This window comes from Bos indicus, chromosome 9, assembly GCF_029378745.1.
Source record: "Bos indicus isolate NIAB-ARS_2022 breed Sahiwal x Tharparkar chromosome 9, NIAB-ARS_B.indTharparkar_mat_pri_1.0, whole genome shotgun sequence".
NCBI lineage: Eukaryota > Metazoa > Chordata > Mammalia > Artiodactyla > Bovidae > Bos > Bos indicus.
Genome location: NC_091768.1, coordinates 17,149,233 through 17,221,321, shown reverse-complemented (window position 1 = coordinate 17,221,321; position 72,089 = coordinate 17,149,233).

Below are 72,089 nucleotides of genomic sequence, written 5' to 3'. Positions count from 1 at the left end.
TATTCTCAAGCTTGTGTGATGTTATCCATGATTGATTTGGCTATAACATCTAGTTTTCTGACATGATCTGCATTTCTTTCCCTCAGCCTAGGATATTTGCTGCTGCTACTGCTGCTAAGTCACTTCAGTTGTGTCCAACTCTGTGCGACCCCATAGACGGCAGCCCACCAGGCTCCCCCGTCCTTGGGATTCTCCAAGCAAGAACACTGGAGTGGGTTGCCATTTACTTCTCCAATGCATGAAAATGAAAAGTGAAAGTGAAGTCGTTCAGTCATGTCTGACTCTTCGCCACCCCATGGACTGCAGCCCACCAGGCTCCTCCGTCCTTGGGATTTTCTAGGCAAGAGTGGGTGCCATTGCCTTCTCCGCTAGGATACTTAGACAGACGTATTTTTTTAATGCCAATTTATTTCATTTGTACACTTTGTTTTGTGTGTTTTAGTTGAAGGGAAATATTCATCATTATTTGATTTCAGAATAAGCATAGTTTCAAAGTATTGGCAACAATTGGCAGTATTGGAGAAAATATCAGAGGAGATGGGAGGACGGTGCTGTGACAACTGTGAAAATCATTTGGAGAGGATACAGTTTTAACAAATGATGTTTTGCTAAAGAAAACCATTTATTCAAGTAAATGGTAAAAGTCAGCCTGTGATATAAACAAAATAAATTAACCATTTTGAGAAATTTTAGCTGAAGTCAATTAGCCAATACATAAATCCATCAGAGGCAGATCCCACTTCACCTTTCTCAGTAAAAGGAGCTGTCTTTTTTTCAGATAACTGCTGTATTTTTGTAAATCACATCCCTTTGACAGGCATGTTTTTTATATATTTTATTATCTTTTAACTTTTTCTCCTAGATATTGTAAGAATATTTCTGCAAAGAGTTCCAAGACTGTTCTGGACCAAGAAGTACTTTATAAAGTTAGCTTTACCTTACAAAATGTTCATTGTGTTTACACGAGTACTTTCCCAGATATAGTATTTTCAGTTACTCTTGGTCAACGTCTCATAGTTACTGCAATCCAGATGTACTTAACAGATGGGTACAGAGTTTGTAATATAAAAAATTTCCAGAAAAGTTTATAACCTTTGCATTTGTCTCACATTTTCTGGTGCTACCCACTCTTCCTCTGTGTTTTTCTAGTATTATTTGCCATTGATATCAGTAGATTGTAATACAAAATAATATGTTATGTAAGATTTTCTTTAGTATAGAATGTGTTTCAAATACAACTGAGATCTAAAACAAAGCGAGAATAATACAGACTTTTCCATTACGGGTCAAGGATTTCACAGTGATGGAGGCAGAGATATCAATTGATCAGAATTAGCATTGTAAGGAGTATGCTGATAGTGGTAGAAGGCACCATGAGGAAAAGGAGGGCTGTGGCTAGTATTCCAATCCAGAAACCTAGGGGTCAATCTGAACTTATAATAAATTATAGCTTCTGAGGTGTCCACCAGAAGGCAAATAGGTAGCCTCTAGAAGGGAAGAAATCAAATCATGTTGATACGACTTTGCCTTATTTCTGTTCTGAAGTCTATCAAGTTCATCTCTCCCTTTAGGTCTCTAGCTGAAAGTGTTGCTTTTACCAGGAACCATCTTTTATAAGGATATTATGGCCAATACTTTTTTGCCATTCAGATCTGAGCTCAAATGTCACCTTTTCAGATAGGTCTTCCTCAATCTTTTTTGAGTTACTTTGCTTATTTTTTAATGTCATTTCTCAATCTTGATCATTTACTTGATTTTATTGATCAATTTTTCTATCCACTTGCATTTGCCCCTCCTATTTCAATGCAAATGTAATGAGGATAATGCTCTTGCCTTATTCCCTGCTTTGCTGTTAGCAGCAAGGGACAATCCTGGATGAACACAGTTGCTCAATAACTCCCTGTCCAGTGGATGAATGCATGCATGAATGAATAAAAGCATAGGAGATAATATTAATGAATGGAAGCATAGGAGACCCAGCTAGGTTTTTATTTTAGGGTAGTCCTTCACCCACTGAAAGGATCAAAGGGTTACAAATACATAAGGGATTCACAATGAGGGTTACTAATGATGAACTGCCAATGTAGAATTTCTTCTAATTCTCCCTTCTGGGATTGTTAGACTGTGGTGAGGAACTGAATGTATAGGCAAGGATTAAATGAATCTTCAAGGAGCACAGGAGAAGGGTGAAAAAATCACTTCATTGTTTTACCTACTATTTTTCTAAAAAGTAAAAATCTTTAGGCAAAAGCCTCGCTGACATCTGAGTTAGCTGAAAATTAGCTTTCCAAAAGTAGAGTACTCATAATTGACCTATTAGACAGAAATAGCTGGTTGTCTCAGTTAACTGGCACCACCTTGCTTTTGTACCTCACCAGCACAATGATACTGTTCTATTATAGACATCATGTGTTCAACAGAATTAAAATCTGGCGAGTAAGAGATATGAACATAATCTCTTTTTGGCTCTTCACATAGACTAAGTAATGGTTCTGGCTCCTTATGATGCCAGCTCATTATTAGACTAGTTTATTTTGGGGATAATGCCTAGTAGTGTGCTTCAAGAGATAACAGACAACATCAGGCTAATATAGAGTTTATTCCAGAATCATAAGAAGTTTTAATACAAAAGCTTTCAGCTAAGATTTGTTTCAGATCAGTCGCTCAGTCGTGTCCGACTCTTTGTGACCCCATGAATCGCAGCACGCCAGGCCTCCCTGTCCGTCACCAACTCTCGGAGTTCACTCAGACTCACGTCCATCGAGTCAGTGATGCCATCCAGCCATCTCATCCTCTGTCATCCCCTTCTCCTCCTGCCCCCAATCCCTCCCAGCATCAGAGTCTTTTCCAATGAGTCAACTCTTTACATGAGGTGGCCAAAGTACTGGAGTTTCAGCTTTAGCATCATTCCCTCCAAAGAAATCCCAGGGCTGATCTCCTTCAGAATAGACTGGTTGGATCTCCTTGCAGTCCAAGGGACTCTCAAGAGTCTTCTCCAACACCACAGTTCAAAAGCATCAATTCTTTGGCACTCAGCCTTCTTCACAGTCCAAATCTTACATCCATACATGACCACAGGAAAAACCATAGCCTTGACTAGATGGACCTTTGTTGGCAAAGTAATGTCTCTGCTTTTCAATATGCTATCTAGGTTGGTCATAACTTTCCTTCCAAGGAGTAAGCGTCTTTTAATATCATGGCTGCAGTCACCATCTGCAGTGATTTTGGAGCCCAGAAAAATAAAGTCTGACACTGTTTCGACTGTTTCCCCATCTATTTCCCATGAAGTGGTGGGACCAGATGCCATGATCCTCGTTTTCTGAATGTTGAGCTTTAAGCCAACTTTTTCACTGTCCACTTTCACTTTCATCAAGAGGCTTTTGAGTTCCTCTTCACTTTCTGCCATAAGGGTGGTGTCATCTGCATATTTGAGATTATTGATATTTCTCCCAGCAATCTTGATTCCAGCTTGTGTTTCTTCCAGTCCAGCATTTCTCATGATGTACTATGCATATAAGTTAAATAAACAGGGTGACAATATACAGCCTTGATGAACTCCTTTTCCTATTTGGAGCCAGTCTGTTGTTCCATGTCCAGTTCTAACTGTTGCTTCCTGACCTGCATACAAATTTCTCAAGAGGCAGATCAGGTGTTCTGGTATTCCCATCTCTTTCAGAATTTTCCACGGTTTATTGTGATCCACACAGTCAAAGGCTTTGTCATAGTCAGTAAAGCAGAAATAGATGTTTTTCTGGAACTCTCTTGCTTTTTCCATGATCCAGCGATGTTGGCGATTTGACCTCTGGTTCCTCTGCCTTTTCTAAAACCAGCCTGAACATCTGGAAGTTGCCTTGCCTTTTGCCTTGGAATAAAGATTTGTTTACATATAGTCAAAAAATTAACTTTCAGTAAGCTGTAAAAATAAGCAGAATATACGCTGCTAAAAGACAGCCTCAAAAACTACACTAAGCTTCATATGCGATGATCAGAATAGAAATATTCCCAAAGTCTGTAAGAACGACATTTTCATTGCTATTAATCAGTATTTCACTGGAGACAAGCAATACAAAGAGAAAAAAATTTAAAGCCTGTAACTATTTGAAGTGATTATTATCATCTTTTTATACAACCTAAGCAAGGAAATTAAAATTTTAAACTAATAAAAGAATCTACTAAGAATCTATTAACCAAATAAAGATCAACATGTAAAATAGTGGAAATTTTCTGTTTAAATATATGTGAGAATTTTTACAGAAATAGAAGAAAGTAATCTTATTTACTTCTGCAAGAAAATTAGTAAAACACATGGGAATGATGCTAAAAAATAGTCCTTCATGGTAAAAACTATAAAACTTTTCTAATTAATATGTTCAAATCAATTAATCAGTCTTCTATGACAAGTCTTAATATTAAATGCCAAACATGAATAATTGCATTTCTATTGACAGATTTTTTTTATAAAATTTGACTAATATTCCAATCAATTTGGAAAAAAAATAATTTCAACATTATGAAAAGCAAAAAAAAAAAATCAGGAAGAATCTGTAGGGTGCTTTATTATCATATATGTAAACATATTTGAAAGCTATAGTAACTTAAAACTTGTATTGGTACATGAAAACAAGAAGAAAACCATAACTTTAAATAAAGTTCAGAAAGATATATTTATATTTAATATTTAATTTTTAAAATAGGTAGCATTGTTAATTACATTTGTAAGATGGGTTAGGGAAAATAAATGATTAAATGAATGATATTGTGAAAATAGGTTACCAGTGGGGCAGGGGCAAGCAGGTTAAATCACTGTGTTGTTCTCTTCCAAACCATAATTCTAGATAAATTAAGGAACCAAATATAAAACACATGTACAACAAAAGAAAACAAAATTAAAGAAAATAAAGCAGACTTTAAAAATCATCTTAAAATGAGAACTACCTTTCTGAGTAAGGCATAACTTAGAAGCCACAGGTCACATGGCATGAAGATAAGATACTTGAGTGCAATAGAGCAGCACATGCAAAGTTAAAAGACAGCAGACTAGAGGAAAATACGTGCAAGACATTTAACTGATAAGGATTTCTGTGTAGAGTACATGCAGACTATGAAAAGAAAGGCAGACCGAAGGAAAAAGGTAGAAAAGCTACCATCACGTGTTCACAAAAAGATGATGGAAAACAAATGTACAAAGTTATGCTGACTCTTAATAGTATTAGATAATACAGTTCAGCTCAGTTCAGTCGCTCAGTCATGTCCAACTGTTCATGGACTGCAGTGCACCAGGCTTCCCTGTCCATCACCAACTCCTGAAGTGTGCTCAAATTCATGTCCATCGAGTTGGTGATGCCATCTAACCATCTCATTCTCTGCTGTCTGCTTTTCCTCCTGCCTTCAATCTTTCCCAGCATCAGGGTCTTTTTCAGGGAGTCAGTTCTTTGCATCAGGTGGCCAAAGTATTGGAGTTTCAGCTTCATCATCAGTCCTTCCAATGAATATTCAGGACCGACTTCCTTTAGGATTGACTGGTTGGATCTCCTTGCAGTCCAAGGGACTCTCAAGAGTTTTCTTCAACACTGCAGTTCAAAAGCATCAATTCTTCAGCTCTCAGCTTTATTTATGGTCCAACTCTCACATCCATACATGACTACTGGAAAAAGCATAGCTTTGACTAGATGGACCTTTGTCAGGAAACAAACAGAGTACAAGACAAAGAGAATACAAGCGAGGTTACTTTGTAGATTTTACCAATCTATAATGTTGGTAACAGGGCTTCCCTGGTGGCTCATTGGTAAAGAACCTGCCTGCAACACAGAACACCTGCAATGCAGGAGACCTAGTTTCAATCTCTGGATTGGGAAGATCCCTTGGAGAAGGAAATAGCAACCCACTCCATATTCTTGCCTGGAAAATCCCATGGATAAAGGTATTTTGTGGGCTATACAGTCCATGGGGTTGCAAGAGCTGGACATGACTTAGCAACTAAACCACCACCACCAAGCTTGGTAGACATTTTGAAAGCTTGAAAATGTCAGGTTTGTTGAGGAAACAAAAACAGAAGCCCCGCCCCCTCTGCCACACACACACACACACACACAAACTATTAGCAAGAATGAGAATTAATGAAATTATTTTCAAGTGTAATTTGCAGTGTATATGGAAAATATACATCACATAGAGTTAAGCGCATAACAAATATCCACACATCTGCAGAAAAATAGGCTAAATGATATCCATTCCACTGCTGTATCGGTTAGAGGGATAATGAACACAATCAAGGGGTTTCCCTGATAGCTCAGCTGGTAAAGAATCTGCCTGCAATGCAGAAGACCTTGGTTCAATCCCTGGATTTGTAAGATCCACTAGAGAAGGGAAAGACTACCCACTCCAGTATTCTGACCTGGAGAATTCCATGGACTGTATAGTCCAATGGGTCACAAAGAGTTATTGAGCCCCCATCAATGTCCAAATGTTAAAATGTATGTAGTATATCCTAAGGTGAAATATTTTATATCTATTAAAGACAATGAGATTAGCCTAAACATACCAAGTAGATATATATGTAAGTCATGTTACATAGAATGCACAGCATGCCTACAGTGATTGAATTTAAAAGTGAAAATTTATGCATGCATGAAGACAGATCTACACATACAGAGAGCCTGAGAGGAAGCACACTCAGCCTCTGACTGTTGTTACGTGTGTAAAGGGAGGGCCTGAAAGCATTGCTGAAGATATTCTCATTTTACTTGTATATTTTTACATCGTTTATATTTTTCAAGGAAGACCCTTTTCTGTTCTATTCAGTGCAGTTTAGTTGCTCAGTCGTTTTTGACTCTTTGCGACCCCAAGGACTGCAGCATGCCAGGCTTCCCTGTCCATCACCAACTCCTGGAGCTTCCTTAAACTCATGTTCATCTAGTTAGTGATGCCATCAAACCATCTTATCCTCTGTCGTCCCTTTTTCCTCCCGTCTTCAATCTTTCCCAGCATCAGGGTCTTTTCCAATGAGTTGGATCTCCTTGTAGTCCAAGGGACTCTGAAGTCTTCTCCAACACCGCAGTGCAAAAGCATCCATTCTTCAGTGGTCAGCTTTCTTTACATTCCAACTCTCACATCCATACATGACTACTGGAAAAACCAAAGCTTTGACTAGATGGACCTTTGTTGGTAAAGTAATGTCTCTGCTTTTTAATATGCTGTCTAGGTTGATCATAGCTTTTCTTTCAAGGAGCAAGCATCTTTTAATTTCATAGCTGCAGTCACCATCTGCAGTGATTTTGGAGCCCTCCAAAATAAAGTCTCTCACTGTTTCCCCATCTATTTGCCATGAAGTGATGGGACCAGAAGCTATGATCTTAGTTTTCTGAATGTTGAGTTTTAAGTCAACATTTTCAGTCTCCTCTTTCACTTTCATCAAGAGACTCTTTAGTTCTTCACTTTCTGCCATAAGGGTGGGGTCATTTGTGTATCTGAGGTTATTGACATTTTTCCTGGCAATCTTGATTCCAGCTTGTGTTTCATCCAGCCTGGCATTTCGCATGATGTACTCTGCATACTTCCCTTGTGGCTCAGACGGTAAAGCTTCTGCCTACAATGTGAGAGACCTGGGTTCGATCCCTAGGTTGGGAAGATACCCTGGAGAAGGAAACAGCAACCCACTCCAGTACTCTTGCCTGAAAAGTCCCAAGGAGGGAGGAGCCTCATAGGCTACAGTCCATGGGGTCACAAAGAGTCAGACACAACTGAGCAACTTCACTTTCACTTTCACTCTGCATATAAGTTAAATAAGTAGGGTGACAATATACAGTCTTGATGTATTCCTTTCCCGATTTGGAACCAGTCTGTTGTTCCATGTCCAGTGCTAACTGTTGGTACTTGACCTGCATACAGATTTCATAGGAGGAAGAAAATAAGTACAAGTTATGCTCTGAGAAAATATCATCTGCCCTAGGTCAATATAATTGCATTTGGATACTTGGACTACTTCTTTTTATGAAAATAAAGCTAAAGCATTTTCGTTGAAATAGACATATCTCCATAGTGTATATTTCTGACTTCTAATAGTTCCTAACCAAAAAAAAAAGTGCAGTTGTAAAGTTAAGACTTCCACTGACAAGTTTCCTGAGACTGTGTTATTTTTAGGCTGTTGGTTTTGATTTTATTATCCTTGACTGTCTTGGGTGTGTTAGTCACTCAGTGGTATCCAACTCTTTGCGATCCCATGGACTGTAGCTCTCCAGGCTCCTCTGTCTGTGGAATTCCCCAGACTTGAACACTGGAGTAGGTGGCCATTCCCTTCTCCAGGGAATCTATCTGACTCACGAGTCGAACCGGGTCTCCTGCATTGCAGGCAGATTCTTTACCGTCTGAGCCACTGAGGAAGCCCTTGACTGTCCTACTAGTTTTTTAGCCACAAAAAAACTAGAAAATGGAGGTGGTATTAACAGTAAGCTCAGTTGACATGGTTATTGGCTCAGGCCACTCAAAATCTGTGAATCAGTTTTACACCTTGCTTTATAATGGGCAATTCACATATATATGCACCTGTCAAAGAAATTCCAAACTAAATTTGTTATAGTATTGTAATACTGTAACAGAAAGAGAAAAGAAGTGTGACACTCTACACACACACGCACACACACACACACACAGAGTACATATATATTATATGTAAAAAGAAGTTGAAAATGTACCTCAGAGACTTATGGAAAAATAAGATTCTAGTCTATGCTTATCAGTGTTTTAGCATATTAGATGTAGAAAGAGGTCATAGACATTATGTAGTCCTTCTCCTTATGTTGCAGACAGAATAGGGTAAACTAAAGAAGCTAGGTTTGTTTAAGGCCACATTTATTATTAGAGCATTGGTAGATTAGATCCCAGCTCTCCCTTTTTGTCCCAGGACTGTTATCCATTTTTCTCAATGATAATGGATGTCAAAAATTTTTTTCTTATTTAGAGAGTTCTGGTTTTACTAGGATGAAAACAAGGTTGTCTTGGATACTAACCTAAGATCCATCTTAAGGAAACCCTGCACCTAAAGCAGTTTTTCTAATGCAATTATATGTATAAGGCTTTTTCCTGATATATATTATAAAACATATCTATATTACAATATATCTGTATTATATAATTAGAATATGTCTATAACATATGATAATAGATTATAGTATATATAATATAATTGCATGTATAAGACTTTTTATGATATAGATTAATTTTGCTGCTGCTAAGTCGCTTCAGTCATGTCTGACTCTGTGCGACCCCATAGACGTGAGCCCCCCAGGCTCCCCCGTCCCTGGGATTCTCCAGGCAAGAACACTGGAGTGGGTTGCCATTTCCTTCTCCAATGCATGAAAGTGAAAAGTGAAAGTGAAGTCGCTCAGTCGTGTCCGACTCCTAGCGACCCCATGGACTGCAGCCTATCAGGCTTCTCCATCCATGGGATTTGCCAGGCAAGAGTACTGGATTGGGGTGCTATTGCCTTCTCCAGATTAATTTTAGCAGAATGTAAAAATTAAATTTTGGGGCTATTCTTTTTCTGAAAGGAGTTCATTGGATGAGCTGCTCTAAAAAAAAAAAAACAAAAAACATAATGATAATCATATATGTGGCCAGTAAGTAATTAGAAATATTAATAGTAGTTAATCAATTTGATTAGTCTGTCAGTCATAATCTGATATTTAGACATTGATATTGGATGGTTGATTCTCTTAGCCACTTCCATTCAACAAATAATACCTATGTGCCAGTTAGTTGTTTACTAGAAGTATAACAAAAAGACAAAATTTTCTCTGTAGAGAGACCTACTTGCTTTTCAAACTTCATCTAAAACATCAAAATCCGCAAAGCTGCAAGTTAGGTATAGCTTTTCCTGCCTACTCTTGACTCACAAAGTTTTATACACTGTTCTATTACAGCAGGGGTCCCTAATCTCTGAGATCTAATGCCTGATAATCTGAGGTAGAGCTGATGTAATAATAATAGAAGTAAAATGCACAATAAATGTAATGTGCTTGAATCGTCCTGAAACCATTCCCCTGCCCCCAGTCTGTGGAAAATATTATCTTCCATGAAACTGGTCCCTGGGGCCCAAAAGGTTGGAGACAGCTGTATTATAATACTTATTATTTTATATACTTGAACATGTAAAACTCTTTCCCACTTTTAAAATATTTACCTCATTCATTCTCTGTACCTGGTACACACCTGGGTTTTGCATAGTATAGTTTATGTATTCATCGGTCTGGCTCTCCAGTCTGGGGACAGTGGTTTGCCCTATGTCTTCCCTTCCCTGTAGGACCAGGCAGAATTGCTAGTTTATTAGTTTGTTCAGCTTTTCATTTTTGCTGGGACAGAGTGACAGATTTCAAGCTTACATGCAAAATTGGACATTAGAGTCCTTGCTGCACTACATTTAAAGAGAATTAATAATATCTATGCTCATCATAGATACATTTCTGAGCTTATCCATTATATTGATACAGTATACATATAAAGGGATTTCTGGAGAACTTGGGTACCTTATCACATTGGTTTTTAAATTAAAAATCTGTGACTTTCCAACATGCAAAGAAAATCTTGATTATAAGATTAAAATCCCTATTAAAATATACTTAAAAGTAGAGTGAATATTCTTCCCATTCACCTTGCAAAACAGGTGTCAGTTATTGGCTTGATAATTATAGGCATTATAAAGATAGATATTTGATTTTATTTTCAGGATCCAGAAGAATGTAATAAAAAATAAAAACTTAATAACACTAAAGATGAGAAAAAACATCAGCCATTTCAGTACTCAGGAATAATGAGAGATGATGAAAATCCCAAGACAGTCTCTTGATAGTTCTTAAATCCATTTGCAAAGTTTTCATCCATATGCTTCATAAAAGCATCCATAATGGCAGGAATAGATTAGATCAAACTTCACAAAAATATTGGTGGGATGATTTTTCTGAAAGATTTAGTGAGTGACTGAATCTTGGTTTATCTTTAATTTACATAAACTGTAGCTTTGCTGTACAGGTAGAACAACTGTTAACTTCTACTTTAAGTTCAATTTAACCATCAAGTAGTTACAAATGGATGGCACTTGTGCAATTCACAAGCTGTTATGCAAATCACAAAGTTTGGGATATGTTTTAGAAACAGTTTTTAAATTTTTTGTTAGATAGAAGCTCACTCTTGGTGAAAGGCTGTTATGTAAAAGCTTATGCTCTATCATAAGAAACACTTTATCATGTACCTTCTATGTGTTTGACATTGGGTTAAAGAATGTAGATACAGTATTTAGCAACATAAACCCATTTCCTGCTCTTATATTGCCTCATGTAAAGTACGATAAAGAATCTGCCTTCAATGTGGGAAAACTGGGCTTGATCCCTGGGCTGGGGAGATCCCCTGGAGAAGGGCATGGCAACCCACTCCAGTATTCTTGGGTAGAAAATTTCACGGACAGAAGAGCCTGGCGAAATACAGCCCATGGGGTCACAAAGAGTCGGACAAAAAGTGACTAACACACAGACAACCAAGAAAGGCATCCAAAGTAAATGTTAAAATGCTGTCTAGAAAACATAATCTGATATAGATTGCCTAAAAAGCTAAGTGCACTGTTCAGATTAATAATTCTAGGTTTTCTCAACAAGGAGATCCAACCAGTCCATCCTAAAGGAGATCAGTCCTGGGTATTCATTGGAGGGACTGATGTTGAAGCTGAAACTCCAATGCTTTGGCCACCTGATGCGGAGAGCTGACTCATTTGAAAAGACCGTGATGCTGGGAGAGATTGAGGGCAGGAGGAGAAGGGGATGACAGAGGATGAGATGGTTGGATGGCATCACCGACACAATGGATGTGGGTTTGGGTGGACAATGGGAGTTGGTGATGGACAGGGAGGCCTGGCGTGCTGCAGTTCATGGGGTCGCAAAGAGTCAGACATGACTGAGTGACTGAACTGAACTGAACTGAACTCAACAATATTCATGAAGAGTTGTTCTTAGCTAAATATAAAACTCAAGAAAGCACTGAATGTTCCACTGAAGAAATCACCAGGAGTATTTCCGAATTATCTGGGGATATTTTAGAAAAACTTATGCCTTGTCTTACTCCTAGAAATTTGTCTTCTATAAACATCTCTGCATTAAGTTGGCTTTCCAAGTGGTTCTCACCTAGTTAAGAGCTTTGTGTACTAAAAATTCTTATTAGAGAAACATGTAGCCCATAAGCCTCATCCATAGCAACAACTTGAAGGAAAATAAGACATGTAGGGCTTAACTACATTAGTCAATAAGAAGAGGACAAACAACATTCAGAGTCCTGATTGAAAGAAGTTTTGTGATTGGTTAGTGATGTTCTCGCTGTGGGACTTTAGAAGGAGTTGACTCCTGAGATAAGTGAACTAATAGAACAGAGAGCAGGATATTTCTGGTTATGGATTTGGAAATTTTGAGAAAATGACTAAAGGATTTTCTTAGGCATCTTATGCTTTCCAAACTCGGTATATCTGAATAGTTTCATTTTGATGATGAAGATCCTAGAAAAGAAAAGAAAAAGTGAATGATTATTAAGGATCAGTAACCATCTAAAAAATGCTAAGGAAAGTACCCTCTCCATGTAAGCTTTGCTAAGCATCTAACCAGGATAAGTAATTAACCCTTACCAAATGATTCCATTCAACTTAAATCCCTTCTTGGCATTTGTGCTTAACTCTTTTAAATTAATAAAATATATTGACTAAACAATGCACTTGTATTAACCATAATTTATTTATGTCTTTACAAATGTTAGAATAAAAATGTTTCTGCAAAGGTGCATATACCTTTGAAAGTTATATTTGCAAATATTCCTGCTTACTAAAACAAAACACATTATTAAAGAAATTCGTCTATGTGAATGTTCCAATTTTGTTTCTGCTGTCATTAGGAATGCAGACAGTGTGGGGTCTGAGAGCCCAAATCTTTCTTTCTGTTTTGACAAGAAATAATAAATGCATCCTTAATTAATATGCAAGGAAATATATTTAGTCTTTAATACAAATGCATTATGTTTACTGGTTAATTATATTATCACCAAGGAAACCATAAAGCTTTGTGTAGAAAATCTATTCAGAGTGAGTTAGTGAATGAAACAAAATAAAGAGCATTTGGATTTAGACTGGAAGAGTATTTGGGTTCAGTATGCCTATTTCTGAAAATAATAGCTCTTTCAATTAATCTGTCAAATATAAAATGTATAAATGCTTGCAAACACTTAACCTCAGCATATTTATTTTATGTTTTGCACATCTGTCCATCCACTCTTACTTCTTTTGTCTCTGCTTATTTTGTGACACGTTTAGAGGAAAATAAAAAGACTTGGGTTGTCAGAGACCTCCTATCTCTAACTTCTAGAAATTCTTTATAAAGAGAAATTCTTGTTATTGCTCTCTCTCTATTAAATATCATGTTTCTTCAATAATTTTTCTTCTCATGTCGGTTTTTGAAGAAGTTGAATAAGAATATATTTAGAAAACAGAAGAAATGAGAGTACAAAACTACAGTCTATATTTCGGTCCAGAGAGTTGGCAAGAAAGTTGTCAAAGAGAAGAATTCAAAATAACCAATGGACAATTTAAGGAAGCTTAAAGGTCTTCTCTATAAAGAAAAGGAATTCAAAGAACAAAGGAACTCATTTCTATATCTGCAAACCCTCACTTTCTCCACAAATTGCTACTGGGATCCAATTTACTTTTTGCTCTAACTGTACATGTTCCTGAGTTAAAACTCAGGCCATTGAACCACACGCTGTGAGCATATCAGAGCTTTTCTAGGTATATAATGGCTGTGTTGGAAATATACAACTCAAATCTATGAAGAAGTGTCTTGTTTTTGTCAAAGAATCCTTTCTCCACCATAATAATCAACTTTTCAGATTAATTTGGTAGATCAAGAAGCCTATTATACAGAATGAAGTAAGCCAGAAAGAAAAACACCAATACAGTATAATAACGCATATATATGGAATTTAGAAAGATGGTATCGATAACCCTGTATGCGAGACAGCAAAAGAGACACAGATGTATATAGAACAGTCTTTTGAACTCTGTGGGAGAGGGCGAGGGTGGGATGATTTGGGAGAATGGCATTGAAACATGTATATTATCATATGTGAAATGAATCACCAGTCCAGGTTAGACGCATGATACAGGATGCTCAGGGCTGGTGCACTGGGATGACCCAGAGGGATGGGATGGGGAGGGAGGTGGGAGGGAGGTTCAGGATGGGGAACACATGTACACTCGTGGCAGACTCATGTCAATGTATGGCAAAACCAATACAATATTGTAAAGTAATTAGCCTCTAATTAAAATAAATAAATTTATATTAAAAAAAAGAAAATTTCCAAAAAGTTCTTCTCAAGCTTAAAGTTCTTGAGCAAAGTTTTGTTTAAAAAAAATCTTTATAAGCCTAAACATTTCTTTTTAACTATTGATAGGCAGGACAGACTGATGAGAAAATGAACCTGTCATTTATTCTAGCATTTTCTACTAAGGATTCTTTTATTTGTATATTTTATAGGCTGGAAGTTTATCTAATGGAAGTTTGACAAGATTAGTACTTTTCATGGGGACTATGTGATCAAAAATGCTTTATTAATAATAGTAAGGTTTTATTTGCTTTTTGTACTGTCTTGACATTTTCACTGGTAGTGGAGAAGCAGTGGTGGACAGAACAGCAGACGTCTTTACCAGAATCAAAGTAGTGGCGTGAGACTGCTATAGTGGTCCTTGTGTACTTCATTATCATGCACTCATACTTAAAAGTTTATGGTATGTGAATAGTTTCACTGAAGAGTGTTCTTAATGTAAAAGAGAATTTATTAATTTCATAAAATCTCTAACCTTGCATATATCATGCTTCACTAGACTGTGTAACAAAATGGGCAATTTGAGAAAAGTATTTCTGTTGATTTCCAAAGGAGTATGGTTGCCTCAAAGTAAAGTGCATTTGTGCAACTGTTTGGTTGTTAACTGAAAAAATAAATGTTTTAAGTGAAAGAAGAAATGATAGGCAAACAATACAGACTTGAGCATTAGGCAAACTTTTTTTTTAAAATGACAGGTGACCCATTATTTCAAGAGCAAAAATTAAAACTATTTGTTGTTAATGATAAATTTTAAGTATTAAACAAAAATAAGAATTTTGAAAATTTCTGTACACCATTATGAACTTCACAGTTTCCTGATACTTAAGGAATTTTCTGATATCTGGGGTAATATGAACAAATATGATTTTTGAAAATCATATTATGAAACATATCAACATTTGGACACTCTGTATAACAGTGAATTAATTTTTTAAATGACCAATGCTTGACATTGCAAAATCATGTATGGATAAATATTCATTTAATGTGCAAGATGAACCAATGTATTTTATTTTAATACAATATGTAAAAGAGTAAGAAAAGTTTGTTGCCAGGGTTTCAGATTCTATATTGCAACTAATATTTATGGAATGATACTTATTAATTTTTGGTGTAACATCACAAAAGGATAGTTGAAGTTATCTAAAAAGAGTACTAAACACACGCTTTTCCTACCACACATTTTTTAAGGCTGCATTTTTTCACGGATTTGACTCAACACAAGATAATGCAATATACTGAATGAATAAACAGACAAGAATCCATTTTTCATATATTAAGCCAAAAATTAAAGAAATCTGCAAATATGTAAAATAATGTTGCTCTTCTAATGTGTATTAGTTTCGGCTGTAAAACCAAGTGAAACGGCTATGTGAATATATATCCCCCCTCTTGAACCTCCTTCTCATGCCCCTATCCCACCCTTCTAGGACATCACAGAGCACCAAGCTGAGCTCCCTGTGCTATACAGCAGCTTCCACTGGTTATCTATTTCACACATGGCGGTATACATATGTCAGTGCTGCCCTCTCAATTTGTCCTGCCTTCTCTTTGCCCATCATGTTCACAATTCAGTTCTCTATGTCTTAGTAGTTGACTGGATAAAGAAGAGGTGGCATATATATTACATATATATATACACACACATATATATATGTATATACATATATATACATATATATAATGGAATATTACTCAGCCATAAAAAGGACTGAAACTGGGTCTTTTGTAAGATGTGGATGCACCTGGAGTCTGTCATACAGAGTGAACTAAGTTAGAAAGAGAAAAAGAAATACTTACATTAATACATATATATGGGAATCAAGGAAATGAAATTATTTGCAGGGCAGGAAGATATTTTTTTTAAAAAGGTTGTTATTTATGTTAACATATAATGATATTATCATTCAGTTCAGTTCAGTCACTCAGTCGTGTCCAACTCTTTGTAACCCCATGAACCACAGCACACCAGGCCTCCCTGTCCATCACTAATTCCCAGAGTCCACCCAAACCCATATCCATCGAGTTGATGATACCACCCTACCATCTCATCCTCTGTCATCCACTTCTCCTCCTGTCCTCAATCTTTCCCAGCATCAGGGACTTTTCCAATGAGTCAGCTCTTCACATCAGGTGACCAAAATACTGGAGTTTGAGTTTCAACATCAGTCCTTCCAATGAACACCCAGGACTGATCTCCTTTAGGATGGACTAGTTGGATCTCCTTGCAGTCCAAGGGACTCTCAAGAGTCTTCACCAACACCACACTTCAAAAGCATCAATTCTTTGGCACTCAGCTTTCTTCACAGTCCAACTCTCACATCTATACATGACCACTGGAAAAACCATACCCTTGACTAGACGGACCTTTGTTGGCAAAGTACTGTCTCTGCTTTTTAATATGCTGTCTAGGTTGGTCATAACTTTTCTTCCAAGGAGTAAGCGTCTTTTAATTTCATGGCTGCGATCACTGTCTGCAGTGATTTTGGAGCCCAGAAAATAAAGTCAGCCACTGTTTCCAATGTTTTCCCATCTATCTGCCATGAAGTGATGGGATCAGATGCCATGATCTTCTTTTTCTGAATGTTGAGCTTTAAGCCAACTTTTTCACTCTCCTCTTTCACTTTCATCAAGAGGCTCTTTTGTTCTTCTTCACTTTCTACCATAAGGGTGGTGGCATCTGCATATCTGAGGTTATTGATATTTCTCCCGGCAATCTTGATTCCAGCTTGTGCTTCTTCCAGCCCAGCGTTTCTCATGATGTACTCTGCATAGAAGTTAAATAAGCAGGGTGACAATATACAGCCTTAACATACTCCTTTTCCTATTTGGGACCAGTCTGTTGTTCCATGTCCAGTTCTAACTGTTGCTTCCTGACCTGCATATATGCCAGGGTCCAGCCCTGGTGGATCCAGGGAATTCAAAGAGGGGACGGCGTCGGCGAGGATCAGGAAACAACTGCTTAATTAAACGTTATTTAAGGATATAAAGAGTAATAGAATAAGGATAGCTCAGTAGGAAAATTCAGTGAAGAAAAGAGGCTGAAATAAGGATAGCTCAGTGAGGATATTCAGTGGAGAAAAGAGGCTGAATAATTCAGCCAGAAGGTGAGAGAAAGAATGACATGGGGAGACCAAGTTTCGGTGAACAAGGCCCGCACTTTATTTTCCAAAGTAGTTTTTATACCTTAAGTTATGCATAGAGGATAATGGGGGAAGGGGTAGAGTCATGCAGCAAGCCAGGCTTTCTTCCTGCAAACTTATCATATGCAAAAGTTTAGGTGATTTGCATCATCTTCTGGCCCGGAGGCCTGTTAACATTTTTAAGACCCTTTCTTCAGAAAACTTATTTTTCTCTAAAAGTGATAAGTCAAGCGCCACCCTCCAAAAGCATTAGATAAAGTTGCATTCCTATAGGGCAAAGGTGTGGTGGGCTATAACAAGAAAAAGAATTAACTCAAGGGTCCCAAGTTACAAACATTAAAGCTACTATTTACACCAATTATATTAATCAACGCACTGCCAGGGACACAGCAGGTAAGGGATATGGAGACTTAGCAGCAAACATTGGCCCAACAAGTGAAAATCCCTTCACCAATACAATTTCTAATCAATCTTTTAACTGCTCAAAGGAATCTGTATTTAGACAGTTTAGAACATTTCATGCCTCTCACAGTTGGGAGGCTCTGAGCAATCACATGTGGCTGGAAAAAACCTATTCAGGCAGACTAGAGGACTTCCAAAGGAGTTTGTAGGTTGAAACACTGTCACACCCAGGAATTATTAACTGGAGCTGTAAGCTAACTCTTTTTTCAGAGAGAGGTAGTGGGGGACAGCCCCCCGTAAAGTCAGAGGTGTAGGTGAAAGCACAAAGCAGAAAGTAGGCAGACTCTGGTTTTGGAGGTAGATGTTCAAGAGTTTCCAGGGGGACTCCTGAGGCTCGATCCCGCCTTTGCGTATGCCGAGCCTCCTTCCTCATGACTTTTGTCATGGGTGGAGCTCCTCACACTGGCTCCCGGCAGTGATAGAATTCCAGTTGAGCTATTCCAGATCCTGAAAGATGATGCTCTGGAAAGTGCTGCACTCAATATGCAATATGCACTCAGTATGCAATATGCCGGCTCCTGGCACATATAGGTTTCTCAAGAGGTAGGTCAGGTGGTCTGGTATTCCCATCTCTTGAAGAATTTTCCACAGTTTCTTGTGATCCACACAGTCAAAGGCTTTGGCATAGTCAATAAGGCAGAAATAGATGTTTTTCTGGAACTCTCTTGCTTTTTCAGTGATGCAGAGGATGTTGGCAATTTGATCTCTGGTTCCTCTGCCTTTTCTAAAACCAGCTTGAACATCTGGAAGTCCACAGTTGACATATTGTTGAAGCCTGGCTTGGAGAATTTTAAGCATTACTTTACTAGTGTGTGAGATGAGTGTAATTATGCGGTAGTTTGAGCATTCTTTGGCATTACCTTTCTTTGGGATTGGAATGAAAACTGACCTTTTCCAGTCTTGTGGCCACTGCTGAGTTTTCCAATTTTGCTGGCATGTTGAGTGCAGGACTTTCACAGCATCATCTTTCAGGATTTGAAATAGCTCAACTGGAATTCCATCGCCTCCACTAGCTTTGTTCGTAGTGATGCTTCCTAAGGCCCACTTGACTTCACATTCCAGGATGTCTGGCTCTAGATGAGTGATCACACCATCATGATTATCTGGGTTGTGAAGATCTTCTTTGTACAGTTTTTCTGTGTATTCTTGCCACCTCTTCTTAATATCTTCTGCTTCTGTTAGGTCCATACCATTTTTGTCCTTTATTGAGCCCCTCTTTGCATTAAATGTTCCCTTGGTATCTCTAGTTTTCTTGAAGAGATCTCTAGTCTTTCCCATTCTGTTGTTTTCCTCTATTTCTTTGCATTAATCACTGAGAAAGGCTTTCTTATCTCTCCGTGCTATTGTTTAGAACTCTGCATTCAGATGCTTATATCTTTCCTTTTCTCCTTTGCTCTTTACTTCCTGTCTTTTCACAGCTATTTGTAAGTCCTCCTCAGAGAGCCATTTTCCTTTTTTGCATTTCTTTTTCTTGGGGATGGTCTTGATCCCTGTCTCCTGTACAATGTCATGAACCTCCATCCATAGTTCATCAGGCATTCTGTCTATCAGACCTAGTCCCTTAAATCTATTTCTCACTTCCACTGTATAGTCATAAGGGGTTTGATTTAGGTCATACCTGGTCTATTGGTTTTCTCCACTTTCTTCAGTTTCAGTCTGAATTTGGCAATTGCTATTATGAAAATGTTTATAAATAATGTTTAAAATTTGTTTTAATTGCTAATGTGTTCAATGTCAATAGATATAACCCACATAAACAGAAGGTCTTTGGCATCCTCAATAATTTCTTTGAGTTTTTGAGACCAAAGTATTTGAGAACACCCATGGACAGAGGAGCTTGGCAGGCTGCAGTCTAAGGGGTTGCAAAGAGTCAGACACGACTGAAGTGACTTAGCACTAGCACTAGCACAGGTAGAGTCCTCTGGTTTCTTATGTCAGCATGGGGTTATGTAGCTCTACTTATTATTTTTAAATACTTATTTATTTATTTGGCTGAACCTGGTCTTAGTCATGATGTGGTATCTTTGAAATTTGTTTTGGCATGTAGGATCTTTAGTCATGGCATGGGAAATCTTAGTTGCATCATGTGGGATCTAGTTCCCTGACCAGGATGGGAGCCCCAGCCCCTGCTCTGGGAGTGCAGAATCTTGGCCACTGGACCACCAGGGAAGTCCCTCTACTTCTTATTATATCATACTGTTGGGGAAAAAAATTTCACACCTACACAGAGGTGGAGATAATAGCACATTAAATCTTTATATTCCCATACCCAGCTTCAATAATTATGAATATCTGGCCAGTCTATTTCAACTATTTCTTCCTATTAACATTTTATTCTGATTAAGTGTTTTGAAAGCAAATCTCAGATAGCATGGCATTATGTGGAAAAACTTCAACAGGTATATATAACTGATAAAATGTATACATACACACAATTACCTACATCATATACACACATCTATGTATAATCTCTATGCCCTTATCACACAAAACAAAATAATATTCCCTTAATATTACCCAACATCTAGTCTATAATAAAATATTCCCAACTGTTTCTGACATATATGATTATAGATTGTAGTTGTTCTGTCAAATTAGAATCTAGTTAAGGTCTTTTCATTGTTATGAGTTATGCTTCTTTTCAAATTCTGTGTGGTATAAACATTCACGCTAATGGTATGTTGGAGAAAGCTATTCTCCTGTCCAATAGAATGTTTCAGTTTCTGCTTTTTGCTAATTGCTTCATTTGATTTTATTAAATTTTTCTCTGTTCCCTGTAAGCTGGTAGTTAGACATGTGAGTGTGATTAGATTCAGATACATTATTTGGCAAGAATATTTCTAGATGGATGCTTTCAACTTCTTTTTGAAGTACCTCTTAAGTACAGAGTGCCTTATTTTTCCATTTTTAATGAATGCTAAAGTTAATTAGTGGATACAGGTGGGGTCGGCCTGAGTTCTCCATTATAAAGTTCTTCATTAAAATTTTACTTAATGGCTTTAGAATCCATTTAATAATTGTTCCTTGGATTTATGATTAACTTTGGTGGGTTTCAATTTTTGTAATTCTTTCTGCATTTTTAACGAGCTAAACATTTTTAAAAATTTATTTATTTTTAATTGAAGGATAATTGCTTCACAATATTGTGTTGGCTTCTGCCATGCATCAATATGCATCAATCATCCATAAATATACATATGTTCCCTCCCTCTTGAACCTCCCTCCCACCTCCCACCCCATCCCACCTCTCTAGGTTGTCCCAGAGCCCCAGTTTGAGTTCCCTGAGTTATACAGTAAATTTCCACTGGCTATCTATTTTAAATACGGTGGTGTATATGATTCCATGCTACCCTCTCCATTCATCCCACTCTCTCCTTCCCCCTGCCCCATGTTCACAAGCCTGTTTTCTTTGTCTGCATCTCCACTGCTGTCCTGCAAAACGTTCATCAGTACCACCTTTCTAAATTATATATGTTAGTTAGTTCAGTTCAGTCGCTCAGTCCTGTCCAACTCTTCGCTATTATATATTGGTTTTTCTCTTTCTGACTTACTTCACTCTGTATAATACGCTCTAGGTTTATGTATAATAGGCTCTAGGTTCATGTACTCATCAGAACTGACTCAAATGCATTCCTTTTTATGGCTGAGTAATATATGACAGTTTCTTTATCCATTCATCTGTCAATAGACATCTAGGTTGCTTCCATGATCTAGATATTGTAAATAGTGTTGCAATGAACATTGGGGTACATGTGTCTTTTTCAATTATGGTTTTCTCAGGGTATATGCCCAGTAGTGGGATTGTTGGGTCACATGATAGTTTCATTGCTAGTTTTTTAACTCCATACTGTCTTCCATTAGTGGATGTATTAATTTACAGTCCCACCAACAGTGCAAGAGGTACTCTTTTCTCTACACCCTCTCCAGAAATTATTGTTTGTAGATTTTTTTTTAATGATGGCCATTCTGACAGGTGTACGATGATATCTCATTGTAGTTTTGATTTACATTTCTCTAATAATGAGTGATGCTGAGCATCTTTTCATGTGTTTAGTAGCTATCTGTATGTCTTCTTAGGAGAAATGTTTGTTTAGATGTTCTGCCCACTTTTAGACTGGGATGTTTGATTTCCTGGTAATGAGTTGCATGAGCTGCTTGTACATTTTGGAAATAATCCATTGTCAGTTGTTTCATTTGTTATTATTTTCTCCCACTCTGAGGGCTGTATTTTCACTTTGCTTATAGTACAAACACATGGAGGTTAAAGAATACAATTCTAAATAATGAAAAGGTTACTGCAGAAATAAAAAGGGAAGTCAGAAAATTCCTAGAAAGAAATGACAATGAAAACACCATGACCCAAAACCTATGAGATGTAGCAAAAGTAGTTCTAAGAGGGAGATTTATAACAATACAATCCTATCTCAAGAAGAAAGAAAAACTTGAAATAGACAAACTAACCTTACATCTAAAACAACTGGAAAAAGAGCAACAACAACAACAACAACAAAAAACAAACCCAAAATTAGTAGAAGCAAAGAAATCATAAAGATCAAAGAAGAAATAAATGGAAAAAAATGAAGGAAACAATACTAAAGATTAATAAAACAAAAGCCAATTCTTTAAGGAGGTAAACAAAATTAGTAAACCATTGGCCAGACTCATCAGGAAAAAATGGAGAAAATTAAATCAACAAAATTAGAAATGAGAAAGAGAAGTTACCATAGACAACACAGATATACAAAGGATCATAAGAGACTATGTAGCAACTCTTGTCAATAAAATAGAAAGCCTGGAAGAAAGGGACAGATTCTTAGAAAAGTTCGACCTTCCAAGATTGAACCAGGAAGAAATAGAAATGATATGAACAAGCCAATTACAATTACTAAGCATTTTCTTTTCTTTTTTTAATTTTATTTTATTTTTAAACTTTACATAATTGTATTAGTTTTGCCAAATATCAAAATGATTCCACCACTGGTATACATGTGCTCCCCATCCTGAACCCTCCTCCCTCCCCATACCATCCCTCCAGGTCGTCCCAGTGCACCAGCCCCAAGCATCCAGTATGGTGCATCGAACCTGGACTGGCATCTCATTTCATACATGATATTTTACATGTTTTTTCCTCATTTACTGATAACTTTGAAATACAAGTTATTTGGAAATTATAGGATGAATGCTTGGCCATTTTCCTTTACTTACTATTTCAAAGTAATGGATTGGTGCCCCAGTAGCCAGCATTACGGGCCAATAAGGCTTTTTTTTTTTTTTTATCATTATAAACACAAAGTTTTATGTATAATGCATGTTAATTACTTGCAGTGAATATTATTTCCGATGATCAGATTGCTCCAAGCATGGCTAATGTGAGCTCCTTTGAGTTGATTCCTGTTAGTGTGTCATGGTTCCATTAGCTATCTGAAAATTTCCTTCCTTTCTGGCAAAAAAAGATATCTTAGGCTCAACTTGTCTATTTCTTATGTATATGGCAATAGTTATTTATGCAAGGAGATTGGTTCCTTTCCATAGGAAATAGTATTAACATCTATGAGTGCAAACTTGCTTTACTTTTAATTTCTCATATTAATCTCAACAAATGAAATTAGTAAGTAGTATCTGCTAAGAAAATCCCACATAAGATTTGAACAAAGAGTTGAATCCCACAAAGAGTTCAACATGACTGAGCATGTTCATGCGCGCACACACACACACACACTTCAATTTCCTAATAAAATCTCAATTTACTCACTAATATCCCCTCCAAAAGCCTAGAAAGGATAAATTACATTAAAAAGTTGGCACCTAGATTTATATCACAATATTAGTGTTATGGTCATACTAAAAGCTTGCTCTCCTTATAAATTCTTTCAGACTTAAACTATGAGTACCTCAATAGTCCTGTAGAGGAAAATTTGGGATTTCTAAGTATCTAGGAAAGTAAAAAGATTAATCAAATGGGCTCTTGAAACTTCCAGATTTTGAATCCTTAATATTTACTTTAGATTCTCCATCTAATCAAAGTACTCAAGTAATTTATAAACTCCATGCCACTTTTGTTAAGTTAGATGTACAAGTCCAGTGCTGTACAATTTTGATAAATACTTTTAAAAACTGATAGTTTTCAACTTCCTTTCAGATGAAATATAGACCCAATACTGGCAAAGATATAAAAAGAAGACATGCCCAACTGCTTTGTTTAAAGCAGAGATGGGCAAGGAAAAAGGGTGAGACTGAAACCATGAATGGAGTTTCAAATAAACTAATTTTTATCAGTTATTGTCAAAGTGTGCTACGTAGACCTGCAGCATCAGCCTCACGTTCTCCAGCCTTACCCTATACTCACTGAGTCAGACACTGGGGAGTTGCTGTTTGAACAAATTGTCTGTGTTCATGTGTGCTCAGTCGTGTCCAAGTCTTTGTGACCCCATGGACTGTAGCCCACCATGTTCTCTGTTCATGGGATTCTCCAGGCAAGAATAGTGCCATTTTCTTCTCCAAGGGATCTTCCTGGCCCAATGACCAACTCAGTTTTCTTGCTTATCCTTCATCAGAAGGTGTATTATTTTACTACCAGTGCCACCTGAAAAAAATCCTGATGCATGCCAAAGTTTGAGAAAGTGAAAGTCGCTCAGTCATGTCCTACTCTCTGCTACCCCATGGACTATACAGTTCATGGAATTCCCTAGGCCAGAATACTGGATTGGATAGCCTTTCCCTTCTCCAGGAGATCTTCCCAACTCAGGGATCAAACCCAGGTCTCCCACATTGCAGGCGGATTCTTTACCAGCTGAGTTTTGAGAACCACTGACATAGAGGACTCCATGTTTTTCAAAGCACAGTTCCTTATTGTGTTCCTTGTATCTTTATAAAATGTCTGGAGACAGTTTTCAAACCTGCCTTATAGTTGAGAAACCTGAGACCCAAGCAAAGTGATAACACCCCTTTTGGGTCTTTTCATCTTCGAATTGGACACATTTTTCTCATTTTGAATTGGACACATTTTACCCTCTCATGGGATCACATACTGTCTCTTTTGTCATGGATATTCTGCGTTTCAAATGCTGAAGCATGGTTTAAAGTGATATTTGGCAACAATTAATTCAAGGAGCTTCCCAGGTGGCACTAGTGGTAAAGACCCTGACTGCCAATGCAGGAGACATAAAAGACCCAGGTTTAGTCCCTGGGTTGGGAAGATCCCTTGGAGTAGAAAATGGCAACCCACTCCAGTATTCTTGCCTGGAGAATCCCATGGACAGAGCAGCCTGGCGGGCTGTGGTCCATGGGCTCACAAGAGTCAGATATTATTGAAGCAACTTAGCCAGCACAGGACAATGCAAGAACACAAAATCCTACTCTAGTGAAATGTCTTATGAAACAGGAGTAATGTGAAGGCAGAATTGACACCTTGTGGGGCTGCCAGAGCATTACATGAAATCAAGCTCTGTGCTTTCTAGAGAAGGCCAGCTGGGTGCTGGGTGCATGCCTGGATATTGTTGTTGTTTAGTCATTAAGTCATGTCTGACTCTTTTGTGACCCCATGGATGATAGCCCACTAGCTCCTCTGTCCATGGGATTTTCCAGTCAATAATACTGGAGTGAATTGCCATTTCTTACTCCAGGGAATCTTCCCTGCTCAGAGATTGAACACACAGCTCCTGCATTGGCAAGCAAATTCTTTAATGCCAAGCCACTAGGAAGTATGGCTGTAGTTATTCCTATAAAGCCCTTCCTCATGAAGTAATCACCTACTTATGGAATTGGTACAGTGTAAGATGACTCTATAGTCAGATACTTTCACTCTTTTATTCCTTTCAAAATTTATTATTATTTCAATTGGAGAATAATTGCTTTACAATGTTGTGTTGGTTTCTGCCATACACAATGTTGGAGATACATATGTATAGCCCCTCCTTGTTGAGCCTCTGCCCCCTCCATTTCAGTCCCTCTAGATCATCACAGAGCACCAGGCGGGGCTCCCTGTGTTATACAGCAGTTTCCCACTAGTTATCTATCTTATACATGGGATTTTCATTCTTGAGGTTCCCTGGACTATGAGGAAACCCTTCAGTTGCTCCTTGTAAGACATGCAAGAGCCTGAGTTTAAAGATAAGAGTTTATTCCTTTCTCCCAAGAGACAAGCCCCTTGATTATTTGTTCAGATCTCCCGAGCAGTTGGAGCAGGCAGGGCTACAGCAGCCAGGCACAGCTTGAAGCGCATTGTGTGTGGCGAGAGGGAGATTTGGTACCCAAGGAAATGAAAGAAAAAAAAAAAATCAGGCCGGTTGTTATCTGTACTTACAATAGAAGTAGCACAGGGGAGATAACAGCATTGGAAATTTTTTAACTTATCTTGCATTACATCTTCTGAGCAAAACCAAGGTGTAGACAACTGAGGCTTGTTCCAATAACAAAATTGTTGCCTGAAATGAAGTTCTTGACATTCCAATCTTTCTCTGTAGCCAAATCAGTTTTTATTCGTATAAAACATGTTTGGAAAATGCTTTAGTAAATGTTTTGCACTTAGTCATCCACTTTATTTTATTAAGAGGTTAAGAGGTCCTTCAGTAGCCACAAAAGAACAAAGCTCTTCTGGGAGGTATATTTCCTGGCATGTTATTAGCAAAAGGTCTTCCTAGTGAGTTAAGAAGAAACTGACAATGATTGGGAAAAAAACATGACTTTTTCTCTGCAATTAAAGGGAGTGGATGAAAAGTTTTGTGATTGTTGTGTTTAATATGGTAGCTGCAATTTCGAATTAAAGTCTTCTAAGGGCCATGGCCTGATATATCTCATAAAGGGCAAATACTGACTTGACTATTAATTGATGGGAAAGGGTCATTCCAGGTTAAGGCCATGGTCCTTGAGTTTGAGGTGAATGCTGAGAGATATAATTTAGGGGAGGAAGGAGTGACTCTGGGCTTAGTCCAAATAAATTGAACTTGTGTGTGTGCTGTTATTTCCTTTTAGCAAGACACTCTCCCCACCTCATCCTGAACCTCACTAACCTAACAGCTCAGCCTCTCATCCCATAGTTAGAAGTAATGATTTGCCAGAGCCATCCTTGAGGAGAGTAACACTTTGATTATTTTTAAAACTAAGATCAATATCAGTGTCTTTTCTGAGAGCAGATTTTGGAAACTAGGTGGAAAAGGAGACTCTAAGGGTAGTGGTATCAGGGGGCTAATATCGCTACTGAAGTAAAGTCTCTGAGGTTAAGGCCACATCTGCCTTATTCACTGATGAATTCTGGTACCCAGAGCAAGGCCTGCAGCAACAGATTTGTTGTGTGAATGAAGGCTCCTATGAAAGGTGAAGGCTGAGAAGTGTCATTGAGAGTGGAAAGGGAGTTCTGGGTGCCCCCAAGTAAGCAGTAGGTCACACGTATTTGCAGTTGAAGCTGCTATTTCACTTAGAAGATGCTAGGCATTTGCCCCCCCACCTTGGGTTTTTTAAAAGAATCTACAAATATTGCTAGAAAAACCATCAGATGTACTGAAGCAGTGTGTCTCAAATTACCTGGGGTAAGGGACCAGTTTTGTTTTGTTTAGTTTGCATTTAGTAGCAGAGAAACACTTCAGTAAAATATAATGAAATAAAAATAATAGAATAAGTTGAAGGGAAAAAAAGAAGACATTCAAAATACAAGACCATTGAAGAACTATGATTATTGAGTCCAAGCTCATACTGCTCAATGCAAGATGGCCAGTAAATCAAGAGTTGAGGTGTAGAGGCAAGGGATGGTGCTCATTGTTGCAGATTTCTTGATGCCAGCCAGACTCCTGCAGGGATAAAAGCAGAATCCTCTGGTTTTACAGCTGTCTATGCAAGTCTGGTCATGATGTTCCTGTAAACCTTCATCAACACAGATGTTCTTCTCTGTTCTGCAACTGTATAAGAATGGGAAAGTGTTACACCTCTCAAGCTCACCCATGGATGCAAAGACTTGCAAAAGGGCTATCATGTATATTTCAGGCTTTAGCCAACATTCTTTTACAAAAGGTGCAGAGCCAGCATGATAAAGCACAGGCAACAGAGCCCAAGGGTTAGAGTTAAAGCAATAGATTCAATATGGAGTCAGGTTTGTTCTCTATTACATTATGAGCTTCCACAACCTAAAATTACTCTGTAAGATGACTGTAAAAGTGGCACTTAGCATCAGCTCCAGTGCCGTATTTCCTCTGTTGCAACCTGGCAACAACAGTTTCCTGGAGAGTACAGTTGCACATCACGTAGTGTGCTGTGCTGCCCTAACACTTGGCCCCAGTATCCTTTACTTGAATGGCAAGAGAGGAATGATCTGGGTGCATTTTTTGTTGTTGATTAGTTGCTCAGTTGCTGTCCAACTCTTTGTGGACTTCAGCACATCCGGTTTCCCTGTCCTTTACCATCTCCTGGAGCTTGCTCAAACTCATATCCATTGAGTCAATGATGCCATTCAACCATCTCATCCTCTGTTGTCCCCTTCTCCTCCCTTAAAACTTTCCCAGCATCAGGGTCTTTTCTAATGAGTCAACTCTTTGCATCAGGTGGCCAAATATTGGAACTTCAGCTTCAGCATCAGTCCTTCCAATGGATATTCAGAACTGATTTTGTTGAGAATTGACTGGTTTGAAATCCTTGCTGTTCAAGGGACTCTCAAAAGCCTTCTCCAACACCGCAGTTCAAAAGCATCAATTCTTTGGTGCTCAGCTTTCTTTATGGTCCAATGCTCACATCCACGCATGACTACTGGAAAAACCATAGCTTTGACTAGACAGGCATTTGTTGGCAAAGTAATGTCTCTGATTTTTAATGCCTTGTCTAGGTTTGTGATAGCTTTTCTTCCAAGGAGCAAGCGTCTTTTAATATCATGGCTGCTGTCAACATCTGCAGTGATTCTGGAGTCCAAGAAAATAAAGTCTGTCAATATTTCCATTGTTTCCCTATCTGTTTGCCATGAATTTACGGGACCAGATGACATGATCTTAGTTTTTTGAATGTTGAGTATTTTGAGGGATTGGCTATTCAGTAGAGAACTGCAGAGCTTATTGCAACCCCACATTCTGAAATACAGGTAGAAAGAATTAAAGGTACTTTCAAAACAAGTACCTGCTGTAAAATAATGTCAAATAAACTTCACATGAAACTGATGAGACATAGACAATCGCTTTGCTCTTCCACTCTCCCCGTGCTTGTTCAAGGGCAAGGGCTATGAGGAGTTAGGGTGAGGAGGAGTACAGGTAAGCCAAGTACTTGCTTACCAGATATATGTTTTATTTACTACTACTTTAGACCTACCTTATTTACTGCTACTTTAGAACCTATTTTATTTACTGCTACTTTAGAACCTACTTTTCTTACTACTACTTTAGAACTGACTTCACTTACTACTACTTTGCAGAATCCACTTTAGAATGCAGGTTCTACAAAGTCAAAGGTATTGATTCTTAATCAGACTTGCCAGTTTTATTAATCAACTTTTCAATCCACTGAAAAATCATAGGGAAGTGACCTATCTTGCTTTTATTTATTTATATTTCAATTACCAATTTAAGTAACAATTATTTCCTTACAGTGATGATATGGATATAATTTATTGCTGATTATCGGTCTGCTGCTGCTGCTAAGTCGCTTCAGTCGTGTCCGACTCTGTGCAACCCCATGGACTGCAGCCTACCAGGCTTCTCCGTCCATGGGATTCTCTAGGCAAGAACACTGGAGTGGGTTGCCATTTCCTTCTCCAATGCATGAAAGTGGAAAGTGAAAGTGAAGTCGCTCAGTCATGTCTGACTCTTAGCGACCCCATGGACTGCAGCCTACCAGGCTCTTCCATCCATGGGATTTTCTGGGCAACAGTACTGGAGTGGGGTGCCATTGCCTTCTCCCAATTATAGGTCTACCCAAGAATTAAAAGCTTTGTTCATTAAATACACTTAGTATTTAATTTTTTCCATGTAGAATTTTGGACTTTTTTTAACTTCATGGCCTACATATTTTATAATTTCTTTCTGATATCTGCCTGAGGTTATAAATTATTTAAAATTTAAAGTTTAGCATCCAAATATATATTTAGTCAACATTTGTTTTGAGTTCTAACTTCAGTGAATTCTAGTCAGTGAACACGGAGTCTACGATACCGATTTTCAAAAACAATTGTGAAAATTTCCTTTTTGGTCTGAAAAATGTATAATGCATGTTTCATATCACAGATTTTTTATTAATATATGTCTATGAGTTTCTGTTAATAGATTTCCCCTTGAATTATATTTTGTCCAATGCAACTAACTTTTGGTTAGTACTTGGAAATATAATTAATTCCACTCTTTTTTTTTAATCAGCATATTATATATTTTAATTTTATTTGCATCATTTACAATTAAAGTTACATTTAAAAATGTAATGTGTGAATCTGCTCATAACAAATATAATATTTTACATAGTATATTTGCTATTAGGAAAACATTAACTCATTCTATATATTCCACATCCTCCTAAACAAGACAGAAAGGAAATTTGACTTAGTATCAGCAAATGACACTTGGGAACCAGTCCAGATACAATCTTGCTTCCTCAGAAACAAGAAAATACAGGTGAAGAGAAAGAAGAATGAGGTAAAGAGCAAGAAAATTCTAGATATAAACAACCTGAAATAGCTGTGGGGTTAAGAGGGAAAAAATGGAGGTCTGTGACAGCTGGCTAGATCACTATGCATATTATTGGTAGGAAGTAAAAGCTCAGTTGCACTCATCTCACATGCTAGCAAAGTAATGCTCAAAATTCTCCAAGTCATGTTTCAACAGTACGTGAACCATGAACTTCCAGATGTTCGAGCCGGATTTAGAAAAGGCAGAGGAACCAAAGACAAAATTGCCAACATCTGTTGGATCATCAAAAAAGCAAGAGAGTTCCAGAAAAGCATCTATTTCTGCTTTATTGACTATGCCAAAGCCTTTGACTGGATCATAACAAACAGTGGAAAATTCTTAAAGAGGTGGGAAGACCAGACCACCTGTTCTTCTTCCTGAGAAATCTGTATGCAGGTCAAGAAGCAACAGTTAGACTGGACGTGGAAAAACAGACAGGTTCCAAATAGAGAAAGGAGTACATCAAGGCTGTATATTGTCATCCTGCTTATTTACCTTATATGCAGAGTACATCATGAGAAACACTGGGCTGGAGGAAGCACAAGCTGGAATCAAGATTTCCATGAGAAATATCAATAACCTCAGATATGCAGATAATACCACTCTTATGGCAGAAAGCAAAGAAGAACTAAAGAGCCTCTTGACGAAAGTGAAAGAGGAGAGTGAAAAAGTTGGCTTAAAGCTTCAACATTCAGAAAAATAAGATCATGGCATCCAGTCCCATCACTTCATGGCAAATAGATGGGGAAACAGTGACAGACTTTATTTTTTGGGGCTCCAAAATCACTGCAGATGGTGACTGTAGCCATGAAATTAAAAGACGCTTACTCCTTGGAAGAAAAGTTATGACCAACCTAGACAGCATGTTAAAAAGCAGAGACATCACTTTGCCAACAAAGGTCCATCTAGTCAAAACTATGGTTTTTCCAGTAGTCATGTATGGGTGTGAGATTTGGACTATAAAGAAAGCTGAGCACCGAATAGTTGATGCTTTTGAACTGTGAGTTGGAGAAGACTTTTGAGAGTCCTTGAATTCCAAGGAGATCCAACCAGTCCATCTTAAATTAAATCAGCCCTGAATATTCATTAGAAGGACTGATGCTGAAGCTGAAACTCCAATACTTTCGCCACCTGATGAGAACTGACTCATTTGAAAAGACCCTGATGCTGGGAAAGATTGAAGGTAGGAGGGGAAGGAGATGAGATTGTTGGATGGCATCACTGACTCAATGGACATGAGTTTCAGTAGACTCTGGGAGTTGGTGATGGACAGGGAGGCCTGGCATGCTGGTCCATGGGGTTGCAAATAGTCTGACACAACTTAGCAACTGAAGTGAAGTGAACTGAACTGGGAAGCTCAGTTGGTAAAGGATCCTCCTGCAATGCAGGTGAGACCAATTTGATTCTTGGGTTGGGAAGATCCCCGGGAGAAGAGAAACGCTACCCACTCCAGTGTTTACACCTGGAGAATTCCATGGACTCTATAGTCTAGTGGGTCACAAAGAATCGTATATGACTGAGTTGCTCTCACTTTCACCTTTAAATACATGTGATACCCACTCAGTAAATTCTGTGGTTACTTTTTCTGTTCGTCATTGTTTGTGATTCACAGATCTACACATATCAAAGGCAATCCTTTAATACAATTGCTAGAAGACTGACTATGTTGTAAGACATTTCTTTAAAAGGGTAACTGTAAGAAACAAAGGGAAACATTTAATGTCTCTAAAACATAGTCTTTGGGGACAAGAAACTTCTAGTCTCTACACTGATTGCAGAAGAGGAAACTACTTGTCAATGATGATGGGGAGCCTCTTATTAAAGTGGCTACAGATATCCTAAATTAAGAAAAGCATGTTCACCGGATTCAGGTGAATTAGAATCCCTTGGGAATCTAAGCACATTAAGGAGAGTCTGAAAGTACCTCACTTTATATTTTCTGTTTCTTTTTCCAAATGCCACTTAGAAAAGCAGAAATCACATCTGTGTAACTTTCTGATTCAAAGCAGCAGTCTAGAAAGGCTGTCTGCTTTTGCTTGAAAGTGAGATGTCCCTCCAACTTTCCTTCATTTCTTAGAGACAGGAAGAACAGAACGATAGATATCAAGGACAACAGAGAGTGAAAGTTTTTGTTGTTTTTTAGAGAGAAAGGTGTATGTATGAAGAAAGATGAAGAACCAAAATATATCTTCATTGGAGGGGAAAATTTTGGTGGTGGTGTTACTGAAGCACACACACTGAAGTGTTACCCAGCACACTGGGTGTTACTGAAGCCCAAGTGTGCTTTACTGTCCAAGTGCAGTAAAGCTGATCTACCAACACCAGGTTGTGGGGAAAGAAAATATAAGATTTACTTCAGGGTGCCACACAAGGAGAATGGGAAGCTCATGCTCAAAAGACCCAAATTTCCTGACGATTTTCAGGGAAGAGGTTTTATAGACAGTGTGAGGGAGGTGTCTGCAGGGTGTATGATCAGTTCATGCACACTTCTCAGATGAGTTGGCATCAAGGTGAAGCTTCAGGCATCATTCACCTTCTGGTTTCAACCAGTCTGGGGTCTATGTGCTTTTTGTCAGCAATTTTCATCTGGTGGTCATCTGCTTCATGTAAAAACAACTCAGGAATGTACGCCAAGCCTTTATCTATATCTTTCAGGGAACTGTGAGTTTCATGATTCTACTGTGGCTGTTTTATAGCCTAAATTGTAACCAGTATCCCAGCTCAAGAGCTATTCTTTGTTTCTACTTCTCCAAATTTTCCGATAATTAACACTTGAACCACCCTTTTGAGACTCAAGGGAGGCCTGGGAGACTAAAGCAAAAGCATTTTACTTCAAAGAACAGGGACAGAGAGACTTGCATATGGTTTCAATTTCTCTTTTTCTTTTATACTCCTCAGTCTTGGGGGAATAAGTTCAGGAAAAGAAAGGGAGTGGAGTTTTGGATACATAATCATAAATTCAGCAGAGGTACTCAGTTTTAGGGGTACTTGGTTTCAATGGTATCCACATCCATAATTCACCACTTCCAACTTTTCACTGCTCAGATTTTTGTCACTGACTTTTTTCCATTATTTGTTTCCCAAAAGACTATGAAATAGGGTCAGTCTAAATGTTTTGTTTGTCTTTAAAATCTCCTACAGTCCTTTTTATGCTGTTATTTACACTTTGGGGATGTCGGTAAACTAGGATCCAAATGCTGAACATCGTCATGAAATGAAGTGCTTCCAAGGATTCATATTCTTCCATACCCTGAGCTGACTGGAGTAGGTTACTAGATAGTAATGTATCTACTCAGAGAGGTTAGCAGGAAGATGTGCCTTTTCATTTGGGAAATAATGTTGATTCCTGTTTGCCAGAACAGTAGTCAAATTTGCCCCAGTTTATATTGAGAATAAAAAGGAAAAGGATTTATTGATATTTACCTCCTACTCTGAAGCTCATTTTTAAGACATTGATTTCCTTCCAAGACAATTGTCTAAAACATATAGTTTGGGGACTTTTCTTCTGTCTTTAATTAAATTGAGAGACAATACCAGTAGATGACAGGATTATAAATGATATATTTCAAATTTTACAAGGAATATAGTTTCATTTCACATAAAAATTAAGGAAATTTTTTCATTATGTTCACATTAGAGAATTATACATCTAGCTAAATATATATAATTAATACATTAAATTATACAACTAGTTAAATATGCCATAATTATAGCTTTAAGAGGTTCAGTGGTCTCCCAGGAGAAAAAAGATATAAGCAAAGTAAAGTTTTAAAAGAGATCTGTTGAGAGTACAGAATAGCTTAAGCTCTTTAAAATAATGTGTGTTTTTCAAACATTTTATTATCATACCCTTTGTCAAGTAAAGTCTTCTGAAAAATTAAACTAATAAAAAGCTATAAGTGGAATGTTATTTGTATTTGCTTATTTTTCTACATTAAATTTCAGGAGAATTGCTTATTTTAGATAAATTGTGGTCAGTAATAATGATTTAATCAGTTTAGCCATTTAAATATCCATGCTTATGGATTATAGTTTCAGAATTTTATTAGTTCCAGTATATAGTTACATTCTAATTTTGGGGAAGAGGGGTGAATAACATAAGGAAAATACTGATTTACCTAGTTTTGTATTTGTTTTTATTTTTTGCAAATAGAAGAAAATTAACATGGGACGTCTTTCTATTTCAGGATATTGTTTACACAAAATGACCTAAGATATATTTCTTTCAAAATTGAATCACAGATTGACAAAGAAGCAGTCAAAACAGTGGGGCTAAGATAGTCTTTTCAACAAATGGTGCTGAAGCAACTGGACATCCACATGCCAAAATATGAATCTAGACACAGACTTACACACTTCACAAAAATTAGCTCAAGATGGATTAGAGATCTACATGTAAAACACAAAATGAGAAAACTTCTGAAGAATAACATAGAAATAAGCTTGCTGCTGCTGCTGCTGCTGCTAAGTCACTTCAGTCGTGTCCGACTCTGTGCGACCCCATAGACTGCAGCCCACCAGGCTCCCCCATCCCTGGGATTCTCTAGGCAAGAATACTGGAGTGGATTGCCGTTCCCTTCTCCAATGCATGAAAGTGAAAAGTGAAAGTGAGGTCCCTCAGTCGTGTCTGACTCTTAGCGACCCTGTGGATTGCAACCTAACAGGCTCCTCTGTCCATGGGATTTTCCAGGCAAGAGTACTGGTGTGGGTTGGCATTGCCTTCTCCAGAAGTAAGCTTAGATGACCTTAAAGTGGAAGCTGCTCATTCGTGTCCAACTCTTTGCAATCCCATGGGCTGTATAGTTCAAGGAATTCTCTGGGCCAGAGTACTGGAGTGGGTAGCTGTTCTTTTCTCCAGGGGAGCTTCCCAACCCAGGGATGGAATCCAGGTCTCCCGCATTGCAGGCAGATTCTTTACCAACTGAGCCATAACCTTGCATATGCCTTTTTAGATAGAATGCCAAAAGAACAATATATGAGAAAAATAATTGGTAAGTTGAACTTTATTGAAATTAAATTTTCTGCTTTGCAAAAGACAATGTTAATACAAATAGAAGACAATCTATACACTTGGAGAAAATATTTCCAAAACACACATCTGATAGAGGATTGTTATCCAAACTATACAAAAACTCTTAAAAATTAGTATTAATAAAATAATTCAAATAAAAAATGAGCTAAAACTCTAGAATTTGTCATTTCATCTATATGATAAATTGCTCATTAAAAAAAAATAAGTTTCATGTCTTTCATCTTTTAAGGGAAAAAAAGAGATGGGCCAAAGACTGACATCTCACAATGAAGACAAACAAATGACAAGGAAATAGAAAGATGTTCCCCATCATATGTTGTAAGGAAAAATATAAATTTAGACATTAATGAGATATCACCACTAGCTTATTAGAATGGCCCAAATACAGAGTACAGATAACCTCAGATGCTGGCAAGGATGTAGAACAATAGGAATTCTCATTAAATGTTTCTTACAAAACTGATCATACTCTTACTATACAATCCAACAGCAATTGTACTCCTTCAGTTCAGTTCAGCTCAGTGGCTCAGTCATGTCTGACTCTCTGCGAACCCATGAACCGCAGCACACCAGGCCTCCCTGTCCATCACCAACTCCTGAAGTGCACTGAAACTCATGTCCATTGAGTCAGTGATGCCATCCAACCATCTCATCCTCTGTTGTCCCCTTCTCCTTCTGCCCTCAATTTTTCCCCGCATCAGGGTCTTTCCCAGTGAGTCAGCTCTTTACATCAAGTGGCCAAAGTATTGGAGTTTCAGTTTCTTCAGTCCTTCAGATGAACACCCAGGACTGATCTCCTTTAGAATGGACTGGTTTGATCTCCTTGGAGTCCAAGGGATTCTCAAGAGTCTTCTCCCACACTACAGTTCAAAAGCATCAATTCTTCAGCGCTCAGCCTTCTTCACAGTCTAACTCTCACATCCATACATAACTACTGGAAAAACCATAGCCTTGACTAGATGGGCCTCTGTTGGCAAAGTAATGTCTCTGCTTTTCAATATGCTATCTACGTTGGTCATAACTTTCCTTTCAAGGAATAAGTGTTCTTTTAATTTCATGGCTGCAAGCACCATCTGAGTGTAAGCTGTCAATATGTAAAGTCTAAGTTCTGTATGATTTCAATACATGGCATTCTTGAGAAGACAAAACATTGGAGCTGCTAAAAATATTAGTTGTTGCCAGGGGGTTTGGGATGAGCAGGGATGATTAGGCAGAGCACAGAGGATTTTTAGGGCAAGGAAGATACTCTGTATGATATCACGGTAATGGATACATGTCGTTATACGTTTGTCTAAACTGACAGTACAACATCAAGGGTGAATGCTAATGTAAAGTATGGCCTTTAGGTGACTAGTATGTGTGCACTCAGTTGTGTCCAACTCTGTGAAACTCCGTGGACTGCAGCCTGCCAGGCTCCTCTGTCCATGGGATTGTCTAGGCAAGAATGTTAGAGTGGGTTGCCATTTCCTCCTGCCATTTAGGTGATTGTGATGTGTGAGTGGAGGTTCATCAATTGTAACATACATAATACCACTTTGGTGTGGGATGTTGATAATGGGTAAAGGCTGTGTGTGTATGGGAGCAAGGCCTATACAAAAACTCTCTGTGCTGTCCTTTTGATTTTGTTGTGAACCTTAAACTGTTCTAAAAATATCTTAATAAAAAATTGAATCACACACATATAGATTTCCTTAGTCTGTCACTCAAAGGGCTAGAAGCAATGGCACCACAAAGCAATGAGCACACCTTGTTTCTAAGGGAGAGATCTTGGTTTCTAAAATTATTGTTCAATAAAAATAAATCAAATGAATGATTTTGAAACTGCTGCAAGAAAATATAAGATGGACCCGGAGCATCTTGTTCCATCAGAAAGTACAGAGTGCTAAAAAATAGAAACCCATAATCATGGGTATGTCAGAGGTACACAGGAGCCAACTTAAATAGCTCCCAATGGTAGGACAATCTGAGAAAAAAATATAAAATAATACTGGATAATAACACAAAGTATAAAATGAATATCCATAATTCCTTACTTATATGTATAAATAATTGAGTAAACAAAGATATGGGAGAGAATAGTCATATCGCCTGTGCAGAAGAATTCTAAATAATCTATGTTGACACTCAATGCTCAAGGAGAGGGAGCATAAATCCCTACTTCCACTACTTAAACAACTGTTTTCAAACACTATACTCTTGGAAGAGGGAAAAAATCTATAGAAAGGGAGCAAAGAGTAACTGACAGTGGAGAAATCCAACCAGTAGTACTTCAGCCTGGCAATCATGAATTACACTGGTAATTCATGCTGAAACAATATGGTGTAAAGAGATTAAAGTGATACATGATCTCTCTATTCTTCCTCCTTAAAACCAACAAAATTAAAATATGAGAAAAATGTTAAACTCATCTCACACGCTAGTAAAGTAATGCTCAAAATTCTCCAAACCAGGCTTCAACAATACGTGAACAGTGAACTTCCAGATGTTCAAGCTGGTTTTAGAAAAGGCAGAGGAACCAGAAATCAAATTTCCAACATCTGCTGGATCATGTAAAAAGCAAGAGAGTTCCAGAAAAAACATCTTTTCTGCTTTATTGACTATGCCAAAGCCTTTGACTGTGTGGATCACAATAAACTGTGGAAAATTCTAAAAGAGATGGGAATAACAGACCACCTGGCCTGCCTCTTGAGAAACCTGTATGCAGGTCAGGAAGCAACAGTTAGAACTGGACATGGAACAACAGACTGGTTCCAAATAGGAAAAGGAGTACGTCAAGGCTGTATATTGTCACCCTGCTTATTTAACTTCTATGCAGAGTACATCATGAGAAACGCTGGCCTGAAGAAGCACAAGCCGGAATCAAGATTGCCGGGAGAAATATCAATCACCTCAGATATGCAGATGACACCACCCTTATGGTAGAAAGTGAAGAGGAACTAAAAAGCCTCTGATGAAAGTGAAAGAGGAGAGCTTTAAGTTGGCAAAAGCTCAACATTCAGAAAACTAAGATCATGGCTTCTGATGCCATCACTTCATGGGAAATAAATGGGGAAACAGTGGAAACAGTGTCAGACTTTATTTTTGGGGGGCTCCAAAATCACTGCATATGGTGACTGCAGCCATGAAATTAAAAGACGCTTACTCCTTGGAAGGAAAGTTATGACCAACCTAGATAGCATATTCAAAAGCAAAGACATTACTTTGCCAACAAAGGTCTGTCTAGTCAAGGCTATGGTTTTTCCTGTGATCAAGTATGGATGTGAGAGTTGGACTGTGAAGAAAGCTGAGCGCCAAAGAATTGATGCTTTTGAACTGTGGTGTTGGAGAAGACTCTTGAGAGTCCCTTGGACTGCAAGGAGATCCAACCAGTCCATTCTGAAGGAGATCAGTCCTGGGTATTCTTTAGAAGGAATGATGCTAAGGCTGAAACTCCAGTACTTTGGCTACCTCATGCGAAGAGTTGACTCATTGGAAAATACTCTGATGCTGGGAGAGATTGGGGGCAGGAGGAAAAGGAGATGACAGAGGATGAGATGGCTGGATGGCATCACTGACTCCATGGACGTGAGTCTGAGTGAACTCCGGGAGATGGTGATGGACAGGGAGGCCTGGTGTGCTGCAATTCATGGGGTCACAAAGAGTCAGACACGACCGAGCGACTGAACTGTACTGAACTGAGTAGAGGAACATCTTGACAACATCCAACCAATACTCCTCGAAACTGCCAAATTCAACAAAGCCAAATAAAATCTGAGACTATATCAAAAAAGGAAAATCTTTTATGAATCTAGAGAAAGATTTTTTAACTATGTATCAATATTAATATTCAATAGAAAAATATTATTATTTTAGACTTTATCGATATTTGTGTGTGTGTGTGTTCAGTTTGTCAGTCATGATCGACTCTCTGCAACCCCATGGACTCTAACTTACTATGCTCCTCTGTCCATGAGATTTCTTATGGAAGAATACTGGAGTTGACTGCCATTTCCTTCTCCAGGAGATCTTCCCAATCAAGGGACTGAACACATACCTCCTACATTGGCAGGTCGGTTCTTTACCACTGAGCCACCTGGAGAGCCCTTATAGATATTTCTGTTCATATAATATAAATATGAATATAAATAAATGTATAAAAATTTATAATAAATGTATTTGTTAAGAATACACATAATAAGGGAAATCAAAAGGCAAAAGACAAACTGGAAAAATATATTTAAAACATACATCACTTCAGTTCAGTTCAGTCACTCAGTCGTGTCCGACTTTGCGACCCCATGAATCGCAGCACGCCAGGCCTCCCTGTCCATCACCAACTCCCGGAGTTCACCCAGACTCATGTCCAATGACTCAGTGATGCCATCCAGCAATCTCATCCTCTGTCATCCCCTTCTCCCTTTGCCCCCAGTCCCTCCCAGCATCAGAGTCTTTTCCAATGAGTCAACTCTTCGCATGAGGTGGCCAAAGTACTGGAGTTTCAGCTTTAGCATCATTCCTTCCAAAGAAATCCCAGGGCTGATCTTTAGAATGGACTGGTTGGATCTCTTTGCAGTCCAAGGACTCTCAAGAGTCTTCTCCAACACCACAGTTCAAAATATTCAATGCTTCAGCGCTCAGCCTTCTTCACAGTCCAACTCTCACATCCATACATGACCACTGGAAAACCATAGCCTTGACTAGACGAACATTTGTTGGCAAAGTAATGTCTCTGCTTTTGAATATGCTATCTAGGTTGGTCATAACTTTCCTTACAAGGAGTAAGCATCTTTTAATTTCATGGCTGCAGTCACCATCTGCAGTGATTTTGGAGCCCCCAAAAATAAAGTCTGACACTGTTTCCACTGTTTCCCCATCTATTTCCCATGAAGTGATGGGACCAGATGCCATGATCTTCATTTTCTGGATATTGAGCTTTAAGCCAACTTTTTCATTCTCCACTTTCACTTTCATCAAGGGGCTTTTTACTTCCTCTTCACTTTCTGCCATAAGGGTGGTGTCATCTGCATATCTGAGGTGATTGATATTTCTCCCAGCAATCTTGATTCCAGCTTGTGCTTCTTCCAGTACAGCGTTTCTCATGATGTACTCTGCATAGAAGTTAAATAAGCAGGGTGACAATAGCATGTTGGGTGTAGCACTTTCACAGCATCATCTTTCAGGATTTGAAATAGCTCAACTGGAATTCCATCAGCTCCACTAGCTTTGTTCGTAGTGATGCTTTCTAAGGCCCACTTGACTTTACATTCCAGGATGTCTGGCTCTAGGTCAGTGATCACACCATCGTGATGATCTGGGTCGTGAAGATCTTTTTTGTACAGTTCTTCTGTGTATTCTTGCCACCTCTTCGTAATATCCTCTGCTTCTGTTAGATCCATACCATTTCTGTCCTTTATTGTGCTCATCTTTGCATGAAATGTTCCCTTGGTATCTCTGATTTTCTTGAAGAGATCTCTAGTCTTTCCCATTCTGTTGTTTTCCTCTATTTCTTTGCATTGATTGCTGAGGAAGGCTTTCTTATCTCTTCTTGCTATTCTTTGTAACTCCGCATTCAGATGTTTATATCTTTGCTTTTCTCCTTTGCTTTTCATTTCCTGTCTTTTCACAGCTATTTGTAAGTTCCCAGACAGCCATTTTGCTTTTTTGCATTTCTTTACCATGGGGATGGTCTTGATCCCTGTCTCCTGTACAATGTCACGAACCTCATTCCATAGTTCATCAGGCACTCTATCTATCAGATCTAGGCCCTTAAATCTGTTTCTCACGTCCATTGTATAATCATAAGGGATTTGACTTAGGTCATACCTGAATGGTCTAGTGGTTTCCCCTACTTTCTTCAATTTAAGTCTGAATTTGGCAATAAGGAGTTCATGATCTGAGCCACAGTCAGCTCCTGGTCTTGTTTTTGCTGACTGTATAGAGCTTCTCCATCTTTGGCTGCAAAGAATATAATCAATCTGATTTTGATATTGACCATCTGATGATGTCCATGTGTAAAGTCTTCTCTTGTGTTGATGGAAGAGGGTGTTTGTTATGACCAGTGCATTTTCTTGGCAAAACTCTATTAGTCTTTGCCCTGCTTCATTCCATATTCCAAGGCCAAATTTGCCTGTTACTCCAGGTGTTTCTTGACTTCCTACTTTTGCATTCCAGTCCCCTATAATGAAAAGGACATCTTTTTTGGGTGTTAGTTCTAAGAGGTCTTGTAGGTCTTCATAGAACCATTCAACTTCAGCTTCTTTAGCATTACTGGTTGGGGCATAGACTTGGATTACTGTGATATTGAATGGTTTGCTTTGGAAATGAACAGAGATCATTCTGTCATTTTTGAGATTGCATCCAAATACTGCATTTTGGACTTTTTTGTTGACCGTGATGGCTACTGCATTTCTTCTGAGGGATTCCTGCCCGCAGTAGTAGGTATAATATCATCTGAGTTAAATTCACCATTCCAGTCCATTTTAGTTCGCTGATTCCTAGAATGTCAACATTCACTCTTGCCATCTCTTGTTTGACCACTTCTAATTTGCCTTGATTCATAGACCTGACATTCCAGGTTCCTATGCAATATTGCTCTTTACAGCATCGGACCTTGCTTCTATTACCAGTCACATCCACAGCTGGGTATTCTTTTTGCTTTGGCTCCATCCCTTCATTCTTTCTGGAGTTATTTCTCCACTGATCTTCAGTAGTGTATTGGGCACCTACTGACCTGGGGGGTTCCTCTCTCAGTATCCTTTCATTTTGCCTTTTCCTACTGTTCATGGGGTTCTCAAGGCAAGAATACTGAAGTGGTTTGCCATTCCCTTCTCCAGTGGACCACATTCTGTCAGATCTCTCCACCATGACCCGCCCAACTTGGGTTGCCCCATGGGCATGGCTTAGTTTCATTGAGTTAGACAAGGCTGTGGTCCTAGTGTGATTAGATTGACTAGTTTTCTGTGATTATGGTTTCAGTGTGTCTGCCCTCTGATGCTTTCTTGCAACACCTACCGTCCTGCTTGGGTTTCTCTTACCTTGGGTATTGGGTATCTCTTCATGGCTGCTCCAGCAAAGCACAGCCTCTGCTCCTTATCTTGGATGAGGGGTATATCCTCACCGCCACCCTTCCTGACCTTCAACGTGGGATAGCTCCTCTAGGCCCTCCTGCGCCCGCACAGCCACAGCTCCTTGGACATGGGGTTGGTCCTCCCAGCCGCCGCCCCTGGCATCGGTCGTGGGGTTACTCCTCCAGACAGAGTTAAAATATTCAATACAATTAAAAATAAATAAATGTGAGAAAAAAATCTTAAAAGGAAAATGGGAAACAGGCAAGAATAGACTTATAATCATACATAGACATGCACATGAAGTGTGCCTTAGGAACCATCACTATGAACAAAGATAGCAGAGGTGATGGAATTCCAGTTGAGCTATTTCAAATCCTAAAAGGTGATGCTGCAAAACTCAGCAGTGGCCACAGGACTGGAAAAGGTCAGTTTTCATTCCAATCCCAAATAAAGGCAATGCCAAAGAATGCTCAAACTACCACACAATTGCACTCATCTCACATGCTAGTAAAGTAATGCTCAAAATTCTCCAAGCCAGGCTTCAGCAGTATGTGAACCGTGAACTTCCTGATGTTCAAGCTGGATTTAGAAAAGGCAAAGGAACCAGAGATCAAATTTCCAACATCCGCTGGATCATGGAAAAAGCAAGAGAGTTCCAGAAAAAGAACATCTTTTCTGCTTTATTGACTATGCCAAAGCCTTTGACTGTGTGGATCACAATAAACTGTGGAAAATTCTTCAAGAGATGGGAATACCAGACCACCTGACCTGCCTATTGAGAAATCTGTATGCAGGTCAGGAAGCAACAGTTAGAACTGGACATGGAACAACAGACTGGTTCCAAATAGGAAAAGGAGTACGTCAAGGCTGTATACTGTCACCCTGCTTATTTAACTTCTATGCAGAGTACATCATGGGAAATGCTGGACTGGAAGAAGCACAAGCTGGAATCAAGACTGCTGGGAGAAATATCAATACCTCAGATATACAGATGACATCACCCTTATGGCAGAAAGTGAAGAAGAACTAAAGAGCCTCTTCATCAAAGTGAAAGAGGAAAGTGAAAAAGTTGGCTTAAAAAAAAGTTGCTTAAAGCTTCAATATTCAGAAAACAAAGATCATTGCATCTGGTCTTATCACTTCATGGCAAATAGATCAGGAAACACTGGAAATAGTGACAAACTATTTTGGGGGGCTCCAAAATCACTGCAGATGGTGACTGCAGCCATGAAATTAAAAGACACTTGCTCTTGGAGGAAAAGTTATGACCAAGCTAGACAGCATATTAAAAAGCAGAGACATTACTTTGCCAACAGAGGCCTGTCTAGTCAAAGCTATGGTTTTCCAAGTGTTCATGCATGGATGTGAGAGTTGGGCTATAAAGAAGGCCGAGCTCTATAGAGTTGATGCTTTTGAACTGTGGTGTTGGAGAAGACTTTTGAGAGTCCCTTGGATTGCAAGGAGTCAAACAAGTCCATCCTAAAGGAAATCAGTCCTGAATGTTCATTGGAAGGACTGATGCTGAAGCTGAAACTCCAATACTTCGCCACCTGATAAGAACTGACTCATTGGAAAAGACCCTGATGCTGGGAAAGATTGAAGGTGGGAGGAGAAGGGGATTACAGAGGATGAGATGGTTGGACGGCATCACTGACTCAATGGACATGAGTTTGAGTAAACTCTGGGAGTTGGTGATGGACAGGGAAGCCTGGCATGCTGCAGTCCATGGGGTCCAAAGAGTCAGATATGACAGAGTGACTGAACTGAACTGAACTGAGACACACACACAGCAGTACACATACATGCATACATGCAGAGAATTTTTAAATATTTAAATGCATGGACAAATGTTCATCTTTACTTATAAGAGAACTGAAATAGCAAACCAATTCTGAAAGCTTGATGACATATTCTGTTGGCAGTGTTGGCAAAGCTGCAGGGACATAGTCAATCAGTTTGCTCTGAAGAAAACAGTACAACCTCTATGAACATACAATGTCTAAAAATCTATGTATTGATTTGCCCTTAGACTCAGCAATACCTCTTCTGGAAATTAAAAACTTGCCTCCAACATTACAAAAATGGTTTTCTTCAAGGTTAGTCATTAAAGCATTATTTGTAATTGGAAAATATAAACCACTTAAATATCCAAACACAGTGAAATTGTTGAGTGAACTATGATATATACACTCATAAGGGTACTGTTAAGTTGTGAAAAACAATGAGTAAAAACTGGTTGAAATGATTTACCAAATACAGTGTAAAAGCCATACTATGTAGGGAAAAACTTTTTTATTCTTTATATTTTGTAACATGTAATATATTAAGAAGAGTAAGGAACACATATATATGTAGGATTTTTCCATTTGTGTGTAAAAGGAGAAATTAAACCTACATGAGTCTACTCATTTTTGTAAAAAATAACACAAAATGGTTAACTAGAATCACGTGAGACTGGTAACCTATGAGTTTAGATTAGAGAATAAATAATGAGAAAGTTAGCAGGAGTAACCCCTTTCTGAGTATACTTTTTGATTAACTTGGGAATCATTTTCATACTCTAAGCATTCAAAACTAAATTTAAAAAGAAGAAATTCTAAAATAAATGCAAACAGAGTAAATAAATCCCACTGTATTGTAAATGAGTAATAATAATATTGCCAAACTGAGTGTGTAGAGAAGAGAATTAATTCAAGTAGCTATTGAACACAATATTTTGGCTAAATAATCTCAGGTTAGAGGAACAAAGCAAAATAAAATCCCTGTATGTATCTTATCTCTGCCCACTGATAAGACCTAGAAATACTGATGCCGTAATAGCATTGAGAATACCTAGCACCCTAATGCTGTTTTATAAATACCATTTCCCATCCTAAGAAACCATATATTCTTAGAGAAATGGCTAGTTCCAGGACTGGGTGGAGGGAAGGTCCAAGATGAGCTGAGAATTTCCTCTCAGGCCAGAACACAAGCATGTCATTTTTGTTGGTGCTGTTTGTTTGTTTAAAGTAGGGTAGACATTTCTGAATCTGCAATAGAAACTAGCTGGATAGTTAGTTTAGGTAAATGTCTCTTCTTACAATAGAATGCTGATTGATAAATATAGAAGAAGTGGCAGAGTTGGAAAATTATTATTTTGAAATTATGATTCTAAAGATTTCAAGAATCATGAATAGTCATTAAGTCTAGGAGGACTTCCCAGGTGGCTCAGTGGTAAAGAATCTGCCTGCCAATGCAGGAGACACAGGATATGCAGATGTGGGTTCAATCCCTCAGTTGAAAAGATTCCCTGAAAGAGGACAATCTTGTATTGTCCAGTATTCTTGTCTGGACAATCCCATGGACAGAGGAGCCTGGTGGGCTACAGTCCATGGGATCACAAAGAGTCAGACACAACTTAGTAACCAAGCAAACACTTTAAATCTATGGGGCTAGCCTGTATGGTGGAGTACTAGGGTAATTGTGTTTACAATAAACCACCTAAACTTAAAAAAAAGAAACTAAGTTTGATGAAATTCAGAATAGCTGCATGATCTCAAAGGATCTGCCTATACATTGCTTATTAGTTGCAAAACAGAAGTAACTATTCAGTGGGACACTAGAAAACACTCTGATTGGATGATCAAAATTAACATCCCCAGCAAAGAACACACAGGCAACAGGTGCCTCCCAAGAGATGTCCTTTAAAAGTCATAATATAATTTATCTAGGATTCCAGAAACTGGAAGTGCATATTTTAAATCTTAGTAATAAGGTGATAAACAGCAAAATTGAAGCACACTCTATAAAATAATTGGCCAGTATACTGTAAACCTTCCATATATGAAATATCAATACAAGGAAAAGAAATGCTGCCAGACTATAGGAGATTAAAGAGATGTGACTACATGCACCATGTGATCTTAAATTGATCTGATATTGCAAGTACAATTGCTATAAAATATATCATTATGAAAATTGCAACATGGAATGTGAATTAGATGAAAGCATTTTACCAGTTAATTTTTCTGAATTTGTAATCAAAATGTGAAGATGTGCACTCTTGTTTTAGGTTCTTTGCTCTCATGTGAAAGTTTTTATGTGTTTTCATCTATACACATAGAAAATCACACCAAAATGGTCTAATTTTCCTTTCATCCACCATACATACTTTAAATAAAATGAAAGAAAATATGTCCTTTATATTTTCCTTTGTGTTCACTCTATTGCTTGTTCTTTTTTTCATTCCCAAAGTTCAGTTTACCTTGTATCATTTCCCTTTATCTTGAAGAACTTTCTTTTGCATATTTTAAAGTAGTTCTGACAACAACTTCTTAGTTTTGCTTCACCTAGAATATATTCATTTTATCCTTACTGCTGGAAAACCTTTTGATGGATAAAAATTCTGGGTTGTCTATTCTGGTTTCTACTCTTTCAGCGTTTTAAAGTTTCTATTCTGTAGTCTTCTAGCCTCCACTGTTTGTGGCAAGAAAGTTGCAATTATCTCAGTCATAACATGTTTTCTTACATGTAATGAATTAAGATTTCATTCATTATCTTTGATTTCCATGGTTTAATTTTGATGCATCTTGGCATGGCATTCTTTGAGTTTATCTTGTTTAAGTTTAATGAGCTTCTGAAATATCTGAATTAATATCTTTTAACAAGTGTGGGACATTTTTAGATATTACTTAAATAATTTTTTCCCACACAATCTCTTTCTCCTCTCCTTCTAGGATTCTAATAGCATGAATGATAAGCCTTTTGTTGCTAAACTTGTCCCAAGCCTTTGATATGTTTTAAAGCATTTTAACTAGTATTCCTTTAATTGGAAATTTCTGTTGCTCTGTCTTCAAAACAACGACTTTTCCCCTGTTGTCACTGTTCTATGAGGGAGTTCATTTACTGAATTTCCTGTTTCAGCTAATAGATTTTCATTCTAAAACTTCTAATTAGTCTTTTTTTTTTTTTTTTGTCTGCCGACAACTGCATCTCTTAAATTTATTTTAAGTACATATGATATTTACCCTTATAGAGGTTGACTGTAAGAGATGTTTATAATCTTCAAATGGTTAAGCTATTTTATTCCATTCTGTTTTTGCTTGAATAATTTCTGAGGAGAGGGTGACTGTAATCTTATGTTTATTCTTCCCTAAACAAGTATGGCTTCTTTCTGGAGTTTATTAATTTCTGTACTTTGAAAATAATATCCCTGGGTGTAGTTTTAAGGCATTTGTCTTGGTGTTTGAGCTCTCAGGAAGTGCAGTTTGTATCTGACATTAGTCTGAGAAGATTCTCAGTCATTATAGTTCCAAATATTTCTTTTGTTTTTCACTTTCTTATCCTTTTACTCTTCCCATAAAGTTACACATTTATAATTGTTCCACAGTCCTTGGATATCCTGTTATGTGTTGTTGTTTTCTGTCTTTATTCCCCTTGCTTTTTGGTTTTTGAAGATTCTGTTATTATGTCCACTGGCTCAGAGATTCTTTCCTCAACTGTGTCGAATCGACAATAAGCTCATCAAAGATATTCTTCATTTCTGTTGTAGTGATTTTTTTATCTCTAGCATTTTGAGGGCTCTTAGTACTTCCATCACTGTGCCTACATTGCCCATCTATTCTTGCATACTGCTATCCTTTAGAGCTCTTAGCATATTTATTATAGTCATTTAAATTCCTGGTCTGATAATTCCAACATCAATGCCATGTCTAGTTCTGATGTTTGCTATGTCTCTTCAAGTTGTACTTTTTGCCTTTTGGTACATTTCATAAGTTTTTTCTTGATATTAGACATGATGTACTGGGTAAAAGAAACTGCTGCAAATAGGCTTTCCGTAATGTTGTGGTGAGGAGTAGGGGAGGGGAACTGTTCTTTAGTACAATGATTAGGTCCCTGTCTTTTAATGAGTCTGTGCGTCTGGACTGTGAATTTCATAACTGTGTCTCAGCTCCCCCCAAACTCCCCATAGGTGGGATAGGATGGCTCTAGTGAACTGGAGTTGTTGTTTCCTTTTCCTCAGGTCAGTTCCGCTCTGATGACACCTGCAGGTTAGGCTGTATTACCTGCGGGTAAGGAAAGTTATGTCCAACCTAGATAGCATATTCAAAAGCAGAGACATTACTTTGCCAACAAAGGTCCGTCTAGTCAAGGCTATGGTTTTTCCTGTGGTCATGTATGGATGTGAGAGTTGGACTGTGAAGAAGGCTGAGCATCTAAGAATTGATGCTTTTGAAGTGTGGTGTTGGAGAAGACTCTTGAAAGTCCCTTGGACTGCAAGGAGATCCAACCAGTCCATTCTGAAGATCAGCCCTGGGATTTCTTTGGAAAGAATGATGCTAAAGCTGAAACTCCAGTACTTTGGCCACCTCATGAGAAGAGTTGACTCATTGGAAAAGACTCTGATGCTGGGAGGGATTGGGGGCAGGAGGAGAAGGGGACGACAGAGGATGAGATGGCTGGATGGCATCACTGACTCCATGGACGTGAGTCTGAGTGAAGTCCGGGAGTTGGTGATGGACAGGGAGGCCTGGTGTGCTGCAATTCATGGGGTCGCAAAGAGTCGGACACGACTGAGCGACTGAACTGAACTGAACCGAGGCTTTGTTAAGAACAAAGTACCATCCTATGTTTTAGGGTGACTTCTTTTCCTTCTGCTGCCAGAAGTCCAAAAGGATTTTTCTACAAAATTTAGTACAGGAACCTGGTTAAGTTCCTAGAGGAGAATCTCACTGAATGATAAGGACATGCTGTGACTGGGCCCCTGGATTTTTTAACTCTCAGAGTTATCCACACCAAGCCTCCATCAATTCATCAAATACAGTTGAGGTTTTCCTACCCTGACACTGATTCATGGTGATTTTCCTCTCTTTGGGGGATTCAAGAGGATTTGTCTATATTTAGTCTGTTCAAATTTTGATTGGTTGTTAGGATGAACTGGCCACTGGTCCTTATATGGGGGAACAGATTTAAAGTCTGTGTGATAATCCTACATGTGCGTCTTCTCAGGAGTGTCACTTGTTGACTATCTTTTCCTTTGGGAGTTAATCAGTTTATAGGTCATATTTCCCTGGGTCTTTTTTTTGGGGGGGGTACTTTTTATTGAAAGATAATTGCTTTAAAATATTGTGCCAGTTTCTGCCATTCATCAACATAAATCAGCCACAGACATACACATGTCCCATCCCTCTTGAACCTCCCTCCCATCTCCCACCCCATCCCAGCCCTTCAGGTTGTCACAGAGCACCAATTTGAACTCCCTGCATCACACAGTGAAGTCCCACTGGCTATCTGTTTTACATAAGGTAATGCATGTGTTTCCATGCTACTTTCTCAATTTTATTGCACCCTCTCCCTCCCACACTGTGTCCACAACATGTGTCTTTTCCCTGGGTCTTTTTATGTAAGGTAATTTTTGATTGCTTTGACTGAATACACATAAGGCTATTTTGTCATGAGAATTGGATCCTTTTAAGATCAGCCAGGAAATTAAAAGACGCTTACTCCTTGGAAGGAAAGTTATGACCAACCTAGATAGCATATTCAAAAGCAGAGACATTACTTTGCCAACAAAGGTCCGTCTAGTCAAGGCTATGGTTTTTCCTGTGGTCATGTATGGATGTGAGAGTTGGACTGTGAAGAAGGCTGAGCACTGAAGAATTGATGCTTTTGAACTGTGGTGTTGGAGAAGACTCTTGAGAGTCCCATGGACTGCAAGGAGATCCAACCAGTCTATTCTGAAGGAGATCAGCCCTGGGATTTCTTTGGAAGGAATGATGCTAAAGCTGAAACTCCAGTACTTTGGCCACCTCATGCGAAGAGTTGACTCATTGGAAGAGACTCTGATGCTGGGAGGGATTGGGGGCAGGAGGAGAAGGGGTCAACAGAGGATGAGATGGCTGGATGGCATGACTGACTCGAAGGATGTGAGTCTGAGTGAAGTCTAGGAGTTGGTGATGGACAGGGAGGCCTGGCATGCTGCGATTCATGGGGTTGCAAAGATTCAGACACGACTGAGTGACTGAACTGAACTGAAGATTGCTCTGGAGAATGTTGGCTTATTGTTGGTGCTGCTGTGACTGTACCAGGCAATTAACATGCTCAGGTTCAGCTGCAGGTTCTTTCTTGGTTTTGCCAGCATTGATTCTTTTGTCAGTTATGTTTTGAAAGCATTTGCTGTGGCACTTAGGGTTGATCCACTTATGTCTCTCATGACACTGGTCCTCAAAGTCTTTTCTGTGCTTTTGTGGACCTTTTCTACATATGTTCAAATTTAACACATTACTAGTGTTAAATGAAAACTGGGCTTGCTTCTTGCTGAATGTAGAGCCAAGAGACACAATAAAGCCAAAGATTGGGATAAGAAATGATTTATTATTTTGGCAATAGTGACCCCTTTCCTTTGCTGATCTGCTCAGAAATACAGGTTTGACTTTGGGATATATTACTATAGTAATACTTTATTATTATTATCAGGACAAGAAAGGATTCCTTCCCAGTTCTGTGCTCTCCAATAAAGGAGCAAGGAAGGAAAATACCAGGTACCTTTCCCAAGCAGTGTCTCCTCAAACACCAAAACTGGGAAAGTTTCAAGCTAAGGGTGCTTGTATATTTATGAAGAGACTTGACTTGGGTGGTGTATGCATATTCATGGACAGGCTTTTGCAAAGGAAAATTCAGCATAGAATTGAAGCAAAGGTTGACAGAGTAGATGATTAAAGTCATGAGGGTCAGCAAAGGTCAGCATCATCAATCCTTAGTCCTTAGGGGGTTTTGGATCCTGAAAAATAGCTAAAGAAAGTGCTTCAGGCTAACCTTTACCTTCAGAATACCAATAGAAATGAGAATCTTTACAATTGATTTATTGTCTTCAAGATGGTTGTTTTCCTGGCCTGGTCAAGGGCTTAGACCACAGAATGGTTTAGGACTAAAATGGCTTCTCTAATATCAAAGAGGGGTCTGGTCCTTTTCCTCTGGGTACTTCTTAGCCTGCCTGCCTACACTTGCCTTGATTCATACACATAATCATGGGATTCCTTCCTAGTTCTGTCCTCTCCAATACTTCACCTACAATTTATGGCTGACGAGGTCTCTCTTCACAGTTCTTCTGGCTTGAAAGTTAGGCTTCTTTCATAGTTTTATCCCCCTGAACTATTACATTTCACTGACTGGGGATCACCTTCAGGAAAAATTTGAGAGAAAATAGAGAAAAAATAATGGAAATTTCACACCATGTACTCTTTGGCAACAGTGACCCCTTTTCTTTGTTGATCTGGCCAGAAATACAGGTTTGACTTTGGGGTTTTATGTACCTATGACTCTACCTTCAATAGTGAAGGAGACATACGTTCTTAGAATTGTTTGACACTGCAACAGAGCTAGAAAAGAAAAAAAGGAATTTATCCTTGCCAAGTGAACAAAATGGACAAACTAAGATTTGAGACTTATGTTTCATTCAGTGATCTTACTGAGGACTATAGCCCAGAAATTAGCCTCTCATATAACTCTGTGAAACTGTTCCAAAGAGGTAAGTGAGGCCAGGGTATATAGGAGTCTTTGCAAATAATAATAATAATAACAACAATAACAACATGTAGTCAAAAACAAAAATATTACTTCTAATCACAGAAACAGACATTTCAAATTATTGGTTTTAATATTTTACTTTGTATGGGAAGGTGTAGAAGTCTAGGTTTATTGAAATCATTCTTTTGATATGCATCTTATCTATCTAGGGCCAGTATCTTAATTTTCCTCCATCCTGAATTCCTCAGTGTTGGGATTGTCTGCAGTTTCTGATTGGCTTAATGACCACAGCATTCTTTGTTTATTGAAATGGCAGGCAACATTCTTTGTCCACACACTGCTATGGCCAGAAAGAGCCAATTTCTCTTAAAGTTTTTTGCTGTCTGTATCCACTGCACAGCTTCATAACTCTAGCTACTAGATCTTCTTTGGTTCAAGGCTGGAAAACAAAGGAGAGACAAATATGAAAAGGTAACTCAGGAACAGTACTGGTGTTAATTGTTTCTCAAGGTTTTATCTTCTTTTTATCTGCCTGTTGTTTTTCACTTTTTGAGTCCTCAGGTAGTTTTTGTTTGTTTCTCTAGGATTTTGTTTTTGGTATTTTGTTCAGGATGTATAGCTGTAATCAGTGAATCAGTGGAAGAGATAGTCTCTTGTGCTTTACATGTTCCACGGCATATGAAGTCTTCATTCCTAAAGGAAAACTTCATGAAATATTAAAAGGTAAAGGGGAATATTATATTTAACCTATTCTTAAATGTTTCAGAGAAAGCAATTATATTTGCATAATCTAAATATGTATATAATTTTAGAATGAATTTTAAGATATAGCAAAATGTGAAAAATTAGTGGATCTGTTTGAGTGTGTAGCATTCTCTCTTCTAATAACTTTTCATTACAATTTTAATTATTTCAAAAATATCAAAAAATTCTAAAACAACTTAAAACTGTTTTCTAATAAAATTGTTCAACACATGGCATTTAGCAATACAATTTTGAAAGAGCTTGACATCTTTTTTTTATAGTGTATGCTTTCCTGGGAACATAGAATGATAACTTTGACACAATAAATCTTCATTATTTGTAAAAGAATATGTTTCTAGAGCAATAGTTCTTGCTATTGCTTTTGTACTATCAATTCAGAAGTCAATGTTTTGTTATAAATGAATATGCTGGGATTCTAAAAACTGACAGAAACACTTTAGGGCACCTTTGTTGTATACATGTCAAGTGTTTTTGAAATGACTTTTATTTTTCATTGTATTCACTTGCATAAAAATTCTGTATCAAAACAAGCAAAGTAGAGATGAACACAATGACTGTGCTCTATTTCAGCTGAACTGTGATGCCCTACTGAATTATAAGAATGTCACAAAGCTTTATCCTTTAAATAAATTCATCAGTTATTACAGATGTTGATGCTTGGATCAGACAATGGTAAAAGCTGCAGTTTTTTGGTAGCATTTTTTTCATAAAAATACTTGTTTCATTGTCAGTGGCATAGGGTTTGACTTTTTTTTTTTTTTCTTCCTGAATGTCTATGCTTCTTGCCTTCCTCAAAGCAAACAAACAAAAAAAACAAAATGTAATCACAGGATCCATAGAGTATTTTTAGTAAGATTTAATTCTGGAAAATATTGAGTAGTTCTCTTATTATAAAATATGTATTATCTCATTACATATTCAATGACTTTGGGTAGGAATATTTGATGATACATGCTTTAATTCAGTCCCTCAGATTGAGAGTTGTTACACATTTGTTTGTTAAATTTTCCCAGGTGGCTCTAGTGGTAAAGAACCTGCCTGCCAACGTAGGAAATGTGAGAGATGCAGGCTCAGTTCCTGGCTCAGGAAGATCCCTTGGAGGAGAGCATGGCAACACACTCCAGGATTCTTGCCTGGAGAATCCAATGGACAGAAGAGTCCGGCGGGCTACAGTCCATAGGGTCATGTGGAGTTGGACATGACTGAACCAACTTAGCAGGTACACATACATTTAGTATGCTTGCAGAACCAAAGGAAGATTAATAAGGTTGAGAAAGAGTGAATGAGGGGAAAGTGGGAAGAGTAGAAGAGTAGACTGGAGAAGAGTGGATTGTGTAGAAGAGTAGACTGGAGAAACCATGTGGGACTCTGAAAGCCATGATAATAGATCAGAATTTTATTCTAAACACTAAAGGAAAGAACTATTTTTTTTTAAAGTATGATATTTACAATACGAATTATGTATTTCTCTGAATGGCAAGTGACTGACAGAACAAAACAAGAATGAAATCAAGAACACCAGTTGGGAAGTTTTTCCTTCAATCAAGAAGAGATGCTGGCTTGCACAAAGTTGGAATCTATGGAGATGGACAGATACAGGTGAACTGGGGACATATTGTTTTAAAATAGAATCAGCAAGAAATGCTAAAATATTAGACATTGATTATTGAAAAAGTTAAGAGGTATTATTCCCAAGTTTTTGGCTTGAGTAATTGATTAGATAAGTATGCAGACAATGACGAATGGGGGAGACAAATCTAGAAAGGAATTCAATCAGGGGTTTAATTTGAGTATCTCAGGGGACGTGGGAAAGGGGGATATTTATATCACATAATAGAAAACTTAACACTAGAAAGGAAAAAGATATTTGATCTTTTTTCTTCTTTTCAAAGAATTGGCTGAGTGACTCACGGTTTACCAAGAAGGAGGTATATTTTGAATAATAAATGTGAAAATTTTACTAAATAAGCAATGAAAATAAAATAAAAAGTCAACAGAGATATTTTGAGATGTCACTAGTCAGAAACCACGAATTTGCAATAAATATCTTGACATTTCAAATTACCCATGATTTATTTTTCATTTTATTTAGAACTGTGGACAAAGTAGTTCTTGAGTAACTAAGATATTAATACTTTATACACACCAAAGGGGAGAGTGTGCAGCCATGGAACAGTAGGCCGATAACCAGAACCTCACTGGCCGTGAGCCCATAGTTGGTTCTGTCCCCATCCCTACAAGTCTGTTTGCAACTAGCCACTGTCACTACATAGGACCTGGCAGCTGGCCTCCACAGCTGAGTAGGTGCACACCACTGGCTCTGGCCACCACTGCTGCCTGCGCTCATCCTTAGCTGTCAGAATAGAGGTGCCAGTTAGTACCCTAACAGCAACTGTAGCCATTTCTTACCCTGACATTTCTCAAAAACCACCACACAATTGCCAATACGGTGAACTCAAGGGGACTGAGCCAAAGGGACATCACATCACCCCTAGATCCATTACCACCATATACTTCCACTATTGACGCTTGCACCGTTAGACCCACACTGTGTTATAACACAATCCATCACGTCCCCACCCACAGTCGAAAACCCTCCCTTACCATAATTAATCCATAAAATCTGAAAGAGGTACTTCGCCTTCAAATGTGAGGAAAACTACACGACTTAAGAGATTACAAATAACCAGGGAAATATTACTCCATCAAAGGAATACAGTAAATCTCCAGTAAGGGGCACCAAAGAAATGGAGTTCTAAGAATTACCCAGCAAAGAATTCAAATAAATGTTCTACAGATGCTCAGAGAGCTACAAGAGAATACCAATAAACAATATAACTATCGGAGTAGAATAATGCAAGAACAAAATTAAAAGTTCAACAGAGAGAAAACAGAAAGAATCAAACAGAAATACTGCAGCTGAAAAATACAATGAACAAACTAAAGAATGCAATAGAGAGCTTCAGCAATAGACTTGAACAGGCAAAGGAAAGAATCAGAAAACTAAAAGCCAGGTCAATTGAAATTATTTAATTGGAAGATCAAAAAGAAAAAAAATCAAAGGAAAGAGGAAAGGTTATGGGAATTTTGGAATCGTAGCAAAAAGATAATGTGTACAACACTGTTGTCTCAGGTGAAAAGTAAGAAAAAGAAATAGACAACTTATTCAGAAATATAATGACTGAGAACTTTCTTAACCTGAGGAGAGATCTGGACATCCAAATTCATTAAAGCTAGTCAGTTATCTCAAAATTTTAGTCTAAAACAATGTTCTCAAAAACACATAACAATAAAGCTGCATAAAACTGAAGTCAAAGAGAATGGGATGATATTTTCAGAGTGTTAAAAGGCAAAACAAAACAAAACCTGTCAACTAGACTACCTATTATAATACAACCAAGGCTGTCCTTCAGAATTGAAGAATAAATAACTTTCCCTTAAAACAAGAGCAGAGAAAATTTATGACCACTAAACCTGCCTTCAGTTCAGTTCAGTTCAATTCAGTCCAATTCAGTCACTCAGTCATGTCCGACTCTTTGCGACCCCATGAATCGCAGCATGCCAGGCCTCCCTGTCCATCACCAACTCCCGGAGTTCTTTCAGACTCACATCCATTGAGTCAGTGATGCCATCCAGCCATCTCATCCTCTGCATCCCCTTCTTCTCCTGCCCCCAATCCATCCCAGCATCAGAGACTTTTCCAATGAGTCAACTCTTCACATGAGGTGGCCAAAGTACTGGAGTTTCAGCTTTAGCATCATTCCTTCCAAAGAAATCCCAAGGCTGATCTCCAGAATGGACTGGTTGGATCTCCTTGCAGTCCAAGGGACTCTCAAGAGTTTTCTCCAACACTACAGTTCAAAAGCATCAATTCTTCAATGCTCAGCCTTCTTCACAGTCCAACTCTCACATCCCGCCTTACAAGTTCCTAAAAGGAACTCTTCAAAAGGATACGGATTAGTAACATGAAAACATGAATGTATATAGCACATTGGTAAAGGGAACTTCCCTGCCTCATCTTGTACAAAGAATAAATCATCTGGACATAAAATCAAGGAAACATTGGACTTAGCCATGCTTTTGACAAAATTTAACCAACAGACATAAACTGAATATTCTATCCAATGGCAGCAGATGATATATTTTTCTCAAGTAACACAGAACATTCTCCAAAATGTATCACCTTGTAGGTCATAAAACAAGTCTTAGAAAGTTTAGAAAGACTGAGATCATACCAAGTGTCTTTTCTGACCATAAGATTATGAAACTAGAAGTAAATAATAAGAAGAAAGCTGTTAAAATTCATAAAAGATGTTAAAGAACATGCTCCTGAATGGGGCTTCCCAGGTTATGCTAGAAGTAAAGAACCCACTTGCCAATGCAGGAGACATGGGAGACATGGGTTCAATCCCTGGGTTGGGAAGATCCCTTGGAGAAGGAAAATGGTAACCCACTTCAGTATTCTTGATGGAGAGTCCCTTAGACAGAGGAGCCTGGTGGGCTACCATCCACTGGGTCACAAAGAATCACACACAACTGAGTGACTAAGCATGATTGATGATCCTCCTGAATGACCAAATGGGTCAAAGAAAAGATTGAGAGGAAATGAAGAAATATCTTAACAAAAAAAGGAAGCACAACATGTAAAACCTATGCATGCATGTTCAGTCGCTTAGTCCTGTCCAACTCTTTGCGATCCCATGGACTGTAGTCCTGGATTCTTCAGGTTGCCATGCTCTCCTCCAAGGGATCTTCCTGACCCAAGGATTGAAGCCTTGTCTTCTGTGTGTCCTGCATTGCAGGCAGATTCCTTATCCACCGAACAGCCTGGGAAGTCCCCATAAAACTTATGGGAGACTGCAAAAGAAATCCTAAGAAGGAAGCTAATAGCAATAACCACCTACATTAAAAAGAAAAGAAGATCTGAAATAAACAACTTGTTTAACACTTCAAGGAATTAGAAAAAGAAGAGCAAGCTAAGCTCAAAGTTAGCAGAAAGAAGGAAATAACAAAGATCACAGCAGAAATAAATGAAAATGAGACTAGAAAGACATTACAAATGATAAATGAAGCTGAGTTGATTTTTGCAATGATAAAATTGACAAATCTTTAGCTAGACTACCTCAAAAAACAGAACCAAATAAATAAAGCAAAAAATGAAAAAAAGGAGACATTACAATGAATATCAGAAATGTAAATGATCATGAGAGTGGAGAAAGAAATGGCAATCCACCTCAATATTCTTGCCAGGAGAAGCCCATGGACAGAGGAGAAAGGCAGGCTACACCCTATAGGGTTGCAAAGACTCGGACTGAAGTGACAACATACACACAAAGAATCATGAGAGACCATTATGAGAAATTATATGCCAACAATTGGAACAACCTAACAGAAATATGTGAAGAGTTGACTCATTGGAAAAGACTCTGATGCTGGGAGGGATTGGGGGCGGGAGGAGAAGGGGACAGCAGAGGATGAGATGGCTGGATGGCATCACCAACTCAATGGACGTGAGTCTGAGTGAACTCTGGGAGTTGGTGATGGACAGGGAGGCCTGGCTTGCTGCAATTCATGGGGTCACAAAGAGTTGGACACAACTGAGCGACTGAACTGAACTGAAAAGAAATAAAATGATTTCCTAGATACATAAAACCTTCTGACACTGAATCAAGAAGGGATAGACAATCTGAACAGACTAATAACAAGTAAGGAGACTGAATCAGTAATCAAAAAATTCCAAACACTGAAAGTCCAGGAGCAGATGACTTCACTAGTGAATTTTATAAAAAATTTAAAGAATTAACGTCAGTCCTTCTCAAGGTCTTCTAAAAACTTGAAGAAGGAATACTTTCAAACTCATTTTATGAGACCAACATTACCTTAATATCAGAGCCAGATAAAGACACCACAAGATAAGAAAATTGTAGACCAATGCTCCTGATTACAGATAAATACAGATACAAAAGTACTCAACAAAATACTAGCAAACCTAATTCAACAGCATGTTAAGAAGATCATACATCACAATCAAGTGGGACTTATCTCTGAAATGCAGGAATGGTTGCAGCAGCTGCTGCTTGCATGCTCAGTCCTGTCTGACTCTTTGTGACCCCATGAACTGTAGCCTGCCAGGCTCCTGGATTTTCCAGGTATAATAACTCTTTGAGTGGGTTGCCATTTCTTCCTCCAGAGGATCTTTTTGACCCAGGGACAGAACTTGCATCTCCTGGGGCTCCTGCATTGGCAGGTGGATTCTTTACCACTGAGACACCCGGGAAGCCCACAAGAATGGTTGAAGACATGCAAATAAATAAATGTGATATGCCACATTAATAAAGTGAAGTGTAACAATCATTTCATCTCAAGAGATGGAGAAAAAGCATTTGACAAAATACACCATCCTTTCATGATAGAAACCTTTAACAAATTGGGTATGGTTACTATATGGTGAAATTGCAGTTGCAGAGAGCAAAGCTTATGAATGTCATAACGTTGCAGAATACAATTGGAAGTTAATACCTTCTTGACATCCTGGAAAACTGCCACTGCTAAGAAATCCAAAGACTGAGACTCTCTTCTCCATTAAGCAGTGTCATAATCTTTGCTTATTGTGGTAAAATTGTAATAAATTTAGGGAGACTCAAAGCTCTTGCACTCTTCTATAGGTTGTGTTAAACAATAAGGTGAGATTTAAACTGTGGTCAGTAATACTGTAATCAGAGTTGTAAGAAAACCCTTTTTCTCCCCATGACGTTTCTGAGAATATTGATACATCAGGGAATAAAACAGATTGGAATTCAGGTCTCTACTAGTTCACTTGATGCTTACACCCTAAGGCAGAGCCTTGGTAAAAGGCTGCCTTAGGGCTGTGTGTTGTTTTCTACTCCTGTGATATATAGTCAAAACTCATGCCTTTCATCCATTTCCTTTCTCTTTGATTTCAAACTCAATATTTATTTTTCTCAAAAATATCAATTTGTGCAGTGGAGTGCCCCATAGAGAGAGAGGAATTTCAGTAGTTTCTGTTCTATTGAAAGCTTCCTGACTGTCTTCAGTAGCTATCTGAGCTTCCTTATGGGTTATACAGGAAGCTGGAAAGGCCGAGATTTGATATATTGTAGCATTTCTCTTCCGGAGAAGGCAATGGCACCCCACTCCAGTACTCTTGCCTGGAAAATCCCATGGATGGAGGAGCCTGGTAGGCTGCAGTCCATGGGGTCGCTAAGAGTCGGACACGACTGAGTGACTTCACTTTCACTTTTCACTTTCATGCATTGGAGAAGGAAATGGCAACCCACTCCAGTTGCCTGGAAAATCCCAGGGACGGGGGAGCCTGGTGGTCTTCCGTCTATGGGTCGCATAGAGTTGGACACGACTGAAGCGACTTAGCAGCAGCAGCAGCAGCAGCAACAGCATTTCTCTTCAGTTTCATCATGTCTTATTTTGCGAGTGGCTTTCTTCTCATGAAAGGGACCAGGTTATTCTTATTTCTTACTGGCAGCACTGTGCTGCTAAGTCGCTTCAGTCGTGTCCGACTCTATGCGACCCCATAGACAGCCCACCAGGCTCCCCTGTCGGCAGCACTATGATACCTAGCTAATTACGCCTGAGATGTTTTTTGGTAAAAACCTGATCTTCACTTCTCAATGCCATCCATATTTATTATAGTCTTGTAGCTGATCAGACAGAAGGACATCAATAGGGATTTTTCATTTTTTAAAACAATTATTTCTCCCTCTGAGTCCTCCTCAGAGAGCACTCTCCAGTTCCTTGATCCAGGCTTTTGGGATGGGGGATACTGATACACAGACCTCTGAAAACTTGTCAATGGTTATATCTCTTTGGGGCTTAAATATGCCCATATTCCTAGAACCATTAGTAAATGCAATAGTATATAAACATGCCTTTTTTTCTTTCTTGTCCCTGTAGCCTTCATTTAGGAACAGTGGTAAAGAGTCCACCTGCCAGCGCAGGAGGCACAAGAGACACAGGTTCAATCATTGGGTTGAGAAGATCCAGTGGAGAAGGAAATGGCAACCCACTCCAGTACACTTGCCTGGAAAATTCCACGGATGGAGGAGCCTGGCTGGGTATAGTCCATAGGGTCACAAATATTTGAACATAACTGAGCATGTGCGCGCACACACACACACACACACACACACACACACACACAAAGCCTTAGTTTTAGAATGGGTTCACTTAGTATAAATCACTTTGATTCCTATATGTTGCTTAAGGACAGCACATATAGTTAATGCTAAATCTCTACAGTTTTTAGAGTGAAGATATATTTTTTATTTTTAAATATGTTGCAACATTACTCGAATGATATTGACATCTCTTGCAAGCGCCTGGGTTCTTGGGGGAAGTATCCTTCAGTAATGTTAGTATATGCTTACCATGGAAATCAGTTTTTTGGTGATAAGATTAAGTATTTCAAGAATCATTTGTGCTACCCTGAGTAAGTGTAAGTAGAAAAGATCTCTATGAAGAGCCCACTTTAAAGTCAGTACATAATGTTCAGTAATATTCACTCAGTGATAACTAAATTTTAAAGTATTCAGGGTATATGTAAAAGAATTTCATGAGAAAATGTTTTGAAAAATATGTTTATGGTTCAGTGACAAACCACAATGAAATCAAATTTTATCTTATATTCTTATTTGTGACTGACTTGCAAAAACCTTCGAATTTCCAAGGAGTTCTTTGTTGGGCATTCTTCATATGACACAAAGCCTGGGCTTTATTATGATATGGACAATCAAGATTACCTGAGTAGGGTAATATGGATTGTTGCACTTTTAACTGTTTCATGTGATTATGGGCCACACTCTTTTTAAAGATCCAAGGTGTTGGAGTCCTTTGCATAGTATAACCGCTCACCTGAAATTTCAATAAGAATGTTATAATATTCTAGCACTGGCTGAAGAGTCACTTTCATGAAGATATATGAAGGTATTCTATAGTCAAATATTCTAATTTTTTCTGATAATTTTGGCAAGGCTTTGCTTTACACTTTGCCTTATATGTTTATTCAAAGCTGTCTTTAAGGATTCTGTAACTTGGAATAATTTATTATCTCAAGTAGGATGTTTACGTTCCTTTTTCTCAGAGTCCTGTAGATAATACAAGCCTGGGGACTGGGCTCTAAGAAAGGACAGAGTTGAAAACAAATGAAGATAACTTGAGATGATTGTGTAAACATTGAGAGTTCGTTGGGATCATGTTGGTCCTGACCTTGTGCTTAAAATATAGAACTATAACAGACATTATCCCTCCTTAATCTTCTTGATCTTAAGACTCTTCTGGTCTATAGCCTTCCCATGGAATCAACATTGGTTGCCACTGAAATGTTATATTTGATTGAGTAGAAAAGTCAGTTGTTTAGGATTGTAGGATTGTAAAATTAGATGGAAGAAAATGATGTAAATGTATCAATGAAGCTGAAAGTAATGATGGAAGTTGATTACTACTGATCTTGAATAGATTTAGGTATGTCTTCCATATTTTCAGCATAGATGCCTGGCAATAATATGCTTAGATAAGGTTCCCAAGAGGGAGTCTTTTTCACATGACTAGGTCTGTCCACATGTCTTGTAGTGCTGTTTAATATGTTAGAGAATAACTTCAGGTTCTTCTAATATGGAGCAGTGATAGCATTGCAGATATATTCAAAGACTCAGTCAGTGAGAGACCTTAAAATAACTACATAAACTATGTTTTTATTATATTTCAATAAGCCTGACATTATAAAAAAGCCAAGTCATGTACAGTTAAACATAAAAATCAGTAAATTTTCAAAATTAAAAAGATTCTTTTTTTTGGTGATGGTGATAGAATGTTTCATATCAGTTTTACTGTAGCAAGCAAATGAATGATTTCCCTCTTGTCGTATGTACCAGACACTCAGATGAACCAATGAAACGACTGTGGACAAATGCAATTGATATACTCTATCCAGTCATTGAGAAGAAAATGTGATACACAATGATTACTCTGGAATCAAACAACATAAATTTGAATCTGTCTCTGTCACATAGCAGCTGAATCATCTTGGAAATGTTATTTCATCAATTTGGGCATCAAATTCCATGGACTATGTAGTCCATCGGGTCTCAAAGAGTCAGACACAACTGAGTGACTTTTTCATTTTCACATGAGAAAATATGCATACTTAGCTTGTAGGCTTGTTGATGGGATTAATACATACAAATATCAATATTCAATATGTTATTGCACATAAAGAGTAGTGCCTGAGAGACAGCAAGAACAAAGGAGTCCTCCACTATCATTATGCTGATGAGAAGAATAAGACAACTTGTAGGCTTTGATCAGTGCCTCATTCTTGCTGTTGTTGTTCAGCTGCTAAATCGTATCTGACTCTTTGTGACCCCTTGGATGGCAGCAGACCAGGCTTCCCTGTCCTTCACTATCTCCCATGGTTTTCTCAAATTCATGTCCATTGAGTCGGTGATGCTATCTAACCACCTCATCCTCTGCCACCCTCTTCTCCTTTTGCCTGCAATCTTTCCCAGCATCAGTGTCTTTTCCAATGCATCAGCTCTTTTGTATCCCTAACCATTTCATACGGGTTATGATTCAGGTCCTATTTTGCTCCTGGTTCATTCCTCGTTTGCTTTTATTATCTCAGTTCCTTGACGTTGCTGTCATATGTCCCTCTGACATCTGTGACTTCCCTTTTGAGACCTCATCAAGGACCTTCCTTGGATCCATCCCACTTCTTCTCAGTTTTTTCAGTGTCATATGTTCACTTCCGCTGTGTGGGACACCCTGCTCTCAGCTGATCCAACAGGCAAAGAATTAATGAGAACAGGTGAGGACAAGCAATTTTCTCCTTTGAAGCCATGGCAGCTTTGTCAGAGCTTTCTTAACAAGAGCACACGTTGTTGGTTCAATGAACTTGTACTGAAAGAGGACTCTGGGCTCCAATATTGTATATACTCTGTTAGTGGCGATCTGAACACTCACTAATGTCCATTAAGCAGGTGTAGTCCTGATGTGCAAGTAAAACCATAGTAAAGAAAATCAGGCTCAATATCTAGATTGGCTCCATCACAGCCCTGCTGAGTGGTCTCAGGCAGCCTCTCAGAAAATTTCAACTGAACTTAAACCTTAAGTTTCCTCATCTATAAAATGGGAACAATATCACTTTTCCATCATAAAGTTATTCTAAGAATGAAATGAATTAGCTCATGAAAGATAAAACAGGACCTGCTATTTGTGTTACTATTACTATTAAATATATGACCTAGAGGAGATCCAACCAGTCCATCTTAAGGAAATCAGCCCCGAATATTCATTGGAAGGACTGCTGCTGAAGCTGAAACTCCAATATTTAGGCCATCTGATACAAAGAGCTGACTCATTTGAAAAGACCCTGATGCTGGGAGGGATTGGGGGCAGGAGGAGAAGGGGACAACAGAGGATGAGATGGTTGGATGGCATCACCGACTCAATGGACATGAGTTTGAGTAATCTCCAGGAGCTGGTGATGGACAGGGAGGCGTGGCGTGCTGCAGTCCATGGGATCGCAAAGAGTCAGACACGACTGAGCGACTGAACTGAACTGAGAGAGGTGGAATGGGCTTCCTATGTGGCTCTAGTGGTAAAGAACCTCCCTGCCAATGCAGAAGACATAGAGCTGAAGGTGCAATCCCTGGGTCAGGAAGATCCCCTGGAGGAAGGCATGACATCTCACTCCAGTATTCTTGCCTGGAGAGTTCCATGTATGGGGGAGCTTGGTGGGGTACAATCCATAGGCTGACAAAAGAGTTGGACACTATGAAAGTGACTGAGCAGAGAGAGTGGTGGGATGGGGGGAAAAGGGGCAGTATGAAGAGGGATGAGATGTTGTTGCTGTTTAGCTGCTCAGTCGTGACAGACCCTGTGGCCCCATGGACTGTAGCCTGCCAGGCTCCTCTGTCCACGGGATTTCCCAGGCCAGACTACTGAAGTGGGTTGCCATTTCCTTCTCCAGGAGATCTTCCTCACCAGGGTTCAAACCTGCATCTCCTGCACTGGCAGGCAGATTCTTTACCACTGAGCCACCAGGGAAGCCCAAGAGGGAGGTGATTATGTTTACTGATGACTGACTTACATTGTTGTTCAGAAGAAACCAATACAACATTGTAAAGCAATTTTCCTCCAACCAAAAAATAAAATAACCTTGAAAATAATATTAACTTGTTAACTACCCTTTCCTTTGTAGGGTTCCTGTGGAAAGGATGACAGCAACCCACAGGTAAACAGTGAAGACACTGACACTCCAGGCCTGAAGGATATGGCAAGATGGTAATTCCAGTGCCAGTGAAGCGGGGATGGAGATTGATGGGCCCCTGATGAGGCCCCAGCTGCAGGCACACCTGCCATGCCCACTCCTCACCTCTGAGCACGAACTTCAGCTTTAGTACAGATGATCCACTTCCCCAAAGCCAGGCCACAGAAGCTATCAAGTGTTCATGATATGGGGGCAAGTGTTCATTCTCTTCGAATGGAAGTCAAAGCATGGAATTGGTGTTAAGGCAGTTCAGTTCAGCTGCTCAGTCGTGTCCGACTCTTTGCAACTCCATGAACTGCAGCACCCCAGGCCTCCCTGTCCATCACCAACTCCCAGAGTTTACTCAAACTCATGTCCATTGAGTTGGTGATGCCACCCAATCATCTGAACCTTTGTTGTCCCCTTCTCCTCCCACTTTCAATTTTTCCTAGCATGAGGGTCTTTTCAAATGAGTCAGCTCTTCGCATCAGGTGGCCAAAGTATTGAAGTTTCAGCTTCAACATCAGTTCTTCCAATGAGTATTCAGGACTGATCTCCTTTAGGATGGACTGGTTGGATCTCCTTGCAGTCCAAGGGACTCTCAAGAATCTTCTCCAACACCACAGTTAAAAAGCATCAATTCTTTGGCACTCAGCTTTCTTTATAGTCCAACTCTCACATCCATACACGAGGACTTGGTGAGCCAAGTTCAAATCTGGGCCTAAATTTCGTCTCAGCTAAGAGAAGTGTGACATTCCTCCCTGTTGGGGTTGACATTCCAGGGGCGCCCACACACAGAGTGGCATGACTTACTCTCAGCACCCAGCCTGGCACGATGCCTATTCCATACCCTTTCTGCCAGTAGGGTGTGAGCACTTTCACTCCAGGACATGATTTTCAGCCTTTGAAATGTTTGTGAAAAGTGTATAATAACATGGGAACTTTATGTTATAAAGTAAAATGGAAGAAAACATGAAATTCATCTTAAAATACTATTTCTTTTGCCCCATTGAAAAGTTTACCCTTCCTCCAAGTGCTTATTTTCATCATGAAGCAGAGAAGCGTGTTTTAAGATATATCACCTTTTAGTAGAGCATTTGTTTACAATTTCATTTTGAATAAAACATAAGCTCTTTCATGTAAAGTCTTCCTTTTTCTACCTTAGCCGCTAATATTAATTCATTGCCCGGCATATAGCAATTATCCAATACAAGTTCACTGAGTGAATGAACCAAGAAAAAACTTTGCCACGAGGCTAATTTAAAAATTAAGGTACACTTTCATTGTTTGTGTATTTCAAATACTATTTTTAGAGGCATGGCTCTAGCTTTATTTTTTTAAGCCCTCAGTGGCCAGCTGGCTTGTTTTTATGAACCCACATAAATTATACTAAATAACATCTATTTTTCTTTGGAGAAGTCTATTATAGCTCAGAATCATGGGTCTCTTTGTCACTGCATCACCAATCCAAACACATTTAAGCTCCTTAGCCTAACGTGGAGCTTAATGTTTCTTCTTCCCAGTCATTTCTGTTGTCTGTCTATTGCAGTCCTGGTAGGGTTATATTACCTCAGACAGTATTATCAGACACGGTCTCCCCAGAGCCTTGCATAAAAAGGCTATTGCTTTGCTAACGTAGGATCAAATGTCTCTTTATACACAGACTTGAAAATCACTGTTTGGGTACCATATTACATCGTGTGTCAAGTCCAATTTTCCCGCAGTTTTCAGCTGCTCATCTCCTTTGGTGATATTGATTTCTAGAGTGATTCTGCGTATTGATTTCAGACTATTTTCCTGAGGTCTATTTTTGTTTGTTCTCTTCAGCATTTATGGTGTACATCATAACTTAGCTTCATATTATTCTATACACCCTTTAAGAAAGTCTTACAACTATATTGAAGTAGTTTTTTTTTTTTTTTTTTTGGCCTTTGCAAATAGACATGAACAAGTCACAGGAAGGAAAAACAAACCTCTCTGGAAGGAGTGAATTTTTGGCACAAAGAAGATTAGGAAAATGTATCAGGGAAGCCGGGGTGGGGACAGTGATTACAAAGAAAAAATATGTCCTTAAATGCCATTGGGTAAATCTCAAATCTCAGTTTACAAATTGTAAAGGAGAAGGATAAGAAAAAGCTTTGCCTTCCCTTATGCACTACCTACCTTACAAAGTTATGTTCAAGTGAGATAATGAATGTAAATATTTCACAAAGGTGAGTCTAGCTCAAAATAAAGAAGCAGGGAGCGTGTTTGATATGTTTCTGCTCAAATCTTCGTAAGAAAGTGTTAACAATGCAATAATCACTAATGCTGATGGCCAGTAGAAATTTTCTTTTTTTTTTTTTTTTAACAGTTTCTTTAAAGCAAAAGAATAAGAATTCAAGCATGAGAGTTCTCTGTGTACTCAGTAAAAATGCATGAGATTCACAGAGTTAAATAAAGCTCCTCTTCGATGTGTCCTACCTCCTACAAATTAAAATGATCTGTGAGGACTTAAAAGTACCAGATCAGACACAGTTTGAATCTCAGCATCACAGCTTATTGTTGTCGTTCAGTTGCTAAGTTGTGTCCCACTCTCTGCAACTCCAACTATCTCCCAGTTTGCTCAAACTCACATCCATTGAGTCAGTGATGCTATCTAGCCATTTCTTCCTCTACTGCCCGCTTCTCCTCTTGTCCTCAATCTTTCCCAGCATCAGGGTCTTTTCAAAAGACTCAGCTCTTTGCATCAAGTGGCTAATTATAGTAACCTGAATACTCTTGGAAGAATTACTTACCTATAGTTTCCTTATTATAATATAATGCAGGGTATGGTGTCAGCATCTGTTCAAAGATGAAATGAAACATGCAGCCCAAGGACTGAAAGCAGGATCTGCTTTCAATCAATGCATGCTATTATTAGTTTTCCTTTTAGATACATTTACTGTGAGTATTCCTTTGATAGTTAGCTACCTATCACTTGAAAAAGAGCCTTCTTCTCTTTTCCAGGTTTGTATGTTAAATGCTAGAAGTAAAACGATAAGTGAAATTGAATCCTTGCAATCATTAGCTAGGACGTGAACCTTTTCATTTGTACATCTCCCTGAATAACACTATCTGGTACATAGTCATACTCAATAATATTTTAATTAAATGAGTTAATGTCTCATAGTGCTTTTGGCTGAACAGCGGAGATGATTATATAAAAAAATTTGCAAAGTGCACTGTAATAAGTGTCATAATTTAGGAGTCTACTGTCTCAATTTCATTTTATTTCATCATAATGTTCCACTGTTGTTTACTTGAATTTCTTTGTTTTTATTTTCCTTTTTATGGCTTTACTGCTATTGGTTCTTAGGCTTTTCCAACATTTGCAGTCTTTCCCAATTTTGTACCATGTAAACAGTTCATTAATTTTGTATTTATTCCCTCTGCTTGATGTTGAATAAAGATAATTTTATACAACCATTACTAACACCCACCTTCACTCTGTGACTGCCTCCTCCTCACCTATTAAATGCTGCATTTATCATATGCTTTGATCTCTGGCCTCTGAGCAAGTTTGAATATTCACAACGATGATTTTACCAAGAGCAATTTCATAAGCATATTTTCTAATAATATACTTAGGAAGAAGTATAGGAGACCTACATCAGCATGTGCCTGTTGTGTGAGTGTGTGTGTGTGTGTGTGTGTGTGTGTGTGAAAGAGAGAGAAATCAGTCAAATTAAATCTGAATCAAATTTGAAAGATTTATATTTGATAATAATCACATAATAAAATGGTTTAGAAATTACTTTCTAAAGCAGAATATATGTTAGATCATGAATAAGGACCTTAAGTCTCAGAAAAAATAATAATTGACTAATGTTTTTTGAGTACATAGAGAGTCAGGTCCTGCTCTAAGTTTTTTATGAGTAAAATCAACCTTTACATGAGATGAGTCTAGAAGTTTCATCTACAGATGAGGAATCTGAGGCACAGATCAGTTAAGTGACTTGAGCAGAGTCACAAAGCCAATGAACATGTGGCAGAGTTTGAACTCCAATCCCCACACCCTGGCACCAGGGCTCATTTTCTTCTGGAATGGGACTTTTGTTTGTCATAACTTTGCCTGCCAGAGGCCTTTCCTCCTGTCTCTGTTACTAGCATTTTGATTGTGCCCTGGGCACCATCCCAGACCCACTGAAGAAAGTCTCAGTAAAACTGTTTATCAAGCTTCTTGACCTCTCTTTACAAAGAGAGATGTGCATAACTTGAGAGCAAACTTTGTCCTTCAAACTTTTATCTTGACTGGGAAGTCTACAAAGAATGAAATTACTGGAGTTCATTCAAGATAGCACCCTGAAGAGACTATTAATTCCAGCTTTTAAAGTCTTTGGAGTTTCTCTGATTGACTGTCCAAAGTCTGGTTCTTCATTTCTTCCAATTCTTGGAGATTGTTGAATAAGACCATGAATTCTGATCATATAAGTTATTCAGTGCCCAACGCTAGTGTGTACAGGCTTGTGCAAAGGCAGCTTAGCCCTTGACATCCACTCAGCATGCTCCTTTTTGTCTAAATTAGTCATGGTCTGTACCTATTGCTTGTGATTAAAGAACCCTAATGAGTAGAATACAATGAAGGATACAATGGATATTATAAACTGAATTGTGGTCGCCCAGTGTTTTTGAAGTTCTAACATCCAATGGGATGATATTTGAAGACAGTTTTTTAGAGAAGTAAAACCTCATTTCAGGTTGAGAGAGGTCATAAGTATAGGGCCCTAATCTGATAGAATCAATATCCTTATAAGACGAAGAGACACCAGAGACCTCTCTCTCTGCATGAACATAGAGGAAAGGCTACTTGAGGACATATAAGAAGGCAGCTGTCTACAAGCCAGAAAGATACATCTCACTAGAAGCTAACCCTGACAGCACCTTAATCTTGGACTTCTAGCTTCCAGAGCTATAAAAAAGCAAATTTCTGTTGTTTAAGCCCATGGTACTTTGCTATGGCAGCCTCTCAGGCTAATATAGTGACTTTGAACCCTTCCTGGATTGGTGGGATGTGCTGTGTCTTCTGGCTATCCAGAGACTAATGTCTACCATGTAAGGCTATTTTGGTTATCCCTCTCAGAGTGCATCATTGTGTGCTAAGTGATGAAGAGTCAGAGATGAACAAAGTAGATGCAATTTCTGCCCTCATGGAGGTATACACAATATTATATATAAAATAGATAATTAATAAGGACCTACTGTGTAGCAGGGGGAGCTTTACTCAATGTTCTGTAGTGGCTCACATGGGAAAAGAATCTTTAAAAAGAGGGAATATGTGAAACTGGAGCCTATTATACAGAGTGAAGGAGTCAGAAAGAAAAATACCAATACAGTATATTAACGCATATATATGGAATTTAGAAAGATGGTAACGATGACCCTATATGTGAGACAGCAAAAGAGACACAGATGTAAAGAACAGACTTTTGGACTCTGTGGGAGAAGGTGAGGGTGGGATGATTTGAGAGAACGGCATTGAAACATGTATATTACCATATGTGAAATAGATCGCCAGTCCAGGTTCGATGCATGAGGCAGGGTGCTCAGGGCTGGTGCACTGGGATGACCCTGAGGGATGGGATGGGAGGGAGGTGGGAGGGGGGTTCAGGATGGGGGACGCATGTACACCTGTGGCAGATTCATGTCAATGTATGGCAAAACCCACTACAATACTGTAAAGTAATTAGCCTCAAATTAAATAAATTAATTAAAAAAAGAGTGAATATATGTATAACTGATTCACTTTCCTTTACACCTGAAACTAACACAGTAATGTACATCAACTATACTCCAATATTTTTTTAATTATGTCGTATTAACTTCATAATTTATTAAAGTAGCAAAAAAGTTTTATGAAGTAGCAAAGTGAAATCCTCAATTGTTGTCAATTCAGAATTCCTCTAACTTCTCTCTATGTGTTTTCCCTGTATGTGAACAGCTTCTCTCTTCCAGGATGTGTTTCTTTCTGGCACCATTTGTGAGTTCTGGATTCTTACTCCCTACTTGCTTCCCTCTTACTTGTTTTCATTTATTTTCAAACTTGCTTCCTCTGATCAATTTCCCATTTCTACTTCCCCTCCTTTTTAGTTATAACATGATAACGTAGGTGCAATGTATATTTCAAATGACTTGATTAAGAGGTATATCCGTTCTTATTCATTTAAAAGCTAATAAAGTCATTTAGGTAAAATTCTATCTGATAGAAAAGGGCAAGCTAAGTCATATTTGATTTTCATTCTTATTGACTAGTGAACCATGAATTAAAAATAATGTTTCCTCAGTCTCATAACAACCTAAGAGCTTCACTCTGAAACCACTGATATTCCCACTATCATGAATTTAGAAAGTTAAATTTAGTTGCCAGTATTAAAAATTGTTTAATGCCTTACTTAAAAAACTCTCAAAAACCTCAATTTCTGGATCTTCTTGAGGAACCACATCCTGAAGAGGCCCTTGTTGATGGCCAACTAGCAGCTGCCTTGTGTGATATACAGCCTTCCCTTTCTCTTCACCTAACAGGTTTTATTAGATTGCCTGCCTCTGACTGCTTTTGTCCAACTGTATCTCATGGTTGGCCCCATGAAGTATATGACATCATAATACTGATCTACTCAAAAAGATATTTTGTATAGGATATAAAATGACGGCTTAAAGAAAACCACTGCACTGAGTTAAATCTTTCAAGATTATTTTAATAGAGTAAGAGTTATTTTAAATTAGAATCAATTTATATCAATATTAATTAATCACCTGCCAAATTTATGGCACTTTCTTGTTTTCTAAATGCCACCAGAGAGTGTCAAACAATCC